The following is a 54,320-nucleotide window of genomic DNA, read 5'->3' on the forward strand; positions in this document are numbered from 1 at the left end:
CTACGCCACTGGGGGCACCTTGATGAAAGGTCACTGTGACCTCCTGAAAAATCTCTTATTCGACAAATTTGGAGACAGCATTGCAAAATTGCCCTTTTTTTTAAACCTTTTCTAAATTTTTGCTTGCGACAATATTCAAATTTATGCTGTTTCTTATTAGACATTCATGCGTCTGCATCAGGGGCGTGCACAGAAATTTTAGGCCCGTCACAAACGACTTTTCCAGGCCCCTTTCTATCTTATTTACCCCTATTTCACATCTAGCTTTTAAAATATTGGGCCCCCTTCAAACTCGGGCCCGGGCCAACAGGCTTTCCTTCTCTCCCCCCCCCCCCCCCCATGCATGCTTGTATTTTATCATTCAGTAAAATTCAGAGTTTTATTCATCAAATTGAACCCCCCCCCCCCCTCCTCAAAAAAATTAGTTTGAGGCGTCCCTGTCGACGACAAGAACACATAATCTGAATTCTGAAACAGCGTGAAAGTTACAAAGTTACTAAGGAAGCAATCGATAGTGATCGATTCTACTTTAAGATTTCTCAACTTTTTAGGAGCATTAATTATAATGCAAATCAAAAATAATAATGCAAATCAAAACCTCTTTTTCCAAACAGTGCATCGTTACCCCCCCTTGCTTTCTTTCCCCATAAATGAAGAATTCACTCTTAATAACAATCAATAATGGTGAAATCGCCCAATCCCTTTTTCTGCAGAAAGAGTTTGTAACAATACTTGCATGATAATATTTTCTATAAATACCAATGTAAATCCAAAAGCATCTTTGAATTTCAGAATTTGCTGTTTTCTGGACGTATCACCTGAAAACGCGTGTTAGTTTCATTGGTGAAAAAATAGATGGCAGCATTATGCGTTAATTGCTTTATTTTATTTTCTGCTTCTTTAAGCTTTTTGAACGATATTTATTTTATTATTATTTTTTTTCAAATAATGAATGAACGTGACCTTCACATGTTTGATGAGCTTCTTTCATTATGACGTAATCTTGAGGATTTTCTTAAATTTGCGTAAGCGGCAGCGAGAGCAACTAGACACGCTCGAAAAGGAAGTGCGCTGCGAAAAGGGGTGTTAATAGCACCCCTTAGAATTAATACTAGAATAGACTTGCTTCGAAATCGGCTAGAATCAGTAACACTCAAAATTTCAAACGAAGGTCAAATGGTCAAAACTCAAAATTTACATCGAGCATGGCATCAAGTCCACTCAATTATTTAGGTGGTGCTGCCATCTATCAAAATCAAAGCTACTCATCCTCATTGTACCTCCTCACTTTCTCAGGAACCATATCCTTTCTGCCTTAAATCCCCATAACCCCATACCTACGCGAATTGGGCGAACGTCTCTCATATCAAGTGGCATTAGCAGTGATTAATACTGTGTAACAGACATTAAGTGTTACAGTGTTCAAGCAACACCCCCCCCCCTCCTTTATAGATGGGCACCCCTAAGTAAATGATTGTACGGGTTAAACAGAATAACATATAAATTGAACCAAGGTCCACGGTAAAAATTGTGTTTAGAGTTCAAGAGGATAAAAAATATAACTGTGTAAGAGAAAATTACACAAATACATTGCGAACACGGCCGGGTTTTTAAGGTTCAAGCCTCCTCCGAAAATTTTCGAGTGTATTAGGGTTAGGGTGGGCCGAAAAACTTTTTTTTTATTTTATGATGGCTAGAGCGGAAAAGGTGCCATTGATGCGCAGGCCCGCGCCGAGCCTGATCGGCAACGTCGTGCAAAAGTCTTTTGAGCGTTTTTATGCAGTGGTGTTAGAGGAATATATAAGTCACACCTGGAGTGAGGTTTTGTAGACAAATAATGTATGAAAAATGCTTTTGCCATTTAATTTATTTAAAAAACAGTGTGTAAATATTTAATTTTGGAATAATGTGTATGTTTTTATTTCAACTCTGAAAGTTATTTCGTGTTCAGTAGCTCCTTGTCCTTTCCTATGCCAATGCGTTCAGGAAAAAGAATTATCCTAAATATCAACGCCACTCTAAAATATCTATTTGATGAATAATTAATCAAAATTTTATGGCTGTCAAAACATGACAACAGAATACTGATTATATTTCTAAGTTGAAGCAGAAGATATTCCATCTTAAAATTTGAAACAGAAATCCTCCCCCCCCCTTTCCAGTAAAACCAATAATTATGTACGGAATCGTTAAAAAGGCATTGAGTTTAGTATCTAAAACAAAGACATTGTCCAGAGCTCAGATCCCGAAGTGATTTTTTTGGGGGAAAAAGTAGGAAATAAGGAATCAAAAATTGAAAAAGTAGGAAAAAATCACTTAAAAAAGTAGGAAAAAATAGGAAGAGATGGGACTAGCGACACGTCAAGAGGAAACAAATTTAGAGTAAATTTTATTTCTAATGTAAAATAAACTAACAGTATTTTTGATTTAAAACTGTCCCAAAAATAAACTAACAGTACTTTTGAAGTATTAAAGGGATTTAATGAAAGGTCGAGTCGCAAAAACAAAACGAAAGAAACAAGCTGACAATTATCGGTATGAAAAATGAACTGGTTTTAAACAAAGATATATGAAAATAAAATCCAAACAAAGAAACTTTTCAACAATACAGTAATAAAATTTTTAAGTATGAAAGAATAAAATGCAATACAGCGGTCGCAAAAAAAAAAAAAAACAATAATAATAAAATTCATATTTTGGTGAAATAAAACCATTTTTGTCAAAGATTTGTTTTGTCAAAAACGAAGACATTTCTTCGAGAGCATTCATTTATCGTTCGAAAATACTATCACTTTCAGCTCCTGTTGTCATAAACTATGACACAAAAAGCAAAGCAAATATTAAATCAGTTTTAGTTAAAAATAATCAGCAACTGACATGCATTTTTGCATAAACAGGGGCACATGTTTGAATTTGAAGAAAAAGGAAAAAGACAGAAAAAGCAGAACTAAAATAAATTTATTCTTAAATATGGGACATAAAATTTAAAATAAAATAATTGAACTAAATAAATAACGAAATAAGTACACTATAGAGTTTGTATGTATTATGTCGTGTACTTTTAGCATTCAACATAAGTTTTTGTTTCAGACATGTCATTTATGGGGGGTCAGTGGGGTCAATTTCTCCCCTCACTGGCTTTTGCAAATTAATGCTTAACTATACAAGTTTGTGCGGTTTCTGTTTGTTTTCAGATAAAATTTGCATTCAGTATACATCCTTTGCTAGCCACCACTAGGAGAAAATCAGAATGACGGGTCAGTTTTAATTTGAATCAAGCAATAAAAACGAATATTGTTTTATTGATAAGATAAATAAATACCTTTGTGCTGAATAGTAAAGTCAGACCAAACAACGTAAGTAGAAGCACAAATTTGTAAATTACAGCAGACACGTGTTTCGGCGTTACAGGCGACAAAAGCCAAGCTTTTGTCGGATGTCTTTTCATCCATATGCTCATTATTTTTTACATGAAAAAGGCGTTCCCTGTAACGCCGAAACACGTGTCTGCTGTAATTTACAAATTTGTGCTTCTACTTACGTTGTTTGGTCTGACTTTGTTTTATTGGTTTGATGATTTTTATCTCTTTCTTGTTCCAAAATTTGTCACTGAAAAAAAAAAGGAAAAATACATGCAGGGTAAACGCAACATTTTTATCAAAGCCAAAGATCAGTTACTTATGTTTCTCTGTGAAAAAGTGAAGATATGTAGTTTCATTTGATCCTCATCATACGACAAAAGTATTTATTCGGAAATTGTTCACGAAATTGAGAGTGAGGGGGAGCACCTGGTATCAAATGCCAGCATATATCTCTTCCATCCCCCCCTTTGATCAAGCGCCCTAAGTACAATAACTTACAGTAGATACGCCGCATCGGTATAATTGCCGCACCCCGAAAATAGTAAGAGTCTGTCAAAAAAATTATATGTTCCGAAATGCTACATTGCCATAAATGCAGCACATAAAAAATTATGAGCAACTCCTCGATATTGATGATACATCAGAGTAGAAAATACCCATTAAAAAGAAAAAAAATAGAGTACATATTTGCTTGTGGTTCTATCTTAAACTTTTAAAAATGTTAAGAAATAAAAACGGAATCTCGCATTTAAATTGATTTCCGGTATTTCTCCAAAAATCGGGAACGTTTTGCCCACATAGGTTTTGCCGTGTGTGTGTGTGTGTTTTTTTTTTTTTTTTTTTTTTTTTTTTTTTTGCAAATACACTTTTTTCAAGGAAAGAAAACGAAATTTTATAAATTTTATAATCATGTTTACGATTTATAATGAACAATAATCATATTTATGTATGAAAAAAGTTTGTTTCCGCGATTATTTTTGAAGTGATCCGTTTTTGCGAATTTCTGTTATCTGTGCCTTTTATTCTATACTAACATCAATAAAATATGTACAATGTAGAGGTTTTTCATTTTTTGCTTCCTTACGTTCCTTTAATGGTTTTTCATTTCCTTTCTGTTTAAATAGAGCTCCATTTCACTTGTAATCAACTATACAAAAAAATTGACAAATAGGAAATTCGGCTTTTCCCGCACTTTTTGGACAGTCGGCCGTTTACTTTAATTAAAGCTTCTAATTGAGGGGGTAAATAATATATAATTGAATCATATTGGGCCAGTATCTGTTTCTTTATTGTTTCGTTAAAACAGTAGGACTGAAGTCGGGACGATAAATAGAAAATTCGATCATAAACGCCGCAACGGCAAAAAAAAAAAAAAGTCACTTACGAATATTTAACTTTTAAACACGCGGACGCCGCAGTGTTCCTTCCAGAAATTACTGTAGTCAGTGAATTAAAAACTTAGAAGAAACAAGCGAATTCTGCTTTTTAAAAATGAAACATGCAGAAAATTATCGGTGCGGCATCGTAAAAATAAGAAAAAATGCACAATTAGAAGTGCTATACTAAAGAAAGAAAAAGTAGGAAAAAAAAGGAAAAAGTAGGAAAATAAGGAGAGAGCTCTAAAAAGTAGGAAAAATAGGAACTCTTCGGGGTCTGAGAGCTTTTTTTTAATTTAATGCACAAATGGTTGAAGAAAGGAAGAAAGTGGGAGGGGGGGGATCGAGTAATTATAGTCTGATTACTTTTCGAAACTAAAAAGTTAACCAAATTATTATCAACTCCACAATATATAAATACTATGTACAAGTTTGCAAATTGTTCTGCTAAGTTATGCAAATGTGCTTACCATTTTTCTTAATGTATGAAAACATGAAGCAATCGAATTAACATCAACGAAAGTTAAAATTACGAAAATACATAATGCAGAAATTGTAATACAACATAGTCACTGCAAGAACAAAATAGGGAATTCTTGCTCGACTTTGTGTACTATAGACATACCGAAATGAAATAGCATTCACGGCTCCATTTCTTAGGAAGACTGCTAATGTGTGCAGTAATTCGCATCGTTTTTTCAGTGCAAAAGGTTGCGTTTTTTAATAACATGTTTAGACACAACAAGGCAATAATTTGTTCTGTTAGATGGGCAGCGCGACGGATTGTTTGTTTCAATGAACAGTATGGTTTTATAGCCATTCTTTGATGTAATGAAAAGTTATTTTTTTATTTTATTTGGGTGAAGATGCCCCCCCCCCCCCGATTTGGAGCATTTTTGATTGGTAGTGCTCGGGGCCTTCTTGATTCTAACGCCGTCGTGTGCCGCACGACCTTGCACATAGGGACGGCGCAGCCCTGCATTGATGGAGCTAAGTGCGCATTTAAAGTCGTTTTTTTCTTTTGGATAATTTCTTGATCTGCTGCAATTGGTTTGAAGTTTTGACTAAATGCTGTCTTTTAATGCTTTTTAGCAAAATTAGTAAGAATATTATTTTTTTTTCCACTTTAGATGATAGGTATCTTGGAAAAGGCTATTGGTGGCACTAAATTCCCGTAAAAAATTAATAGAAAAATTCTCTCCTTTTTGCCACAAATGCGTATAAGTTTTGGATTTTTTTTTTTTTTTTCAACATTTTCGATAAATTTGGTCAACGGAAAAATTTGTTTTCGCCAAAATTATCTGAGGTAAATCCATATTTTATTTCACGAGATGAATTTTTATATGCATTGGTATGTTATAAATTAACTACTGATAAATTTTTTAATTGGAAATATATGGTGCGATCCAAAAGTAATGAGCCTTCGTTTGAAAAGACAGACTTATTGAGCTGATCGGTACAACTGCATACTAGTCTTAAAAATAGGTGCCTCCTGCAACAATGTACTTCTGTATGTGGCTTTTCTAGGATTTAAAGGCATCCCTTAAGCCCTGTTTCGAGGTATCTGCAATGGCTGCCTTGACATATGTGTTTGGATGTCCTCGATGGAGTCGAAACGTTTCCTTTTCAGCGCTGATTTTAATAGTGGAAACAAGAAGTCATGAGGCCACAAGTCCTGACTGTAGAAAAGCTAGGGCACCACGGGGGCGTTGACTTGGACCTTCTTCAGTCAGAACTCTCGGCACAAGACTCGCGCAGAACTTTCCGCATGTGCAACTTCTCCGTAGCAATGCGTTGTACCGTCGTTTCCGATAAGTCCAGGGCTTTTGCTACTTGGTAGAGACTCAAACACCAGTCAATGTTCAAAACTTCACACACTCATTGCAAATTTTGCGTTAGTACGGGCCCGAGAACGAGCGTCCAGACATGGTTTCGTCAGTCACCACTACCAGGCCTTACAAAAGGCCTCGTGCGATTTTTCTACTTGTGAACAGAACAGACATTCAGTCCCAAGCGCTCGTGGAAGCATTGCGAACGTTTGGGAAGGAAACCGGAAGCATAATTTGAGCTCTTTGCGTTGCTCTGACGAACTTTTCCTATCTCCGTGTCACGAATCACCGCATAGGGGTTACTGTTAAGGCCGATGGTGCTGCTCCGAAAGCTGGGAAGCAACTAAACTGCGTTGCGCTGTAAAGATATCAACCCCCCCCTCACCTTTGAAATCAAGCGGAACAAGCTGCAGGGTGTGCATGCGTCAGTATAAAGTATGGCTCATTACTTTTGGATCGCATTATGTATGCTGTTAGAAAACTAAGTACCGCTCTAATTAAAATACTAGAAGTCTGTTTAGAAAGAAATTAAAAAAAAAAAATTTCGATTGCATTTTTTTTTTTTAAATTTGTTTTAAATTAAAAAAAATCACGAACCTTGACGCATGGGTATTTTTCTGAAAATTGGAGAGTCGTCTATTCGCACTTTAATCACCGCTTATAAACAGTAACAAAATGAGCAGAATATCCTATTAAGTCAATTGGAACTTCTCAGAAGGTATGCGGGGGTGACCTTATGACGAGGTTTCACTGTATCTATAAAATAACGTTGTATTGAAATGAAGTCAGATTCCAATCAGAAAAAAGCTATAAAACACTGACTCGTTGTAAAAAAAATAACTCAAAAGCCTTTTATTCTCCACAAAAAGGAAAGGGAGCAAAAAATATCACAGAAGTATAAAATATATACAAGTCGGGCAGGAAAAGACACATTCATTCGGAATTCTGGGCAAATCCACATTGCACACTTCCAGCACAGCTAGTTTTGTCTGAAAAAAAGGGAAATAAACTCATATGATAAACAACCTAAGATTCAGTCCGTTAATACAAGCTATATATATATATATATATATATATATATATATATATATATATATAGTCGAGCCCGCTTAATGGAATATCGGTCGGATTATAGAATATCCCGCTTAATGTAATAAAATTCCAATGTACTACACCGTTGATGTGTGTTATTTTTATCCCGGATAATGGAATATCCCGCTTATTAGAATATTTTTTCCTGGCAAATTGCCCATTCCATTAGGCGGGCTCGACTGTATATATATATATATATATATATATATGAGGAAAAATAATATATTCTACACTCAGCCAGCGCATAATTGCGGCTAAAGCATTAAATGTATTTTAAATATTTGGTGTAATGCATGTGTTCCACCTCCAGACGTGCACGAAGTAAGTGTAAAATTACGAAGTAACAACAAATAGAAAAATTTTGAACAAGATATGGAAGAACTTGAAGAAGTATTGCAAATGCAAAATCGACAAATATAAACACAACTACATTTAAACAGCAAAAATTAACTGGGTGGGCACACACACACACACACACACATATATATATATATATATATATATATATATGTATGTGTATATATATATATATATATATGTGTGTGTGTGTGTATTTATTTATATCGACCTAACTACCGCGAGCCGATGCGCTCTCTCGCCGGTGGGCCGTTTTTTTTCTTAATTTCATTTTTTACACCCCGACTTTTATTTTTGCACTCTTGAAACTTCGCGCCTTCGTCTTTTTTCTAAGCCCCCGAACCTGTGAAACTTTTTTTTTTGCACCCTTAAACCTATTTGACCTTTTTTCTGCGTCCTTGAACCTGTGTGCGCTTTGGGAATCAAGGTTTGTGCCCCCTTGCGGTACGCAGCTTGCCTCTGCCTAAGTATAACTTAAATTGTTAAGGAATTACGGCAAACGCTCTCATACGACTTTGCTATTGTGTGTTGAAAGTTTTTGTGCTAATAAATTGAATCCATTGCAAACTTTTACAGTAATTTTCCTTAATTTCTTCTTTTTCTCAATTATTCTCGGATAAGCCATGAATCGTAAGAGATCGTTCACGAAATAATCTATATCACAAATCACACTGAACAATTACAAGCGTTACAAATTAGCAAACGATCTCTTGTGATTCGTCATCTTACGAGAATGATTAAAACGTGATTCATTATGTCAGTTTTAGTTTTTATGACATTCAAATGAATTATATATATATATATATATATATTTAGGTTGCGACATATACTCAGACTCAGCTAAAAAACGGTTATTGGCGTTGGGAAAATGTAAGAATATATCCTCTTTCTACCGCTGCTCGCTCAAGGTCAAGTCTCTTGCTATCAAAGCCATTCGACACCCTAATCGATCAGAATTTTGCAAACATAAAGCTACTTTCAAAAATTCGCCAAAAATAATTAATTTCAAAACGTTCCTCCGATTGCTCGACCCACCTCTTTCGAGGACTTGTTCTTTGATACACGTGCAGCAGCCTCCGTACATCTCTTGTGCCGTGTAGGTGGTGTAGAGGAATCCGTCGAGATCCTTATGTTCCCAGTAGACTTCGGCCATGTTCCGGGACAGCGTGGTCAAGCAGCGATTCTTCACCATCAGGTAGAAGGCTTGGTTCTGCTTCAATCTCAGACGACTCCTGCGAAGACGAGTACGAACACTATCAGTCGGGTCGGATTGAGTCGAGACTTCTTTCATAGATCCTGATACGTTTTTAATTACCGCGAGTTTCGACCAGCACATAAAAGAAAAATACAGGAAAAGACGGTAGGCAAAATAAAGAGTAGCCGAAAAAAAAAAAAAAATAGACAGAAAGGGCTGCAAATCTAATAAATACGAGGGGAGGGGGTCCAAAAATAACAGGAATAGCATTGCTGTGGGCAAGTAGTTTTTTTATATTAATTTTTAAAGTTCAAGCGCTTGTGACGTCAAATGGCATAGGAAGTGACGTCATGCGCGCTTCCGATAGGGGAGAAACCGAAGGACGTGCATTCGATTTCGAAGACGAAACGTAAAAGGCTTATCTCCTTGCATTTAACTCTTCGCGTTTCTGGAACATTAAACCTCTCATCCTCTCGGAAATATTCGAATATAATCATTGATGTTACTTGAGGAAGATTATTTAGATAATGCTTTAACGAATTCGGCTTCCATAGTGTGTACAAAAGGATTATTGACTTTCTAAAAAATAAAAATATCAGCGCGCTCAAAATGTCCCTAGCGAAAACAAGGGATCTTCGGCGGAAGGCTGCCCATTAGTGCCCTGTGACGTAAGCTCATGACGTTTCAGAAGAGCGCACTTTTGCGCGTGGATTTTTAAAAATTCATTAAAAATCAATCCCGGTGTTTTAAAATTCGGTGATGGTGAATTTTTTAGTTTTGAGGGTCAATTAACAATATCCAATAGCCAAAATATGAACATTTAATAGGTTGCAACTTCCCTATTGTCGACCACTTTTCCTCACCTCAGTTGAAGTGATTGTTTTGAAGGGTTTTGTTTATGCTTCATTTTCATGACAAGTTTAAATAAACAACACGCAGGTGATAAGTTTTGCTTTCTATTCGAAGCCTGGATCAGCGAATTTTAACAAAAGATTTGAGAAAAAAAAAAGGTTTTCTGCTTTCTAAAGATGACTTCAAAAATTGTTTCGAACATTAGAAGCACTGGTGAGATAAATGTATTAGTTGTAACGAGCGGTATTTTGAAGGGGATAAGGTTGTTTCGTAAAAAAAAAAGGAAAATAGATGGCTTTAAAAAAGTAATTATAGTTTCTTTTGGGTCTCACCACGTACATAAGACGACATTAGGAGCTAATTCTCCTTGATTCCTGATCTCCCAACTGTTTTCCTTCTTTGTGAATCATAATTACTGTTTTACAAACGCTCATTCACAAAAGCTAAGCTGCCCACATACAGTCCGCAGGCCGCATGTTGAGTAGTGTAGTCTGACCAGTAAATGAACACTTCATTTTCAAAATTCATAAAACGTAGTTTCATTTTCAAAAATTCATACCATCCCCGTTAAAACTAGCATTTGAAGTGCCACGGGGAAAAAGGTAAATCCCTTTTTCCTGCCAAACTCATGCTTCTAATTATCATGGGAACTGGTAGATTATTACAAACAGTATTTTATTCTAATATTATTCAGACAAGGAAGATCATAGTCGCTAAGTTATAAAAGGGAAAATATTGATGGTAACGCGGGTAAAAATTGGTGACTTTAAACTTGATGAAATAAAAACAAATGAACAAAAAAAAAATGTAACTCCGAAATCTTTTATTTAATGAACTATTATCTTTCTACTCGCATCCCTTTATTTGCTATTCGGTAGCAAAAGCATTTTAATTTATTTATTAAATCATTTTTGAAAGATTAGGAGGACTTTTATGGCTTTGAGTCGGGTGTTTTGTGGTGTTGAAATGGGAAAAAAAATAATAAACGCATCGACCCGGTGAATGAACAAACGCCCCAACCAGTCGTCGAGCAAACAAACACAGTATTTTCTAGTCAATTACTTTTAGGAAACGATTAGTAAAGAAGGAACTTATGTCTCAGCGTTCTATCTAAAAAAAAACTGTTGAAATTTTAATATTTTAAGAAAAATTACAAGCTTATCATTCACTGGTCAGTCTACCGCACTTGTTCTATTTGCCTTAAAGTGTATACATACTATTAAGTGTATAAAAATTCTTCGTTTACACTTTAAAAATCATGACATTGTAAATAAAAATAATTCTTATACTCATTTACGACTGAAACTTTTACCCTAGGTTATCTCGAGTGCCTTATTTAAAAGGAGAAAACATTATGTTGTGAGTGATAAAGGAGATTGTTGAATTATGTAAACACTTTCTCAATCGCCCACTCGAGAGAAAAATCAATATCTGTCAATTGTCCTCAATATCTCGAAATGTCTAAACGTTCAAGACGAGATCTTGGAAGACTTGAATAAATAGAAAGGTTATCTCACTTGTCTCACTAAGAGTTTCTTATTTTGGAAACCCCAACGCCATCGCAATCAAACCATTCATTTTCTTATCCAAATTTTTACTGTTTATTTTTGATAATAGTGGTAAAGATCTACAGATGTTACTAAAACTTAGGGCCTGACCACTGAACGGGAGCGCAGGTCACAGTTCTAATTCCCTAAATTTTAGAGGGTCTTGTTAATGAAATATTTTTAAAGTTTTGCTGATTTTGCCCTGATGAATTAGAAATTTCAACATAAAACATTAGTAATGCAATGGAAGTGACGTAGGGTTTTCAATTCCGAAACCCGCGGGATCTGTAGTCAGCGCCAAAATTCAGTCACGTGTATCCTTTTCTTCCATGTATTTGATTTAGCAACTGCTTTTCAGGCAAATTGATAAAAATCCACCCTCTATTTGTTAGCATTATTATTTTACTTGCTTATTATATCGATACTGCTATAATTAGAAAACTGTTTACATCATCTTTTATGAACATGTGGACCGATTCAACAACGCAAAAATGTTTTACGTGGTGGAAAATGTCATTACATAGAAATCAAAATTTAATATATCGTTTTCTCTCTCTTTTTTTTTAGTGTGAAAACGTTTTTAACGCGAGCAAGTCAGCACAATCTGAAAGAGAGGCACATGTCTAAATAGACAATCATTGTAGATGTGCCCTTTTTATTTTACCTGTGTAAAGTATAAATCTGAGGACCGGTCAAAATTTTCTGTGACCGGTGTCGGGCCGCTGAAGCTGCGATTGAGAATAACAGGTGCGAATGAATTCTGTAAAAGTTGTTTCTCCGCTAGTATATTGTCGATGCTAGAAAAACAATTTGTCTTCGCTACGCTAGTGAGAGAGTGATGTTACAATGCAAACTCTCTCCCAAAATATGAAATGTACGCAGGCTCTTTAAAATTGTAAACTATTGAATTGATGCATTCAAAAGATTTAACATACCTTTTTGTTAGTAACTAGGTAAAGTTCCTTTATGCTGCCGCCCGACAAACAATTCTTAAAGGTGGCAACTTGAATTAAAAAAAATATTTAAAGCATTACTAATTTCGAAAATAAACTTAGTTTTTTTTTCTTCTTAAGAAAGAAAATCGCATTGTAAATAGTTTTAGAATATTGATATTTCTTTAAGTTTTTTTTTTTTAATTTAAAGATGCCAGTTTTAAGAACTGTTTTTGGGGTGGCACCTTTAGAGCGCTTTACCTTTGTACGAAATTTTATTTTGTAGATAATTTTTTATTATGCAGCGAGTACAATGACTGACATTTCATACATCTTTAATCCATATTGAAGAAGTTTTTGCTACAGCAGAAGATTTACAGTACAACTTAGCCCTCACCACAAATCATTACCTCGATTCCCAGTTAGGGAAAAAATATAATTTCCCTCTTACTTATGGTAGCAAGATTCAACTTCTCCTAAACAGATTTTTATGCTTTAAAAAGGCATCGAAGCAGGCCGGGATCCCGGATCTATAATTTTTGCCCCCCCCCCCCCCACATAACAAAATCTGTGGACCTCTCCCCAGAGGACTGCAGTGTATTTTTTGCGACGTTAATAAGTTTTTGGGCAAGCTTTTATAATTTTTTTTTTTCAATTTCTTGGACCCCTTTAGGACGTGCTCCCCCCCCCCTCCGCACTGCAGGGTCTGCTGATACGCAAATCTGGGCCCTGCATCGAAGATTACTCAAATACAGTGAAATACGTTTAAAACGAAAACGCTTAACATGAAAAATCGGTTTACGGAAACTGGTATAGCGATCCGGACTGTAAATGCTGCGCACTTAAATATAAATTTTTCAACACGAAATTCGGTTAACATGAAATTTTTTTTTCGGTCTTTTCAGCTACGTGTTAAACGTTTTCCATCGTAATGCCTTTCAGCGAACCCTAAGTCCATAGCACGTTCACGTGTCACCTGCGTTGTGTACATGCTGCTGAGGTATATCAAATGTTTCTTATGATTCGTCGACATGTCATTCGACACACACGTGACCCTGAAAAGGAAACTTAACACATGTCTGATTCAACAAACACAACAGTTTCTTTCTTTTCTCGTGAATATGGTCTGCCGAACGCTGACGTCATCAGCTGAGACATGGATGGTGAAGTACAACTGTCAGTAGAGTACGGAACTACGTGAGATCACCTGCTGCCCTGTGAGTCACGAAAGGCAAATAGGAAACATCACGGACAATTTTCTGAAAGATAAACGGCAGACTGCGCGGTTGTTATGATGGCGATCGTTCACATTAAATCACGTGAAATTAATGGAAGTATTTAGTAAAATGAATGTGTTTCAACAGAAAACAAATATTTCAGCATAGTTGAAAAACATTTACTCTCATTTCCAGAACTCGCTTGGAGAAAAAGCTTTTAACGAGTTTATTATAATTCAACGCATTTAGTAAGAACGCTTGGAAATTCAAATACGCAGCGATACACAGATGCTCATTACGTGGAGAAAAGCTCAAAGTTATGACGAAAGTATTTATAGTTACTAATATGCGAACGGCAATGGTAACCGAAGGTTATTTAACTGAAGATAGAATCGTTGCAAGGGTCATTCAAATTTAGTATATTTGCAGTTGATTAATGGGTCCAGTAGCGCGGGGGGGGGGGGGGATTGAAACACACCCTCCCCCAAGAGGCCTTGGTTTGTACATTATTGCAATCCTAGTACAGTGTAGTTTTTCACATGCAAGCAGTGGCGCAGCCACGGGAGGGGTTTTGGGGTTAAAACCCCTCCCAGAATACAAGCACATTCATTTCCTCCGTTAAAATCAAGGAAAAAATGCAAAGTATTTGAGCTTTTCCAAGCGGAATAGGTTTCAACAAAATATCTTACTGCTTTTAATGATCGGGAAACAGTCAGAAATTATTTTGCAATTCTTAAATATAAAATTTGTATTTCATGATGAGCACCCCACGTCCCACAGGTATAAGATAGCTAAAATAGTGTCAATAGAGCTCTACAGAGTATCATGGTCCCTCAGCACTTCCATCACTGCACAAATCTTTCTTAGGGACATCTAGAGAGAGGAAGCCTACCGCACCGGATTTTCTGAGGCTCTTAACCAATTCTCATCAAAATATCGAAACCGTTATTAGTTAGCATTTGACATTCATAAAGACATGAATGTATTCGAGGAGGAGGTTTTAAATGATCTCGTGAAAAACATGCAAAAAATGAATATAAGATTAAAGAAAAACTAATAATAAATATTCTGTACTTTTGCCCACTTTCTTTGTTTTACAGTGATATCAATGCGAATTATTAATTGTTTTTAGGCAGTTACTTTGAATGAATAATTTCTGATCTGTAGAAATTCTTTGATATTGAATAATTACGCATTGTAAATGAATGGGAAAGAAAGCAAAAATTTTCCATTTTGAAAACCCCTCCCAGAAAAAATTTCTGGCTGCGCCACTGCATGCAAGCACTGTTGCACCCTCCGGAAGTTAATTCTCGCTGCTGATAGTGATAGGTACTTATGATTTTATCCATTGAGGAGAGATATTTCATTCATGAAACCGAGACCCCAAGTCACGTGATGAGTTTTAAAGCAAAGCATTGGAAGAAATCGGGTTTCTTTCGCTTGTTTCATGCAAATCGTGTCGATCATTCGTCGCTGTTGAGTCACATGACTTGTGGTCTTTGGGTCAGCTTTGGTAAGCTAATGATTGGACTTTCTCCCTCCATTTTAATTCATACTCTAAGGTTTTATTTATTGTTGACTCGTTGATAAAATGCAACCGCATTTCATTATCATACAGGATGTCAACAAACTAGTTGCATTGGCCAAAATAAAGGATTAATTTTACGAAGTTTTCGAGGAAAAAAAAGAAAGTTCATACTGTTGTATACTGGGAGGCCCAACGGGAGGTCACTCGGTCACTGTGACACCCCAAAAATTTCCTAATTCGTCAAATGTTGCACATGATTCGATCACTTTGAACCATGTCAGAAGTGGGTTAATTTTTAAAAATGGTAATAAAAGTTGCGCAACTCCGAACCAGAAGAAAAATTACAAAAATCCTCATTTTTATTTCATAGCACCACAAGCATTCTATAATTTACTATACTGCCTAATAATATTACAATGTAACGTGAAATTTCAACGACTTCTCATCAGAATTCAAGTGTAACGGTAACAATTTCGAAACGTTTCTGGCAGAGAGGTTCAAATCCTAATCCTTTTCTTATCATCAAAAAGGGCCTATACTTTCATTTAAGGACTCCGATTCGGAAAAATTCCCGGTGCAGGGTTCGAGCCCCTTAGCGGAGGGGCGATCGACCCCCGCGCCCCTACCTTGTATCCGTCCTTCTTGCCCCTACTGTTGAAATAGGGGTGAAGGTAGTCGGTTTGTGTTGCGATAACGGTTCTTGGCGTTGTTCCAATCTAAGAATGTCTCCTCTTTCAACCCAAACATAACTGAGCTTTTCTAAGGTCAAGCATCAAGTTACCTAAGCCACACTGTACCACTTCATAATATTTTTAGGGATCTTCAAGGAAGTTTAAAAAAGAAAGTGACGGCTGAGAGCATTTACTTTTCAACAAAACTGATTCTAATATAAGGATGAGGAACGCCCAAAATCGGTACCAGCTCTCAATGCGTTGATTCATTTATTCCTTACTACACTGCAACAAATTTCGGAAACGTTTCTAGGTATATCGGAAACGTTTCCGAAATAATAAGAATCCTTCATCCAATAGCAAACTCCTCATTATTCAGAAAGCTTTCTGTTATTTCAAAAATCTAGAAGCGGAAGTGAGGCGCAATGCTTCGAAACGTATTTTATCCTTCCAGCACTGGCGCCAGTGAGTCAGAAATAACGAGAGCTTATTTTTTTCCTTATCTATGGTTGCTGCAGTCAGCAACTGTTTAGCATTGGATTACTTGTTATTTCATGTCTAGAGAGTAGTAAATTGTGTCGAAACTAATTTTACGCCTTTGCATATTGGGCTGCCCTTGATTTTTTAGACGATGTACGCAGTTATTAAGTTAGTTAATAACGATTTGCTTCTTTACAATTTCCGGTGCGACCATGATTACATATATATTGTGTGTTCAAGCGTGAATAGTTTCAACACCCGTTTTTATACTTAATGAAACGAAACCCTTTGGATTACTTATCCAGTTTTAATGGAGTTACTTAGATTTTCTTCCGCTCATGTTCACTAATAAGTATTAATGAATATTTTAAAGCATGTTGTTGTATACATTTATATTTTTGTTGATTTGCATTTGATAAGGCTCCAATTGTAACTGTTTTTGGGTTTATCGAATTAATTTAAAGTTATCCTACATACCTATGTGCGCAGTGTACTATTTGTTGTAACCAATTGAAACTGATTAATTACGCAAAAGAAATAAGATTAATATTTGAAAAGCAATCGCAGAAAAGTTATTTCGAAATACTTGGATATACATACATTGGTTCAAAAAAAATCAATTGTTTAATTCATTAAAAGTATGGTAATGCAAATGTTTTTTAGTATTGTAATATGCTTCACAAAAAATGTGCCAGTATTATTTATCTTTTTTTATTATAATTTATTCATTTATTTAAAAATATTTATACCATTAGAAAATGGCCCAGTTATCTCTTAGAAAGCAACATAGTTATGCAATTAATTCATGTGCTTATTCATTTTGTTAAATGTGGTTGACAATAAAAAATTCCTTGACATTAGTTGTTCGTTAAATAACATTTCCTTCGTGGATATACTAGTTTAATATAGGATAGTCAGGAGGAATGAGTTGGTGGGAAAAATGGAACAGCTGTATTTACAAGCCGAAATAAAAAGAAATATTATTTCATGTCATTGTTTTAAAAGTGATCATTTTTTAAATACTATGTTATTATTTTCAATGTACATGTGGGGAGAAGACGAGGGGCGTTCACCACGCAGACTGCCATTGACATTTTCAGGGATTGCTTTTTTTTTTAAAAGGGGGGCGCTTTATAGCATTTTATGGGTTCACCATCACTCTTATGGTGGGGGGGGGGGAATCTCGTATATATGAGATGGCGTAATCATGCAATAGAATTCAGTGTTTTAATAAATAAAATCTTGCGCACATTGTAAAAATAAAATCAGTAACCTATTTTAATTAAGTATTTATATTTGTGATGAACTGGAAAAGGGGAAGAACAGAAGAATCAACCCGAATGGTTCCAACAGGAGGACTTGGTGTCATATTTAAATTCACCAATTTCTCTGTTGCACTTTTCGGTACACTTTGTTCGTCAGAGAAATAGACATGACGCGAAGGGAAGGTAAGTTCTGTCAAATTTTATCCGAAAATAAAAGCTATCAAGTTCGATACAAGATATGTTTTTAAGTTCTGCATTAAAAATACAAATATGTTGATAATTTTGTCTTGAAAATATTGAGAGAAAAACTGAAGTTTAAGATTGCTTAACAAACAATCCCACTTTTGAGAAAGTACCCCCCCCCCCCCTCCCCTCCCCTGACGATTTTGTGATTAGGAATGAAACTACTATATTATTTCATAAATTTTCAAAAATTTATAACTGTGCATATGTTATGCTGTTAACCATGCTATTTGTCATTAGAAATTCAGAAAAAAAAAATCCACGAATGATTCTAAAATTGCTTGTTTCATTGCTGTTAGATATGAAAGAACTGAAACTGATATGGTATGCAATACTATAGTAAAAAATTATATTTTAGAAAAAATCACGGAAAAAGGATTCCGAAATTCTCGGAAACTTTTTTGAAAATTGTTTGGAGAGTTCCGAAATACTCGGAAACATTTTCGAAACTTTCATGAACCACAGCTGCACAGAATACTCAGAAACATTTCTAGAAATTACGGAAAGAGGATTCCGAAATACTCAGAAACGTTTCTGAAAATTACAGAAAGAGTATTCCAAAATACTCAGAAACATTGAAAGAGGATTCCGAAATACTCAGACACGTTTCTAGACATTACAGAAAGAGAATTCCGAAATACTCAGAAACGTTTTTGAAAATTTCATGAATCGCAGCTGCACGATATACTCAGAAACGTTTCCGGATTTTTTTTTACAGTGTAGGGTTCGCCCAGCGTTCGAAATTTGACCATAATCATTACTGAATATTTGAGAAAACTTACATATAATTTTCCCTGTTTCTAACAGTTTTATTTTTGCTCTTACACATTTGCTTAGTGTACATCTGGGAACATATAATTTCTGCATGGACTTACAATACCAAACAGTAATAATTTATTCCGATTTTACTTTCTGAACGTGGTGTAACATAGCCTATTAATAACGCTTTTGCGCCAATAAATAAATAAATAAATAAAAAATACAATCAAAGCTTTTTGTATCTTAACCTCAAGATAAATGAATGAAAGGGGATATTTTGATGATTGGGAAATTGGCGTGGTCGTCAAATTCTTGGCGGGAATAATTTCATTTCGGATAACATATGATCCCTTGTGATAACCCTAAGCAAATGTATATTTCTCTATTCTTTGTTTACGTGTGCGAAGGTAAAACATTTCTCGCACTGGCATTCGTTCCGAAAAATTGACGCCAATGGATAAACATCGCCTATTTCCCAATAATCGAAATATTCTCGCATGAAATGATACCACAAAACTCAGTTTATACGTAAAACTTCTGTATAAAAAAACTTCTTATAAAAAGTCGACTATCATTGATTAAGTTACCTTGATCTTTGGCATTAGAGGTATAAAGTTTCAAATGGTCAAATGAACCAACCCTACTTGCTGCATTAAAAATTGTCCATTCGAAAACACTGGACGTCGCAATAACAGTACAATTTTAAAAAATTTGTCTTTGTGATTTTTTAATGGTTAAGGGCTGTGCATAGGTAATGTCACTTTTTTTTTGACATATTTGACCCTCTTCCTCCCTTTGTCACAAAGTTTCACACTTAATCATATCCCTCCTCTCTTTGTTTATGAAAAACAGCGTGACAAATGCCATTTTCAGTAAAAAAAAACTTGCGATTGCACATTCTTCCACTGTATGTCTCTCTCTCTCTCCTTCCCATTGTCACAAACTTCCCTTCCCCTTGTCACAAACTTACAATTTCATGAATCCCACCTTAAAACGTGACTTCATTCTTGAACAGCACTCTGCTTTGCGATAACTCTGTGCAAATAGATATTTCCCTACTATTTGTTTGCGTATGCAAAGGAAAAACAGTTGTAGCCCTGTCATTGCTGCCAAAAATTTGATGCCAATGGATAAAAATCGCCAAATTCCCAGAAAAACCAAAATCTTACTGAATGAAATGATACTGCAAAACTCACTTTATGCGTGAAACCTTTATATAAACGAATTTCATTTCTTAATACTCAAGCAAGAAATGGCAACACGTAATATCATCTAGCAATTTCTTCACGCTAACCATGTCGCGTGAAAAAGCAAATAAAAATAAATGGGGTCTTTTCAAAAATTTTAAAAAGATTTTTTTCTGAAAGTGCGTGCTTAAAAACATAGGATCTGACCACTTTTTAAATAATTTGTTTAAGTTTAATGTTTTTAAAAAATTACTTGAATCTGCGCGCTTTCAATGTTTATGCTTCTGTCCGATGACATCACAAATGATGAAATACTATTCTGTGTTGCCATTCACAGAGCAAAATATTTAATTCGCATCTTTACTCACGTGTATTGGCAACAATATGGTTGATAGCAAACGTAGAGCGCAATTTTAATTTGCTTCTTGATTATCATAATGTGGAATCGCGGTAGAAAGATGGGGCAAAGTGCATCATTTGTGACGTCATCAAGACCATGCCTTGTTTCAAAAATCAGACATTTTAAAAAAATAATTATAAAATAACTGTTGGAAAAAGTATTTTCTGGGTCCTTTTTTTTTTTTTTTTTTTGCTTATTCTGTCAATTACAGTGACAAAAAGTACTACTTTTGACTGAAGGAAACAACCCCATTTCACCAACTTTTAATTGCTTCTAGCGCTTTTTATAGCGCTTCTAGAGGGTTGGCGTTTTCGCACGGTAAAACCGGGTAAAACGTATTTCAAAGTATTTTTCACGAGCTAGAAGCATTAAAATGCATTTTTCGTGTAGAAAAAGCGGTTTAAAAAATGAATTAAAACTTAATGTTTCACGCTTCCAACAATGAATTTCAACAATGGAAAAGAGATAAAATCAAAATTTTTGAGTTTCGCTGACTAAAAAACGCTTATAACTTTTTTTCCAGTGGATTTAGGTTATTGGACCTTGGGCGGCCAGACAATTTCTTCATTAGGAGTATTTTTTAAAGACCTTTCCAACCATATCAAATTCGAAAAGAATGGACCATCCGTTCGCGTAGAAAGAGCCCTTTACGAAAGGGCTCTTTCGAACGGAGGGCGAAAATGCGTTTTTAATCTTCGTTAATAAGCGTTCGATTTCAAAAATTTTTGTTGATGACACTTAAACTCGGAAATAGCTACTAAACAAAAAAAAAAAAAATGGAGGAAATCTGTTCACAAACAGAAGAGAAATCGGTACAGAAAGAAAACGGCTTGCCTATTAATATATAAAGAATCATTTGATAGACTTCTCTGTAGATTTCACTGTTTGAACTGAATATTTCAGAGTCAAAAATTCTTACCTGACGATACCAACGAATTGGGACATTGTCATATCGTCCGGGACGAGAAATTTGGACCGGTCTAAGTCCGGGAGATTCTTTTCTCCATCTGCTTTCTCCACAATAACCTGGGGTGGGGGAAAAAAACTAAATGAATCATTTATTTTTGATTGGCACACACCCGCGCCAAATCTCAATTTATGATTAATGCTCATAAGAACAAAATCGACTCAAAATAATAGGTATCGAATATATTCATCCACTTTTTAGAGCTTGACTTGGGAAATGCGATTTCTTATTCCTTAGCATACAAAAAAAAAAAAAAAAAAAAAAAATGCAGTTTGTCATTATAGAAGTTGAAAACTGAAAAGAACACACTTGGGAGAATTTTTTTTTTTTTTTTTACGGGAATAAACTTCTCTATTTGAGATGCACTGAATCAATCACCGATAACGTTTATAAGACCCCATAGAGGATGTTCATAAATGATATCACGTTTTTTGGTCAACATTTTAAGCCTCCCCCTTGTTACAAAGTTTCACACTTCACCTTACCCCTCACCCTTTGTCACATGTCGCGCTATTTTTCATACACAATTTCTTCAAGATTTCATGATTCTTCCTTCCCATCCTTGATCGAGTTTGTAGACAACACCACCTGAAAACTATTTTTTTTTTTTTTTTTTTTTGAAGTTTTCCTCATCTTCTCCGGAAAGGGGGTCTCCTGTCCAAACTATAGGCCGTGGTGGCCTGATCGGTAAGACATCGGGCTTGTGACCGGTGGGTCCCGGGCTCGATTCTAGCCTATCGAAGATCCACCGTCTTCATTAATGGTGACTAGGGTTCGTTAAATATGCTCGTGGTCACAAAGTTCTCGAAGTGAAACGATACCTCTGGGGTTGCTTTCCCAGGGAATGCTGGGCTTCTGATCTGGAACTAAAATAAGAGCTGTCTTCAGGGTCCTATCCAACTGATTAAACCACAAATAGTGGTAGGTACGGGGACCCTGGAGTGAAAAGTGTCCAAACTATGTTCCTGGAAGGATGCGATTAATATGAGTGGGAACCCGGCCGTCCTGCCCTGAATTTTTAGCCCTTACATGCTTTCAACTTGAGACTGATAATTTTATTTCAGATACCGGATTTTCATTAACTTATTTTTGAGCAATAAAGAAGATCGTTTATTGATCTCATTTCAATCACAGTCTGGCGTAAGGATTTCTGTTGTCTTTGTGATTGGTCAGCCCAGTAACATGACTAAGAATTAAATAATCTCTAGCAATGTCATGATAGACCAAGAGCTGACCCCCCAAAACACGATTTATCTCTTTTATGGCTTGTGGCCGGTTAAAATAATAAAAAAATGCAATTTAAAACTTTGGCTCGAATCCCCCCCACTAATTTTGGGTCACACGGCTGCGTGGGTGGATGAAAGGTCAAAAAAATGAAAAATATCAAAGTGATGAGTTAAATGGCTAAAAACTATATAATAGCATTAAATTAATAAGAAAAAAACCCGTAGCTAATTTCCCCCCCAGCTATGTTGGGGCGAACGTGGTGCCCCCCAGGGGTAAAGTATCGATTATTAAACTTAAAAAAAATGATCACTTTCGTGGGGGGGAATTTTACAGGGTATTAGTTTCATTATTTTGATTGCCAAAAAAAATTCCCCCCCAGTAACTATGGGTCAATTTGTCAAAAAAAATTTTTTTTGTTCCTCTTTATTTGGTTCAAGTCGAGTATTATTCGAACTTACGCATGACTGTTTAAGTTGCAAAAAAACCCCCCAAAGTTTGAACGTTTTTTCATTAAAAAAAACTCGTAGCAATCCCCCCCCCCCCACACCTATGGAAGGGGTTGCTACGCGGTGCGCAGTTTTACAACGTGGTGCCCCCCCCAGGGGTGAATTGTCGATTGATTAAATTAAAAATAAATGATCACTTTCGTGGAGGGAATTTTACAGAGTATACATTTAATTGCAAAACAAAATATCTCCTCCCCAGCAATTATAAGTCTACTAGCTGCATTGCCAGGCGTTGCACGGTCTACCTCAAAAATGTACGTATATTCGGCGTTCCAAGCATTTTATACAATTATATAAATTTTCTCGCTTTCATTACATTTCTTATTGCTGCTCCACTCTTATTAGTCAAAGCGCAATGTTATATAGCCTATAGCCTTCTCAATAAATGGACTATTCAACATAAAATGAATTTTTCAGTTCGAACCCGTCGTCGCTGTAGACCAAGAGCTGAGTCCCCAAAACACGGTTTATCTGTTTTATGGCGGGTGGCCGGTTAAAATAATAAAAAAATGTGATTAAAAATTTTGGCTCTAATCCCCCCCCCCCCTCCGCCCACTATTTTCGGGTCACACGCTGCATGGGTGGATGAAAGGTCAAAATAAAAGAAAAATATTAACATAAGTGAAATGGCTAAAAATTATATAATAACATTAAATTAATTAAAAAAAACCACGTAGCAAATCTCCCCTCCAGCTATGTTGGGGCGAATGTGGGAGCCCCCCCCCCCCCAGAAGTGAATATCGATTGTTAAAATTAAAAAAAAAAAAATCACTTTCGTGGGGTTGGGGATGGGGAACTTTACAGGGTATTTGTTTCATTATTTTGATTTCCAAAAAATCTCCTCCCCCCCCAGTAAGTATGGGTAAATTTGTCAAAAAAAAAAAAAGTTTTTTGTTTCTCTTTATTTGGTCCGAGTCCAGTACTATTTGAACTTTCCCATGACCTCTTAAATTGTAAAAAACAATTTCAATTATTTATTCGGTAAAAAAAACACGTAGAAAATCCCCCCCCCCCCAGCTATGTTAGGGCGAACTTGTTGCCCCCCAGGAGTGAATTATCGATTGATTAAATAAAAAAAAAAAGATTACTTTCGTAGAGAGGAGGGATTTTCTCAGAGTTTACATTTGATTGTAGCAGGAAAAAATATCCCCCCCCCCAAAAAAAAAATGTTTTTAATTTAAATTAGAAATTTTGAAATATTTTTCAAAATGAAAGGAAGCAATTCAGCGTCCGTACATCTGCTTCTACCACTGTGTGCTCAGCATGAAAAGAATGAAGGGGAAAGTATACGCCTGTGATGATTTCTTCTTGCTGTTTCGAGGGCAGTTTCGTCAGTGATCAACTGTAGCCAACACAGTGAAGTCGTTATAGCTGTTGGTTTTTCTTTTCGGAGCACGCTGTACCGCATCCTTAAACTGTAAACGTAAAAAAATCCTTTTTTCAAAAATATATTTTGATGTTTTTATATTATGAGTGTTTTAAAGGGTAATTTTAAGTGTAGCCAGCCACCAGATAAAAGATAATGTTTTGACAGAAACTTTATTTGAAGGAATAAAAGTTTCAAAGATTCGAAAACACTGAAAACTGAAATTCCGTGATTTAGATTTTTCCGAGTTCTTAACAGAAGCAGATTTATATCATCGAGATTGCAAGAACATTTTTATCAAACTAGATAGACACTATCACAACCAATATGCTGAAGGTAAATAAATCTATATGAATTTCCAAATTATTATTTTAAAAATTCATTTAACGCATCGGATTAACGCATTAACATTTACAAGTAAAAACGTCGTTATTGCAATTTTAACATAAAATCACTTTTGTTTGTGAAATAAACTCATAATTACTGGGGTAGGGGGAGATTTTTTTTTTTTTTTTTTTTTGCAATTAAAGCAATTAAATGTATACTCTGGAGATAATATACTAAATTATCTTTTATCTGGTGGCTGGCTACACTTAAAATTACCCTTTAAAACACTCATAATATAAAAACATCAAAATATATTTTTGAAAAAAGGATTTTTTTACGTTTTCAGTTTAAGGATTCGGTACAGCGTGCTCCGAAAAGAAAAACCAATATAACGACTTCACTGTGTTGGCTACAGTTGATCACTGACGAAACTGCCCTCGAAACAGCAAGAAGAAATCATCACAGGCGTATACTTTCCCCTTCATTCTTTTCATGCTGAGCACACAATGGTAGAAGCAGATGTACGGACGCTGTATTGCTTCCTTTCATTTTGAAAAATATTTCAAAATTTCTAATTTAAATTAAAAACATATTTTTTTTGGGGGGGGGGATATTTTTTCCTGCTACAATCAAATGTAAACTCTGAGAAAATCCCTCCTCTCTACGAAAGTAATCTTTTTTTATTATTTAATCAATCGATAATTCACTCCTGGGGGGCAACAAGTTCGCCCTAACATAGCTGGGGGGGGGGGATTTTCTACGTGTTTTTTTTACCGAATAAATAATTGCAATTGTTTTTTACAATTTAAGAGGTCATGGGAAAATTCGAATAGTACTGGACTCGAACCAAATAAAGAGAAACAAAAAACTTTTTTTTTGACAAATTTACCCATAGTTACTGGGGGGGGGGGGGGAGATTTTTTGGAAATCAAAATAATGAAACAAATACCCTGTAAAGTTCCCCATCCCCAACCCCACGAAAGTGATTTTTTTTTTAAATTTTAACAATCGATATTCACTTCTGGGGGGGGGGGGGGCTCCCACATTCGCCCCAACATAGCTGGAGGGGAGATTTGCTACGTGGTTTTTTTTTATTAATTTAATGTTATTATATAATTTTTAGCCATTTCACTTATGTTAATATTTTTCTTTTATTTTGACCTTTCATCCACCCATGCAGCGTGTGACCCGAAAATAGTGGGCGGAGGGGGGGGGGATTAGAGCCAAAATTTTTAATCACATTTTTTTATTATTTTAACCGGCCACCCGCCATAAAACAGATAAACCGTGTTTTGGGGGCTCAGCTCTTGGTCTACAGGGACGACGGGTTCGAACTGAAAAATTCATTTTGTGTTGAATAGTCCATTTATTGAGAAGGCTATAGGCTATATAACATTGCGCTTTGACTAATAAGAGTGGAGCAGCAATAAGAAATGTAATGAAAGCGAGAAAATTTATATAATTGTATAAAATGCTTGGAACGCCGAAAACACGTACATTTTTGAGGTAGACCGTGCAACGCCTGGCAATGCAGCTAGTAGACTTATAATTGCTGGGGAGGAGATATTTTGTTTTGCAATTAAATGTATACTCTGTAAAATTCCCTCCACGAAAGTGATTATTTATTTTTAATTTAATCAATCGACAATTCACCCCTGGGGGGGGGGGCACCACGTTGTAAAACTGCGCACCGCGTAGCAACCCCCTCCATAGCTGTGGGGGGGATTGCTACGAGTTTTTTTTAATGAAAAAACGTTCAAACTTTGGGGGTTTTTTTTGCAACTTAAACAGTCATGCGTAAGTTCGAATAATACTCGACTTGAACCAAATAAAGAGGAACAAAAAAAATTTTTTTTGACAAATTGACCCATAGTTACTGGGGGGAATTTTTTTTTGGCAATCAAAATAATGAAACTAATACCCTGTAAAATTCCCCCCCCCCCGCCACGAAAGTGATCATTTTTTTTAAGTTTAATAATCGATACTTTACCCCTGGGGGGCACCACGTTCGCCCCAACATAGCTGGGGGGGGAAATTAGCTACGGGTTTTTTTCTTATTAATTTAATGCTATTATATAGTTTTTAGCCATTTAACTCATCACTTTGATATTTTTCATTTTTTTGACCTTTCATCCACCCACGCAGCCGTGTGACCCAAAATTAGTGGGGGGGATTCGAGCCAAAGTTTTAAATTGCATTTTTTTATTATTTTAACCGGCCACAAGCCATAAAAGAGATAAATCGTGTTTTGGGGGGTCAAGCTCTTGGTCTATGACTCTCAATTTCGTGGAACATATATCACACCACATAACCTTCGTTTTTGGGTTAAAAATAGTCGGATATTTAGAGCTGTTTTTCAGCAAAAAATTTAAAATTCTATCAAAAACTTCCAGAGTTTATATTTAAAAAAAAAAACTAGCTTACAAAGTTCAACACAAACAATTCGTCTATAATATCTTTTAACCATAAAATCATCCAAGCGTACATAACTCAACCTAATTTGGAAAATTTTGATCGATGGACACATCCAAATTTAAGAATGTATTTAAATTTGTTATGAAATCACACATACATTTTTAGTCATCAAAAAAATATGGCAGCTTTTCTTTAGAACAAGAATTCAGAGTACGTTGGTCCACTTTTTAAAAAACCCATAAAAAAAGAAAACTTTTAGAAGAATTAGAAAGGCAAAATTCTAGTAACAGCAGCAAGGAAGTTTATGAAGATTCAAGCTGTGCGGAATCTCGAGAAAATTTAGGTGGTTCTCGCATAAATTGCACAAAAGTAGAAGTTAGTCGATTTTATGTAAAAAAGCACCAAAACCTCTTTTTGTGCGTTTTTTTTTTTTTAATTTTTTTTTTTTTTATTATTATTATTATTTTTTTTTTTTTTTTTTTTTTGTGCGAACATTTTTTGTGCGGTGTATGAAAATTTCAATCAGATTGGGACTCAATTAACGATAGTATTTATAAAACGGACGAAGTTATTCATGAAACGAACGAACTTTTTCATGCGATTTTTTATATGTGCTCCCTATCCACCGCACAAAAAGAGGTTTGGGTTTATGTTATGGGCCATTTCATGTGACGGAACGGGACATTTGGAGCAGTTTTGTCAGTATATTATGCTCTATAACAAGCCAATAAAACAAGCGAGAATGTTTTTTTCATAGCAGCAGTAAGGATTTGTTATAAGGATTACGTAGAGCAATAAAATTTATTGTTTTCAAACAAACTAATCAAGAGTATGCAATAAAATACCTGGGACGGAATGGGACTCGTTTTGTCCCGTTCCGTCACAGGCGTTATATATATTGCATGTCGTTCAATTATTTTTTTCAAACTGACAAACTTTTGATGTTCTACACTACACAGTTCTTATGACAAATTTTTAATGTTGCTATCAAAAATAAAATTTCTAGATGATATTATTTGACAGGGATGCTTACAGAGGGGGGGGGGGGGATTATGGTGCAAGTTGCGCCATCAAAATTTGGGCGGGGGAGATTTTTAATTTTTTTTTTTTTTGCTTTATTGATTTCTTTTTAATTTGCATGATTTATTTTATTTTATTCTGTTAATATTTTATTTCCTTTATTTAGTTTGTGTATGTGTTATGTCATTGACGTAGCACAGAAATTTTCAAATTAAATTATAATAATAGTAATTAAAAATAAATTAAATAAAAATGTTTAAAAAATAAATTAAATAAAAAAATATTTGAAAAAATTAATAAAATAAAAGAAGAGAGCTAAAAAATAAAAAAAAGGAATGACGGTTGAGAAAAATGGGGGGGGGGGTGATCATCCCTGTTATTTGTATTTAATGAAACAAAATCTAATGACAGAACTACTTCAAATGTCCCGCTCCGTCTCATGGAATGGCCCTTATATTGATCTTTAACTATTTTTGTCCACTCAAAACAGAAAAGAACATAAGTTAGTTACAAAAATATTGAATAATATTTATCATTAAAATTATTACAGAAGTTGTTTTTGTAATGCGGACCAACGTTCTCTGGGAGTTTTTAAATAAAAGAGAATTTCGGGGGGGGGGGGGGTCAGCAAACGATCCTGAATAAAAGAGTATCTAATTACTGCCTTAATAACATAACAGAAGGCAAATATAGAAGATCCAATTTAATTTTCATTCAGATGAGAGAACTTTTCCCTACCTAGGTTTAAAAAATAAAAAAGTGCAGATTTTTAAAATTATTAGTGCATATAATCCGGGCTCTAATTTTGAACATAATTATGAATGAGTTGGCAATTTAAGGGAGACGCTGAGGATGACAATGCATGTGATTGCTTTAGCGCTTTCAAACAATACTCTCGTGCCATTCCAAGGTTAAGTGAGTAGTGATTTCAAACCGTTGATTTCTGATAATGTTGCCTGCAAAGGAAACAGATGAAAAAATTTAGAAGGAAAAAAAAGCAAATCACTCACTTAACGTGTTTATTTTTATCTACACTTACGAATTTTGTGCTGAATAAAAATCAAAATCTGATACTGCTCGACATGCGATTAAAAAAATACGAAAAGCGCTTGAACTTGTTTCTACAGGAATTAGTTCAATCAACCATTGTTTGCAAATAACAAACAAGAATGTTTTTTGCATAGGAATTAGTTTTAGCCGTATTTGAAACAAAACAAAAGGAAAAAAACGGGATATAGAAAATGAATTTAATTTTTATATCCCGTTATAGAGTTATTTTTTTTTCTCTCTCTCTCTCAGATATATGCACCATTCGAGTATATATAGGGTGTTCCGTTTTAACCTGCAAGGCCTCTATTTTCGCAACTGTTAGTCCTAGATGTATACTTCCAATTGCAAAAATATTCAAAATCAGATGTGGAGTTAAGACGTTGAAAGTTTGAAGCAAAAGTAAAAACTAGTATGTTGTGGCCATCACGAAACTTTCTTCTATATTTTTCTTTTTTTTTCTGATCCCTCCCCATGCTTGACGAGGAAGCAATATTCCCAACAAAAACAAAATTACACATGCAAAAACTTGACGACCATCCCAATGTCTGAATTATTGCAAAAGCAAAGCAAAGAGCGAAAATTGAAAGTTAGTTTAAAAGCCTTGCTTGAATTAATTACAAATATTTTATTTGTTAACAAACATAAGATGGCAACAGTTAAAAATTTTAAATCATTGAGATAATATTTCCGATCATTTCCATACAATTAAAATCACGAAAAATAAGCAGACGATAATCTATTACGATTTATCTTTCTTATTGTTGCATTGATAAAGCTATTTTTATTCGCTAAAAAATAATGATAATAAAAATAAATCAGCACCTCTTGGCGCGATTGGCGCCAAAATTGAACCAAAGCCTGTTTACATATGTATTCACATGTATTCCAAATTTCAACCAGAACGTAGCATTACTTCTTGAGATAGGGCACTCACAATGGGAAAAAAAGAACGGGCGATTGCGCTACCCCCTTTTCAGCTGTTGACACCAAAATAAAATCAGCTCTTATACCCAATAAGGGCTACTTGCCGATAAATTTTTCTTTCATTCCGTTCATTATTTCTTGAGATCCAGCAGTCACAATTGACGACAAAAAATGTTCTATAGCTCAACCCCCGTTTGAGTTATTGACACCAAAATTGAATCAGCACCTGTTCCTGTTACTGGAAACATATGGACTAAATTTTGTTTGATTCCGCCAGTTACTTCCTGAGGAGTAGCAATCACGCGTAACTCAAAAAACGCCCCATTGCTCCACCCCCTTGGAGGAATTCGCGCCAAAAACCAATGGGCACAAGTTCACATAGGGGCACATATGTGTACCAAATTTCGTTCGATTTCATGCGGTAGTTTTTCCTGTAGAGCGGCCACAAAAAACTGGTCACACACAGACGTGACCACACACACACACACACACACACACACACACACAGACATTTTCCAAAAATAGTCGAAATGGACTCAGCACACCTCAAAACGTTCGAATCCTTCGAAATTCGAAAATTTGCACGAATCCAATACTTTCTTCTATATATTAGATATAGAAGAAAGTAATAAGTCAAAAAATACATTTAACTTTTTATACGGGCCCCAGGTCCTCTAAATAATATTAAGAGAAAAAATATCTATTGAAAACTATTCCTGACACAAAAAAGTTGACTTTTGTGCGACAAAATTCAAGGAGGTACTTCAGTTTAAAGTTTTAAGGGACCATACAGAAGATGAGATTGGAACTTACGCCTTTTCAGAAGAATGGCAGGTTGTCAAAGTAAACTAGTATGTTGTGGCCATCACAAAACTTTCTTCTATATTTTTCTTTTTTTTTCTGATCCCTCCCCATGCTTGATGAGGAAGCAATATTCCCAACAAAAACAAAATTTCACATGAAAAAACTTGACGACCATTCCAATGTCTGAATTATTGCAAAAGCAAAGCAAAAAGCGAAAAATGAAAGTTATTTTAAAAGCCTTGCTTAAATTAATTACAAATATTTTATTTGTTAACAAACATAAGATGGCAACAGTTAAAAATTTTAAATCATTGAGATAATATTTCCGATCATTTCCATACAATTAAAATCACGAGAAATACGCAGACGACAATCTATTACGATTTATCTTTCTTATTGTTGCATTAATAAAGCTATTTTTATTCGCAAAAAAAAAAAAAAAAAAAAAAATCAACACCTCTTGGAGCGATTGGCGTCCAAATTGAACCAAAGCCTGTTTACATAAGGATTCACATATATTCCAAATTTCAACCAGAACGCAGCATTACTTCTTGAGATAGGGCACTCACAATGGAAAAAAAGAACGGGCGATTGCGCTACCCCCTTTTCAGCTGTTGACACCAAAATAAAATCAGCTCTTATACCCAATAAGGGCTACTTGCCGATAAATTTTTCTTTCATTCCGTTCATTATTTCTTGAGATCCAGCAGTCACAATTGACGACAAAAAATGTTCTATAGCTCAACCCCCGTTTGAGTTATTGACACCAAAATTGAATCAGCACCTGTTCCTGTTACTGGAAACATATGGACCAAATTTTGTTTGATTTCGCCAGTTACTTCCTGAGGAATAGCAAGCACGCGTAACTCAAAAAACGTCCCATTGCTCCACCCCCCTTGGAGGGATTCGCGCCAAAAACCAATGGGCACAAGTTCACATAGCGGCACATACAGTGGCTCCCAAAAGTCTTCGTACACCTACGACTTTCAACGAAATAGGCCCCAAATCATTGGTTAGAATTAATATTTCGCGATAGGTATTCAATTATAAGATCTATGATCAATGTTTAACAAAATTGCATGAAAAGTTTTTAAAAAATATTAAAACTTAATTTTTTAAAAATCAAAAACCGAAAGATACCGGAAATTTTATCTCACAAAAGTCTTCGTACACTTTATAAAATGTCTAAATATTATTGAATAATCTAACTTTTGATTAAGTTATTAATTAGTAGAATATCACACAGTATTCATAACACCTTTTAAACGTCTGGGAATTGTTTTCATTCTTTTTCTTTCTTTTTTTAGCGTAATTTCTGAGTAAGTGTTCTACCACACTTCGAGTCTTACTGTTTCTAGTTCTATTTTCGTTCCAAAGCCGTATTTTTGTAATCTAGCCTCCAGATATCTCTAAATACGTTACATTAAGTTACAATCTGGAGATTGAGGGAGCATTTCTAAACTTCAGAACAATTTTCGAGGCACTAGACGCAAACGTTAAAAACCGTGTGCTTCTTATCGTTATCTTGATAAAAAAAACAAAGTTGTTTCCAATAACCAAATTTTTGGCTAAGAGTTCAAAACTGGTTTTTAAAATATTTAAAAGAACAGCATGATTCATTATTTCATCAAAAAATTACAAACTACCAAATCCTGATGCTGATATGCACCCTCACACTAAAACACCTTCACCGTCCCGATTAACTGATCCAACTAAGTTCTTAAGATTAAGTTCCTAATTTTTTCGTCTACTTACAGTTATACAACAATTTAACCAAAAATGTTAAATTAATTTTTATCTGTAAGTAAGACATGATCTAAACTGTTTTTAGCTTATTTATCATTGATTTTGGGACGAAAAGCGTAAGCTTTCTGTTTTTCGCACGACAAAGAAAATTTCTGCGGGAAGAGGTCCCATTTAATCCAGCAAATCAAAAAAAAAATGCGAACAATTTTAGGTGAAAATTAAATGTAAAATGTTTCATTTAATTCTGCAGAAACTTTTACAGTACTCAAATGTGTATTTTTCATAAATCACGTTTTGTCAACTTTGCCGGTTGACCTTTTCTTACCTTGTTTTCGGTCCGATTCCTTTCTTTAAAGCATTTTATCAAGCACTTTACTATACAAACAAATAAATTAACTAATTTAGAGATATTTCAAACCAATTTGCCACTACTGTGGGAAAAAAATTTAAATTTTGAATGGCGTTTGTTGTTTTTTACGAATACCAGCCATTTTACCGTAATAAGGAATATATTAAGGAATAAAAAAACAAAAAATTAAAGCCAAATGACTTATAAGGGTCTACACAATGCAAAAATATTAATAAAACGGCATATGATAATTTTAATCATGAATTTATTCGAAAATATTCGAGTGTACGATGACTTTTGTGGCGTGTTATTTCTCTGTCTCTTCGTTTTCTGATCCATTTCAAAAAGAAGATCCGTCAATATTTTGAAAAAAACCAATGGGTTATATTTAGAATGACATAGGAATGATGTGAAAAAATATTGGACTTTATATTCGAATTCAGTTTTGAGTTATTTTGGTTTTACTAAAAAATTTCAAAGTGTACGAACACTTTTGGGAGCCACTGTATGTGTACTAAATTTCGTTCGATTTCATGCGGTAGTTTTTGCTGTAGAGCGGCCACAAAAAACTGGTCACACACAGACGTGACACACACACACACACACGCACATACACACACAGACAGACATTTTCCAAAAATAGTCGAGATGGACTCAGCACACCTCAAAACGTTCGAATCCTTCGAAATTCGAAAATTTGCACGAATCCAATACTTTCTTCTATATATTAGATATAGAAGAAAGTAAAAACACAAACTATTTATATTTTTCATTGCTATTCAACAATAAACGCAAATGTTATGCCGTGATACGCAAAAACACACTGAAAAACCTTGAACAATTTGAAAAACTACACTCTATGTACACATATAATTTTAAACACATGTTAACTGCTATATTTTCCCCCAAAAGGTGTTATTGACGGTGAGTGAAAAGTGGTGTAAGTCACAAAACGCTGCATTTCATATCTCGGTGAATATTGGTCGTACTAATTTCCAACTTTTTGTGTTGGAATTATTTTTCAATGGAGAATATTTCCCTAAATATGAGTTAGGGGACCTAGGGCCCGTATAAAAGGTTAATTTTTTTATTTTCTGACTCAATTTTAATTTTGCTTCAAAGTTTCAATGTCTGAACTTCGCATCTGATTTTGAACATTTTTGCAATTGGAAGTATTCATCTAGGACTAACGGTTGCGAAAATAAAGGTCTTGCAGGTTAAAACGGAACACCCTGTATATACTTTTATCAGTTTCAGAGATTGCAATTTCTTTCCTGTGTTTTATTTCTAAAAGACAAGTAAATAATCAGCTGTGATAAGTTCATCGATTTGTTTTTTCGTGAATTCACTTTTTGGTTTCGATATTAATGCCTTCCAATCAATGCATTTTTGATGATTATTTATTTTCCTTTTTGTTCATTGGTTGTATTAAATTAATTTTTCCATAAGATTACTTAATCAGTCGTGACTTAACAATTGCCACCGCGCACCAGTTTTGCAAGCTAACTTTGTGCGCGTTTTGTGGCAAGAAGAAGTATTAAATTCAGATTTTAAACCAATAGCTAGTACATGAAATACAACCGCCAGCTCAGTCATTCCAGCCGAGGACTGCAGTTTCGTGCTTATTAGCACTCATCAGTCCGGCATAGGAAGTGACTAAGCTGGAGGTGGAAAATCTCTTAAGTAAGCCAAGAGTGCCAAACAAACTGGTAGCTAATATAGAATTAGCACAGACCAGACGTGTGACCGAAGTAATGGTTCGGTTCAACTCGAAGAAGGCATGGTATTTTTTGTAAGCTACCGCCCTACAGCCAGGGCTTAAGGCAGAAATACATGAATATACCATGCCTTGCCTTCAATTTTCGAATTGAACCGAACCATTGCTTCAGTCACTCATCTGGTCTGTGCTAATTCTATATTAGCTACCAGTTTGTTTGGCTCTCTTGTCTTCCTTAAGAGGTTTTCCATCTCCAGTTCAGTTACTTCCTATGCCGGGCTGATGAGTGCTAATAAGCACGAAACTGCAGTCCTCGGCTGGAATGACTGAGCTGCCGCTCGTATTCCATGTAGTTCTGCCTTAGCCCCGGCTGATGGGCGGTAACTTACTGAAAATACAATAGCTAGTACGTTTTCCCCTAATTTTGAGTTGTGTCGCTTTCCTTGCAGGGACGCGATATGTTCTATTAAATCACACAACATCATGGACCAATTTTCACAAAACTTGACATGTTATTCACGCCACCATAATAGTTTTGAACATAAAAAAATCTACAGTGTGTTCCGGTCTAACCTGCAAGACCTCTATTTTCGCAACCGTTAGTTCTAGATGAATACTTCAAATTGCGAAAAAGTTCAAAATCAGATGAGGAGTAAAGATATTGAAAGTTTGAAGCAAAAGTAAAAATAAGTCAAAAAATACATTTAACTTTTTATACGGGCCCTAGGTCCCTCAACTTATCTTTAAAGAAATAATCTCCACTATTACTAACACAAAAAAACTTGACATTAGTGCGACCAAAACTAAAGGAGATAGTCTGTTCAAAGTTTTAAGGGACCATACGGAAGATGAGATTGGAACTTATCGTCCTTTCAGAAAAATGACAGGTTGTCAATGTAAAACGAGCTGATGTGTGCATCATATGACTTTCTATTACTCCAATTTAATGTCATTTCCCCATTATTGGCAATTTTAACGTGGTTCAATTGTTTACTCTCTAAATATCACCAACAGTGGCCACATTGAAACCAAATTTTAAAAAAAAAGAAAAAAATGGTCAAATTTGTCGTCAAATTGGCGACAAAACGGCGACCAAAAGACTGGCGATATATCGCCAAGTGTCCGATAAATTATAACACAACTTGAGTTTACATCGAAATTAACAATGATTTCCACCCAAAAAGGGGCAAAAGACTACTTTAGAAACAACCGAATGCAACCAAAAGAGGTGCACAACTAGACCCCACTAGGAGTCTACGTACCAAATTTCAACTTTCTAGGACATACCGTTTTTGAATTATACGAGATACGTATACACATACATACGTACATTAGGGTGGATCGAAAAAAAATGAAATTTTGAATCTTAATTTGGAATACCTGCCAAAAACTGCATGTGTAAGTACACCACACACCTAAAATATTATCAAGTTTGAACAACTCTTTGAGGGTCCTACCAAGGCTTGAATTTCTCCAAAAATAGAAAAAAAGGACAATTTCCCAAAATTTTTATGAAAATACTAGTGTTTAAAATTTTTTGTTATAATACGCGGTTAAAATGCTTCTTTTGAACACTCTTTTCATGTATCTTCGCAATTATTTTCAGTCTTTGCACCATTAAATTCGCACATAAGCCGTTAAATTCCGCGGAATTAATCAAAAACTGACTTTTTTAAAACTTTTTTGCACATTGCAATATTTTTTCTTTTAAAGTCCAATTTTCGTTTTTACAACGCCTGTACAGAATGCAGTTTCAAACGGAAGTGAAGTTAAACTTTTGTTACATTAACAGCCCAGCATCCACTAAAAACAGGTGGCTGCATTTCGAGTTTCATTCTACCTTTTCTATCTGCCGAGTCGCATGTATTAAGTATAAATTTATTACTCATTTTACACTAGAAGTAAACTATCAAAATGATTTAGTTGTATTAACTAAAAAAACAGAGAGAAGTGCATTGGTTACAAAGAATGTATATTTACTCACACACAGTCACTCTGACATATAAGCATCAATATTTCACAAAATGAGGGACTTGAAAAGTATCAGTTATTTAAAGCCACAGAAAATAGTTCGTCACATTCAATTCATAAAACCTCTTTGAAATCCTTTTTTGATACAAACGATGACATGATACTTCGAGATTTGATTTTTGCTCTTATGAAGCCATCTCTTGCCGATTGACTAATAACAAAGAAGCTTCTGTCACCATATTAGCACAGCGTTCCACCACCTGAGTGTGACAGGAGAACTAAACAAACGCAAAATTGGCGTTGGTGTTTTCAATTTATTGTTGAAGACTTTCATTAGATATGCCAGCTAAAATAGGAGAGGGTGGCAGTTATTGCACATTTTTGCCGGTTGATAACAACAGAATAGTCTGATGCATTAAAGTTAATCATTGAATTATAGAATTCTCTTATTTCTTCATGAACAGAAGCTACTTGTCTGGCCTTCAAAATCTTCGCAAAGCCAGTTCTCTGATGTACTTCGTTCATCAGTGATCACTGTTAAGAGAATATTTTCCGGGTGGATAAAATAGTCATTTCGTTAAATGACAGGACCAATAACTTTTTCAGATTTTCACTTACGTAACGAGATGCTGTAATAACACTGATGAGGAACAGCAAAGTTTTGTTTCAATTCCAGAAGAAGAAAATTTTGCAACGGCTATACTCCCGCCAACAGAGCCATCAACATTCTTTGGTGTTGATGTCACCTCAAAAGTGGAACAAATGAGGCTTTCTCTGCCAACGTTATCAAGAGTGTGCTACCAGTACGGCATTTCTGACGCAGATGTGCGATGTGCTGCATCAATTGTTTCAGAAACATTACAGGATTTTGGTACTGTGTCAAATAATTATCGCTCTAAAGTCGTTGATAGGAATAAAATTCGAAGACAGCGACAAAAGTGTCACAGTCGAAATACGTGCTTCTCTTCAAAACCTGCAAACTAGAAGTGAAAGGGTTTGAAAAGTATATTTTTCGACAGCCGAAAAGACAAAACTATGACAAAAAGAAATGATTCGAGACAGATACCACAGAAAAACCATAAGCGAGGAATCCATGGTTGAAAAATCCAATTCTCCTTATTTGGGTCATGTGACGCCAACTTCTGGAACGGGAAAACTTGTTGCGACAGCAATGTGATTTTTGAACTGAAAATTTGTTAAGCCTTAAGGATCTTTTAGCTTTTGGCTGTGATAGCACGGTCACGAATACCAGAAATAAGAACAGTGCAATTGCGGTCATAGAGAATAAAGCTGGACATCCTGTCCCATGGTTAATCTGCGAACTGCATACGAGCAGCCTTAACGTCATTTGTTCACATTACTTGATGGTGAAACTGCTGGTCCATGTGAATTTTCGCTGGACCAATAGGTAAATTGCTAGACGGGTGCGACAATTTACCACTGGTCCAGTTTGAAGCAATTGCGCTCCTTGTCGTAGGTGCTGGGCTGTTAATATAATAAAGTATAATTTCATTTCCATTTAAAACTGCATTCTGCACAGTCATTGCAAAAAAAAAAGACTTTAAAAGAAAAAATATTGCAATGTGCAAAAAAAGCTTGAAAAAAGTCAGTTTTTGGAAATTTCACGAGATTTTATGAACTTGTGTGCGAACCTAATACTGCAAAGAATGTAAATAATTTTGAAGATACATGAAAAGCGTGTTAAAAGGAAACATTTTAATGGTATTAGAACAAAAATTTTGAACCTCATTATTTCTATAAAAATTTTGGAAAATTTACCTTTTCCCCTATTTTTGAAGAACTTCAAGCCTTGGTAGGACCCTCAAAGAGTTGTTCAAACTTGATAATATTTTACATGTGCATTGTTTTTACACGTGCACAGCTTTTGGTGGGTATTCCAAATTAAGATTCAAAATTTAATTTTTTTCGATCCACCCTAACGTACATACGGACGTCACGAGAAAATTCGTTGTAATTAACTCGGGAGTCGTCAAAATGGATATTTCAAGTGTCTGTAAGTTCCTAGGCATATATCCACGTGTAATCGAGTCGAAACAAAAAACTCAACATTCATTCGGGGGTGAGAAAAATGGAAAATAAGGCCGATTTTTGTGTGAAAATTTTTTCGCGAATACAGTGTTTCCTTTTTTGTAAAAAGAAGTAAAAAAGTATATTTCTATTTTTCATTGATGTTTAAAAATAAATGCAAATGTTATGCTGTGATACGCAAAACACACCACAAAACCTCGAACAATCTGAAAAGTCACTCTTTGCACACATATAGTTATAAACATTTGTTAACCTCTACATTTTCCCCCAAAAGGTGTTATTGATGACGAGTGTAAAGCGATGTGACACAAAACCGCTGCGTTTCATATATCGGTGAATATTGGTCGTACTAATTTCAAACTTTTTGTGTGAGAATTATTGTTCAATGGAGATTATTTCCCTAAATATAAATTAGGGGACCTGGGGCTCGACTCAAAAGTTAAATTTTGTATTTTTTGACTCATTTTAATTTTGTCTTTAAACATTCAATGTCTTAACTCTTGACTTTGAATATTTTTTGCAATTTGAAGTAAGTATCTAGGACTAACAGTTGCGAAAATAGAGGTCTTACAGGTTAAACGGAACATCCTGTATATTCTACTGCAAAGCTTATGGCCCTTTATGGGTACAAAAATATACTTACGGGTAGTTTTCTAGGAAACTTTTCTTTAATGTCCAAGGCTTCCTGTCTTCTGAGAGCTAAAAAGAGGAAAAGTTAGTTTAATATCAAAGAATTGGAAAACCTTTCGTCTATTCTCCTCTCCGGTTTTAAAATTACTTTCTTAATGCTCATATGTAAAAACTCAAGATCGCTAAAATTTCCATATATATATAAATGATATCACACTTTTTTCAACAATTTATCCCCCCCCCCCTGTCACAAAGTGTTACACTTAACCTTACACCCTTCTACTCATTTGTCACATGTAGGGATTGCAATACCGGACGAAAAATTTAATACCGCTATTGATACCAGTATTTGAAATTTCTCAAAAAATGCTTGAAAACATATTTTTTCGTTGTCTCATTTCATATTTTAGAACAAAAATAGTATGAATTATGAAAACATATTGTGAACAAATATGAAATGAAGGAACAAATGTCATTACAAAAAATCAATAATAGTAAAAAGCATAATGCATCTATTGAATTGTCTCTAAGCCTGGAACTAATTTAGTGCTCAACTTTCCAATAGTTGAAAACATTCTCTCTGAGTTCACGCCGGTCGGTGGTGCTGTCAACAATGTGCGATGCGCCTCTAATTGTCTAGAATTATTTCATCTTCAAATTATTCGGTCTCTTGCGTGTTATTTTTGGAAAAATCATTATATGTGTGTGTTTCTTTTGCTTTGAGTATACTATTATATATTAGGGCTCGACCGATGGCATTTTTTGGCCGATGGGCCGATGCCGATTGTTGTCCGATTGTTCAAAGATGGCCGATGGCCGATTGTTTTCCTCCAAATGGCCGATTGCCGATGGCCGATGCCTTTGGCCGATGGCAAAAAAAAAAAAAAAAAAAAAAAAACAGAAATAAATTGATAAGATTGTCAGGGATTTAAAGGATCATTGATTCATTTCACTTTACTTCCTTTCTATGAATAAGGAATTGTAATCACAAAAAAAAAAAAAAAAAAATCAGATTTCGACCTAAATTTCTATTTTACGATCACCCAATTTATACTTCAAAAGTTTTTCGGCACATCTGTACATATGTCCCTAAGAACATATAGATAACCGAAATATAAATTTTGAACGCCTCCTCAGTTAATTATCGAATATTCTCTTGTGATGCCTTCATGCGCGTAAACTTGCGTCACTCAAAAACGTTATGAAATAGTAAGTTGAAAACTCATACGTACGTAGTATGATCTAAAAGTCGAGGACAAGTTGTATAACCCCGAATAGTTCACATTACCGAAGCACATCTATCTACAAAATAGTCACCTTGAAAGACTATGCACTTCTGCCAACGTTCGTATAGCTTTTAGAAGCACTCCTGGAAGACATTTTTCGCAACCTCCTGTAAGGCCTCTTGCGCTGCTGCTTTAACTTTATCATGGGGAAGAAGGCGACTTTCATGTCGAGGATGCACGGTTCGATTGGTCAATACTCTGATATGACAAACAAATAACATAACGTTTCGTCGGACTTTGCTCCGTGTGACTTTTACCTGTTCCCAGCAAAAAGACATTTGCATGGACGCCGCTTTCTTCCGTCAGGAGAAGATAAAGCTGCATCATAGAAGGTAGCGAAAAATGGCTTCCAGGAGTGTTTCCAAAAGTTATATGAACACTGGCAGAAGTACATAGTCCCTCAAGGTGACCTTTTGAAGGTGATTGTGCTTCGGTAATGTGAATTATTCTGGGTAAGTTTTTATACAGCTTGTCCCCGAACTTTTGGATCGTACTACGTACAATCTGTATAGGGTGTAGTTATGCTTCTCCTTTTTTGACTGCTGTATGACGAAAGAGAAAGAACAACACCAAAAAAAAAAAAAAAATATATATATATATATATATATATATATATATATATATATATATATATATAATAAAGAAATAAAGAAAGAAAAAAAAGGGAAGAAAAACAAAGAGACTGTTTAATAACGAATTGATTTGTTTTTGTTTTTTTTTATTGAACATATAACTAAGATTTCAGTAATATTGTAATAATGTATGGATTTAGGTATATTAAACATAGTTAAAAAACCATTAAATTATGTTGTTTAATCATTCAAAAAATAAAAGAATAAAACTATGAAACCGTCAACAAATTACGCAATTAAAGTGGAAAGATGGACATAGACATTTTTTAGTCATCAAATTAAACAAAAAAGTAACAGATAAATTACAATATTAAATCAAAATAGGAATATTTTTATACTTATTTAAATTTTATGAATAGAAAAGTTGGCATTTTTCATAAAAGCTATAACAGTGACATAAATTTTGCTGAAAAAAGAAATAGCTATGCAAAGAGCGAGGTTCTTAAAACGCAGCTACAATAAACAAACTCAATATTTACACCAAGTCAATAATTGAATACATATACTATTTGATCTGATGTTTGCACACATAATATTGAACAATTTGATTGTTTAATCTTTTATGAAGCTTTACAAACAAATTCAAATTAAAATTTTCAATTTAACAATAATCTTATGAAATTTAAAAAATTGCATAGTAGAAAATCCTTGAAACTTTTCTATAAGAAACGAAAATAACTTACGATGCAAAAAAGATGGCGCATTACGAAATATAGGTGAAACAAGTATGAAAAATATCAAAATGACATTTCTTGACCAAAATAAATAATCGCTAAATATTTAAGAAATGCTTGAAACGACGAGGTAGGGTTAGGGGGGTCACCCTCTGATTTTGGAGTAAATCACACTTCGGCCAAAACCTCGGCCTCATTTTTTTAGTACAGAACAGCTACCACCAACGCCTGGGAAGAGTTTCTGAATCTACTTCAGCACTTCCGAAAAAAAAAATCAAAATTCCCTTTGATTTCCGAATTATATCACCATTCAAAACGTCTTAAATCAGTTTCTTACATTAATGCCCTAAATTCTTTCTAAACAATAGATAAAGTTTGAAAAAAAAAAAATCTCCAATTTTATGAATGGTGTTAGTTTTAAACAACTCAGAAGTACAACTAGAGTTTAATTTCAGAAATTGAGCGAGTGGGAGGAGGGGCACGCAAGTGTTCTCGAAAATTCAAAAAGTAGTCGTAAAAATAGAATTTAAAATAATCATAAACATTGAGGAAAAAAACCCTTTCAAAACTTGCACCCGAGTTTGTTTTGACGTGCAGTGGCGGATTTAAAATATAGCAAATGTTGCAATTGCGCGAGAGGTCCCATACCATAGGGGCACCGTAGGAGTTACAAAAATGCCTAAGATAAATATTTTACAACTTCTGTGATAGAGAAATAGGGCCCCAAAATGTATTTCGACGGGCACCAAACTTGTAACTCCGCCGAAGAGAAACAGAAAAGGCTGCATTACTGTGATTCATATTACAAATATCAAAAAATTAAAAATTACCGTCGGTTCAACGGGAATCTAATAAAGTGACAAAAAACCCGGTTTCGCCATCTCATATTTGTTTCCATAGTCTCCAATTCGGCAATATATCACCAAATGATCGTAAGTCTGAGACGCTATATTGGTTTTTCATTGAAATAAGTAATTAATAGCCACAAAAAATGAGTAAACAAGCTTTTCAGAACACCCGATCGAAAACAAAAAGGGGAAGTGCACAACTGGAACGTACGCAGACCCCTCATACGAAATTTTAACCTTCTACAGATTATCCTTTTTGAGTTATGACTTATGAGAGATACATATGTACATCCTGCTGCAATAAACAAAGCAATAATAAACTTGTTTGGTACCTGATTAATTTTATATAAAAACAATAACTCCCTTTACTTTGTATTAAAAAAGTAAAACAGCAAAGGTCCTTTTTTTTTTTCAAAAACATCGGCCAATTCCATCGGCTTTTCGATGTTTTTTAAGGCCGATGGGCCGATGTTTCCCGCAAGTTAGCATCGGCCGCCGATGCCGATGCCGATGGCTTAATTGTTGAACCATCGGCGCCGATGCATCGGCCAGGCCGATGCATCGGTCGAGTCCTATTATATATATATATATATATTTTTTTTTACAGTTACAGCTTGTTCCGATTTCTTTCCGAGTGACCATACTTTTCCAATATTAACATCATTTTCTCTAGAGGAGGACAGGTTCGTGTTTGATTTTTATTGTTATCCCTTTGGTTTGATATTTACGATAAACTTGTTAGTTTCTCTTATTCCTTTCCGTATTCTTTAATATTCTTTACAATTATAATTAAGTAAATATCTGAAAATACGTTTCAAATGATTATGCTTAACCTCTATACACTGTTAAAACTACAGGTTGCATTCGGCACCTTTCAGGGGTGAAACGCTTGTTCACCAGCGGCACCCAATACGGAGCCGAAATTGCACCTCTAACTAGGGTGAAAAACAGGCACCTTTCAAAAAGTAGGCAGCCGGGGTGAAAAGAATGAACCTACGGAGAGAGAAATGGCACCCTTACTGTAGATCCTCCTCCCCCCCTCCCCCGTATTGTGTGCTTTTTTTGAATATAATTGTGTTTTTTTTTAATAGTTTTGTTTTGATTCATGATAGTCTACGTTTTGCACACTTTTCACATTGCATGAATTCAGTACTGGAAATGTTTAAAACTTGTAATTACAGCATTTGATCATATTTCAGAGTTTTCAACATAGTTAAGGAGTGCTCATTGCTTTAATTCATCTGATCGTTCTCTACATCAGTTTTTTCTCAACCTCTTTTGACCCACGGGTCGGTAAAAGCAAATGAAAAACATTGCGGACCTGTGAAATTTTTATCCTTTTCTAAAAAATAAATAATAATAATTATAATAGCTCTCGGGGCGGTAAAAAAAACTTGTGAAAAAACTCTGCGTACTGATAAGTTTTTTTTTTTTTTTTTTTTTGCAAAGTAATATTAAAAATGAATAAAACAATAAATATCTACAGACTTTATTTGGTATCCAAGAATTGTCACAAATATATTTAAAGTTAAAGACGAGTAATTATTTCAATAATCATAGTTAAGTTAATGATTATTTGTGAGAAATAACCGCACCGAAAGTAAAGTGTAGATGTACTTATGGAATTATTTACATGAAGAGCCAAACATATTCTCGGATATTAAAGTCACGGAAAAACAAAATCCTTTCTCGAACGTTAAAAATTTCAATCAAGAGTAACAATAAAATAAAATGCATATGAAATTTTTCGACAGTTGAAAAACCTAAAGAAATAAGAAATTCCTAACGCTAACGAAACATTATACGCTAACAGGAAATGATTCAAACACTTGAACGAAAAAGAAAAAAAAAAGCTAGACGGAGAGAGATTTCCTTTTTATTTTTTGCACTCGCTGTTGTGTAGTAATCTACGAAGCACAAGAATCATTTTATTTAGGTTCTCACTTGTTGATTAGTGATAAATTGCGGTTATTATTTTGGTGATTAAATGTTGCTTATCGAGTACTCAAGAAAATAATGATAGATATATTTAGTAGCGTTTTTAATGATGGAAATTTCACGACAGTAACGGTCAACTGAAAATCAACAACTAACGGTACTACGATATCGTAACGGACTAACGGTAACTAAAAAGCATTAAACGTACTTTTAACTATGTTTGAAAGCCCTAAAAGCTACGAAGTGATCAAAAGCTGTACTTACTTGTTATTTTAAAGAATTATCCTAGAAAAGATGAGATTTAATCCAATAGTGTACTTCATTCAATGTGAAAGACATAGAAGCCACGCTTAGATGCAACCTATCATTCGTCCGCCATATTGAAGTGGTTGAATGGTGAATATATGCCGCAAGCGCATGCGCTAGCAAGTCATTTTGCGATTGCTTGCTGTTTTGGCACCCCTGTCTACGATTGTCTGCTGTTTTCGCACCCCTGCTCTACTTCCTGGCTAGTATTGCACCCTTGGGCCTCATGCTTTCACCTTAGGGGGAATATATTCACTCGTCTGGAACCTCTGGTTATAACAGTGTACAAACTTTCAAGGCACTAGATACTTTCTAAATATTATCTTGCCAAGTATAAAGCGCGACATGACAACAAAACAATACCAACAAATTGCTATTTGTTGTCAACTAACAAGAAATTTTTTTTGCCAAATTTCAGCACAGTTGAGACAAATATATAAAGAAAAGATCATGAAATATTACTGCAATTGATGGTTGTAATAAATTGTTCATAGGACAAATGCATTCAAAATTACACTCGAAATTAACTTTCACAAAATGGAAAATGAACGATCCGGGAAATGGAAAAAATAATAACATGGTGCACAAAAACACACGAAAATGCGATTCATCTCACCATCTAGTAATGAAACTATCATTTTGAAATCTTTCCGCTACTTTTGTTTAATGATTTTCCATTTGTTCGTGCGTTTGAAGCCAAATTATTACATCAATAGATAGATTTTGGTTCTGTATCATGGAAAAGGAAATGTACTCGTAAACTACTCGTACTATACTCGTACTTTTAAAATATAAGTAGATATTTAATAAGTTAAATTGAAAATTCTTTAGTGGAAACTATTATTTTCAACTAATACCGAAAATACCAGTATTTTACCTCAGCAAATACCGGTATTACGAAATTGCAAAAATGCTCGAAATACCGGTATTGCAATCACTAGTCACTTTTTTTATTAATATAGTTTTTTAAGAAATTGACTGATGTCGCACTTTTTGTTATCCCTTCTCTCTCCCCCCTTTCTCACAAACTATCTCAACTTCAACCCCCCCCCCCCCCCCCCCCCCCCCCCCCCCCCCACTTCTCTTCAAAGCAGGACATCATTTGTAAACAGCTCTAATTCGTTTTTCTTTTTTTTAATTGAAATGACTCCGTCAGAGACAATAACACTCACATGTTGTGCTTTTATGCTAATTACTACCCTATCAGAGAAACATCGACGGATAAATCAGGACATTCTGCGCCCTTGAATTCAAAAAGAGTAAATGAGCTAACCGTATTCTTCAGAATTCACCATTACTCCGATGTCCTAACGTTCCATAGCAGCTCAGTGGCTATATTGTCGAACAAAATAATTTTATTCAAATAAAGCTTTGTTTTTCCAAACAGTAGTTAGTTTAAAAAATCATGTCAACGGAAATATAATTAAAAATTATTTACAGGAATAGTTAAAGCTTGTCCACGGAGAAATGGCGGATAACCCTGAAACGGAAACATTATTTGTATCATATTATACGTAATAGGTTTGTTTGTTGTTATTTTGTGATAGGACCAGTGAGGGAACGCGCCTCTTACTACTCTGTGCTTTCTGGCTAATTCTACCTATAACAAATGTTGTTTCGCTTCAAGGTTATCCACCATCTCTCCATGGTCAAGCATTAACTTAGTTTTACCCTTTGGTGACGAGGTGAGGGGACGGGACATGTTCCCTTTGTGCCCTAAATTCGAATTTTTAACATCTTGAACTTAAATTATGTCTTTGCAATCACGAGTGTGTGTATGTAGGCGCCGCGTGTGTGTGTGTGTGTAGGGCATAGACGCCACCGCCCAGGAGTGGTTCCGCTCACGGAGGACAATGCACAGTGGAATTCACAGAGTTAAGCTTTATGCATAGGCGCCCATATGCGAAATTTAAAAGGGGGGGGGGCTCAGATATTTTCCCCATGGTTTAACAGGATATTTTCCCCATAGAGACCGATTTCAGTGCAGATTAGAGTTATTAAAATTTGATATTTTTAATAACCTATTTACTATAGGCTGGAGAAGAAATGTTTTTTCATTTTTGCAAAGAAAAAAGTACTAAAAGCAAGGAACTTCTAATTTTAAAAGGGAGAGCTTGAGCCCCCATTTTCCCCCCTATACAGACGTCCTTGGCTTTATGATTAAGTTAAACCTTGAATAAATGCAAACGATTTGTAACCATGGCGACGAAAATTTGTCTTCTTAATAAATATTGAAACAACGAGCTAAGTCTCGTCGTCATGGCATTCTGAAAAGTCAGAGCAATATCAACTTTGGTCAAGTGAGGATAATAAAAAGAGTTAATAAAACGACAAAACTTTATCTTTTCGTGAATAGTTTCTATTTGTGCGATTTCGGACATTAAAATAGTGCTGCATTTAGTTGCCGAAAAAGAAATGGATTTTGAACAATGGGAAACTCGTGGAAACACAGAAAATTTGGGACAAAGCTGAGCACTCAGTATAGTTTCTAAAAGAAAAAACTACTGTTTGACCAAAAAAAAAAAGCCCCTCTCGTCATTTTTCTTATTTATGAGCCAAATGACATCAAAATGTTCAAATATCCTCTCCGCAAAAGGATTACCCGCAAGAGTAATATTTCCAACGTTAGTCAATGAGCAAAGAGAAAGAAATCATTCGGCTTCTCATGGTCTGCCGCCAAAACAAAAACCAAATTAAAACGAAAATAATTTTTGCGTTTGCAACCACATAATTTTCATACTGCTCTTTTTTTTCCTTTTTCGTCTTTCTTTATTCCCCCCCCCCTCCTCCCTTAAAATAGTGTCTTGTTCTGTAAAATATTGTTGATAGCTAGAATACGGGACAAAAGCCGTCCCGTTTGGAAGTTCCCCGGGACGACGGACTGTCCCTTGAAATCCGGGACGTCTGGCAACCCTGGATACAGTATAACTTCGATTTAACGATTGGCTAGATTTAATGATACATTTCACTGGCCCAAATTTAACTGCAATGAATGTCTATGCTGCTCGATTTAACGATAACTTTTTCCAGCCCCTTGGGAATCGTAAATCCGGGTTTTACTGTATTTTGGTTCAAATGTGTAGCGGACCTTGCCCCCTTTCTCCCCCCCCCCAAAATGTGGTCCTAGTTGCACCCAACCCATGAAGTATATATAAACTTAAATACTATTGAAATATCAGTTTTTATAAGCTTATAAGAGCTGATCATGCTCCCACCTCCCCCTAAGTCGTATTACACAGTGATACAGTAAAACCTGTGAAGTTGACCACCCTTGTAAGTTGATCACGTGTCTAAGTCTCTAACTTGACCGCATTTTTCAGGCATGGAATTAGCCCTTATCATGTAAATAAACCTCTGTAAGTTGACCACTAAAGTTGACCACCGCAAGTGGTCAACTTAAACAGGTTTCACTGTACTATCAGTATTGTGATGGCAAGAAGGTCCGTGGGAGAATTTAAAAATTTCAACATTATTCCAATTTCTTTTTTATTTTCTTCTTTTTTTGGAAAGTAATACGTAGTAGCGATACAGACACTTGTTTCTAATTGTATTTAGTTTACCATCTGTAAATTAGAACTGCGTTAAATTACAAACAATTTTAAAAATAACGCTTTTTTCATTTAAATTAATAACAATTCCATGGTAAAGGGGGGAAAAAAAGCTTTTTATAAAATAAGAACATCATTCTCTACGAATATGTATTAATTTTCAATTCATTCAATATTATTTTCATTACCAACATGCCATTGAAAGACATTAAAAAAACATTCGTTCAATAGCAATAGTGCCCAACCTACAGCCTGCGAAGCTGATCCGTGCTGGCCTGTTATTCTGTTACAAATCGAAAAGCAATATTAGTGAAAGTAGTCACAAATATGGATCCAAATACTCAAAAAATTGGTTTCTGAAAATCAGATGCATATCCTCACATAAACAATAGCTAGTGATGGAGTAACCCGCGAGTTTCAACAATGAAACTCGCTCCACGGCATGATAATTTGATAATAGGTTTTGGTAATGTTTGCAGGAAAAGGCTTTATAGTGACAAGGCTGAACTCGATTCGTTAACGTGACTGTTTTACTGGTAACACTGTCATTTCAGGAGAATGGAGAAACGAAAAAGCGGTCAACTATGAACGCTATTTACTGGAGTTTAGGGTTAATCCACTGGAGTTAGGGTTAAGATGTCAACTATCAAAATATCACCAAACAGGAAATTGCTTCGTTCAAAGAAGCAATTTTCACCCGTCATACTTTGACGGGCGATTTTCTAGTAATAAAATAATCATCAAGTAATCAATCATTGATTAGTAATTTTCTTTCCTTTTCTATAGTTTCAAATGTTATTTGCAAAAGAATGAAATATTTTGAAATTTTATTCTTGTTCTAGTCCGCGGAAAGTAATTTCAATACGTGATGCGGCCCTTGGACAGAGAAAGGTTGGGCATCAGCACTTTTCTAGAGAAAAGGTAAGAATAAAGTTGCAGAGTTTTTCGAAATCGAAGCATATCGCAAAAGTTGTTAATTATTTTGTTAAAATCTTGCAGTTTATAAAAACTTGCAAAAATGATGAAAACATGGCATTTTATTGAAACACTAGTAAGGATACACATTTTCCTGTGTACTCCTTCCAAAATGCGTCCCCAAAATCTTGAGTATGTTTTATCCTATCTTTGAATTTCGAAAAAAAAAATCTCACATAAATGGCCAATAGGATTTATGCAATAAATTGGTCAAAGCAAAAAAAGTTTTTGAAATAGGTCAAATATTTTGAAGTATGTTACTGAGGCAGGCGTACTATATCGCTGCCGATCTCAGTAGTTTGTTGTCGGCATTTCATTTTATTTATTCCTAATTTGAAAGTAGGTCGCGCGGGACAAAGAACATTTAGAATGATCACATATCACTCAGCAGCAGATGATATTAAAAAAACAGGACGAACTGCGGAGCCTTGACAACAAAGCTTTTTACATTTCAATTAAGTTACGATGAGTTGTTCAAAGGGCATGATTCACACGAGGCATCTTGGGGCTCTGGGGGACTTGCCCAGTGCCGAGCTTTACATCCTGGTATAAAGAGCAGTTTATGAGCTGCGTTTACTGCAGGCCCGGTTCCTGGGGTAGGCGACTGCCTAGGGCAGCAGATTTTAAGGGAGGAAAATTTCGAAATTGAAACATTATTTTAAACTCTAAAGTTTGAATATCTGTTATTCAAGATTCTCTTAAGATTCACTGCTTCAATGAAAAAAAAAATGTACTGTCCAACCACGTATTGCATGGAATTTTCAAATGTCCAGATAAGACGAATCTATATGAATAAGGGGGAAAAGTAAAAATTTGATGCGCGTATTCCGCTCATTTGAATGAGGCTCTTGTTTCTGCAAACGCTGACTGACATCGGTAAAAAAATAATAGATTCGTCCATTTCCGGCTGTAAAACGGATGTTTGTCTTTCCATACAATCCGTGGTCAGACAGTAATAATAATTTAGAGTGTGTGTCAGTGCTTCGACATGCAAAACATACTTGCAAATGTTCGGAATTTTTCAAAAAATTTAGTTTCATTTTAGAAGTGGCAAATTGCGTGATTTAAAAGTATTCTTAAAACATTAATCTTCTTCAGTACCATTAGACGCACTACTTTAATGGTAAACGAGCTGATGTGTGCATCACATGACTTCCTTTTACTCCAATTTAATTTCATTTTCTCTTTATTGGCAGTTTTAATGTGATTCAATAGTTTACTCTCTAAATATCACTAACAGTGGCTAAATTAAAAAACCCGATTAAAAAAAAAACCTAAAAATAAAAAATCGCCAAATTTGTTGCCAAGTTGGCGACAAAACTTCACGACCAAAAGACTGGCGATATGTCGCCAAGTGTCCGTCAAATTATAACATCACTTGAGATTACATCGAAATTAACAATAATCCCCCCCCCAAAAAAAAAAAAGTTGCAAAAGAACCCCTTTGGAGCACCTGAATGCAACCAAAAAAAAGGTGCACAACTTGACCCCACTAGGAGTCTACGTACGAAATTTCAACTTTCTAGGACATTCCGTTCTTGAGTTATGCGACATACATACGCACAAACATACGTACAGACGTCACGAGAAAACTTGTTGTAATTAGCTCGGGGATCGTCAAAGTGGATATTTCGGGTGTCTGTACGTTCCTAGACACATATGCACGTGTGGTCGGGTTGAAAAAAACTCAAAATTCATTTGGGAGTGAGCAAAATGGAAATTAAGGCAGAGTTTTAAGTGAAATTTTTTTCGCGAATACAATACTTCCTTTTTTGTGAAAGGAAGTAAAAGAATACTTTAAAAAGTGTACCAGTGCTTGGATCTGCAAAACCCAGTTTGAAATTTAATTAGAAACTCACTTTAATTTTAAGCACTTTCTATTTTTATTTCATTAAAATATTATTTTATATTATTATTATTATTATTCAAAGGGGGGGGGGGGACGGCACTTGCCAATATCGCCTAGGGCGGCAGAACTACTGGAGTCGACCCTGGTATACTGTTCCACAATTTTGTGTGAATTTGTTTCCGATTATGAACATACTGCCACATCTAATTGTGTAATTTTGTTTAAAAGTTGGAAATTTTTGATAGTAGATGCCTCAAACTTTCGTGAAAATTTCAGATTGTGTTTGTAAAGTGAAGTTTCTTTTCTTTTAAAAATGATTTGTTTGTCACTGAGTAGAGGTCAAAGTTTAAGGGCGCGAATATATGGTATTAAATATATGATCATTTTGCTCCAACAGCAAAGAGTGACCCACGCCAATTTTTTAAAATATGGCTACTACTCGATACGAGGTACATGTTAGCTTGAATAATTTGGTGGCTTACTCTTGGCTTTGAAGGCAAAGGTCAATTGAAAATGTCATTTTCGTTACTTTTTCTGATTTGTTTATTGTCCGGATATCTGCTAAAGCAGTGTTTGACCCTCGGAAATAAGTATAGGATGAGTGACTCAGCATAGTTAGTACTCAGAGAAACTGATAATAACATGGATTACTTTTTACTTTAGTATATACACGATCTCAAAGTTGATTTTTAAAAAAAGGTCAAAACTTTCAAGGTGTGCGCCAATTGGGAGAAAGTCTGAGAGACAGCTGTAGTTATAGTGTGTGTGATGTAGTTTAAGGTCCAGGTTAGAAACCCATGGCATCTAATAAAATTGTTTAATTACATAGTTTCAAAGTTGATAGTTTGAAACAAAAAGAATCAAAGGAAATAAATCAGTTTAAAAAGTTCAGAAACAACTGCATTAAAAAGTGTCAACATTAATTTTCGCCTTTAAAAAATATAAAAGGTATCGATTTATATTAAAAAAAAAAAACCACTGAATGGATTTTTAAACTTTTTCTCTACCTTTATTTAAATAAAACAGGAGGGGGGATGGGTGCATCGCGACGTAACTTTTATCATCATTTTGCATATTTTTTATACATTGATTTTTAAGAAAAAACATGAATTCACATTATAAAACATCATGATCATCTCAGTAATTTGAAGCAGCAATTTCTCAATGAAAAATCAAGAACTTGTAAAATGTACTCATTAAATTTATTTTAATGAAAATTCTTTTTCGCGTGAAAAACTATCATCGATATCAGTTTTTTTTCTTTCTTTTTTGAGCAATCACTATTGCTTATTGTTCTCACTTGACTGTTTTGATATCTTATAATTTTATTCCCCCCCCCCCCCCCCCCCCCGCCTCCCTCTGCAGCACCAGCGTCGTCCGGCCTCACGATGCTGCTCCTCTTTGCGAAAACTGTCTCCAGGTAGCGTCAATATCCTACACACACACACGCATACATACAAGCACGTAGATACATCTAGACCTACACACACGCATACATACAGACACCTACACATACATACACAAACACACACCTACACACCATCCACACACTCATGCCTGCACACAAACACACATGCCTACACACACATACAGATACCCCCCCCCCACACACACACAAACACACACATACAGACCCCTTCCCACACACACGCCTACATACATACACACACACTCGTGATTGCGAAAAACATAATTTGAATTCAAGATGTCAAAATTCAAATTATTTTTTTTCTTTTTACTTTTAAAGATGAACATGAAGATTTTTCTTTTTCGACTTAATGGTTAAAATTGTTTTTGCAAAACCGTATGGACATAAAATCTTTTCTGACTTTTTATTTATATACACATTCGAAAATTCTAAAATCAGATCAGTGCAAAATAAATTCAATGGCATTTTCAATGGCGTAAAAGTAATCTTACGGACATTCATTTTCATCTGAGAAATTTGTCAAAGGAAAGAAATATATGACTTACTAAGAGATCGGCGTTCTTTAAATGGCTTATGTATTTTTTCTGGCTGCGAAAGAAGTTTCACGGCGACGACTTGAGGAATGTGAATTTTTTCATTGCAATAGTTATATCGATGTTGAAGAGTGAACATTTTTTTTTTTGAATAATATTGCAACTGAAATAAATACGAAATGCAGTAATAAACAGCAATACAGGCGTTTATGACTAGAAGCGCACTACCACAACAGCGAACCGTAGAAAAATGATACTCTCTCAATTTCTAATCACAGTTCAAAACTCGCTCGGCTTGAAGTGGTGGCGCTCGTGACGTTGTTTGGAAAATTGGCTAGCCAATCACAATCCACATCCCAACGTGCACTGACGTAACTACGTAACATTGAAAAAGCGAAAGTTCTAATTTCAGAGAAAAACTTTGAACCTTGGAATAGCGGTACGGGATTATTCTGGTTGTATTTTCTCAGGAATGCTGAACGTAAACATGTTTCGTGTTATGAGTAATTCATATTTCAGAAATTAAAAATATTATGTCTTGCGGAAAAACATTATATGCCGAATGAAATAACTTTCGCATGCGAGAAAATGCATTTTTCATTGTTCATTTGTGTTACAAGACGCGAAAACTGCATTAATTTTTGTCCGAACAATTTCATCTAATCTTATAATACTCACTGAGAATTATGAAATAAGAAACAACAGCGTCAAATAGCGCAAATTGCAGATTACTGCAGACACGTGTTTCGGCATTGCAAGGAACGCCTTTTTCAATGCAAAAGAAATGAGCTTATGGATGAAAAGAGTATTTCTTATTTTATTTTTTTCTTATTTTATTTTTTACGCACAAAAGTATTTATTTAACTGAACACTATGCTCATGAACATACAGCAAGGCTATAAGTTTTAATTAATGCGTATTCAATAAAACTGTATTGTAAAT

General features: G+C 35.0%; 1 protein-coding gene across 1 annotated transcript; it reads right to left on the minus strand.

The window, feature by feature from the left end:
• Positions 1–7,410: 7,410 nt before the first annotated feature.
• On the minus strand, positions 7,411–53,613 carry LOC129226127 (microtubule-associated proteins 1A/1B light chain 3A-like). Its single transcript, XM_054860724.1, has 5 exons — positions 53,391–53,613; positions 39,374–39,429; positions 21,212–21,318; positions 9,052–9,248; positions 7,411–7,556 (listed from the first exon to the last, which is right to left on the minus strand). Exons 1-5 carry the CDS (start codon positions 53,515–53,517, stop codon positions 7,501–7,503), a joined length of 543 nt encoding a protein of 180 aa, XP_054716699.1. The 5' UTR covers positions 53,518–53,613; the 3' UTR covers positions 7,411–7,500.
• Positions 53,614–54,320: the final 707 nt, after the last annotated feature.

Source organism: Uloborus diversus, chromosome 7 (assembly GCF_026930045.1).
Source record: "Uloborus diversus isolate 005 chromosome 7, Udiv.v.3.1, whole genome shotgun sequence".
In the NCBI taxonomy this organism is placed as follows: domain Eukaryota; kingdom Metazoa; phylum Arthropoda; class Arachnida; order Araneae; family Uloboridae; genus Uloborus; species Uloborus diversus.

Excerpts from the sequence above, each read along its gene's own strand:
- LOC129226127 (XM_054860724.1), bottom strand. The coding sequence starts at position 53,517 with ATGTTCACTCTTCAACATCGATATAACTATTGCAATGAAAAAATTCAC. Across the intron at positions 9,249-21,211 it reads CAATTCGTTGGTATCGTCAG|GAGTCGTCTGAGATTGAAGC; the intron begins GTAAGAATTTTT and ends TCGTCTTCGCAG. Across the intron at positions 7,557-9,051 it reads AGAACAAGTCCTCGAAAGAG|ACAAAACTAGCTGTGCTGGA; the intron begins GTGGGTCGAGCA and ends CCTTTTTTTCAG.